The 63410-nt window shown below is 31.2% G+C and overlaps 6 protein-coding genes, 1 long non-coding RNA gene and 1 pseudogene across 12 annotated transcripts in view; 3 read left to right on the top strand and 5 right to left on the bottom strand.

The window, feature by feature from the left end:
• Positions 1 to 9556: 9556 nt before the first annotated feature.
• LOC120276287 (60S ribosomal protein L7a-2) lies at positions 9557 to 12865 on the bottom strand. The gene is made up of 7 exons (XM_039283009.1): positions 12772 to 12865; positions 12454 to 12501; positions 12166 to 12367; positions 10494 to 10663; positions 10222 to 10350; positions 10033 to 10125; positions 9557 to 9933 (listed from the first exon to the last, which is right to left on the bottom strand). The coding sequence occupies exons 1-7, from the start codon at positions 12772 to 12774 to the stop codon at positions 9802 to 9804; spliced, it is 777 nt and encodes a 258-aa protein (XP_039138943.1). The 5' UTR covers positions 12775 to 12865; the 3' UTR covers positions 9557 to 9801.
• A 1696-nt stretch (positions 12866 to 14561) lies between these two features.
• On the top strand, positions 14562 to 16008 carry LOC120275670 (RNA-binding protein 12-like). Its single transcript, XM_039282331.1, has 2 exons — positions 14562 to 15083; positions 15153 to 16008. The coding sequence occupies exons 1-2, from the start codon at positions 14747 to 14749 to the stop codon at positions 15821 to 15823; spliced, it is 1008 nt and encodes a 335-aa protein (XP_039138265.1). The 5' UTR covers positions 14562 to 14746; the 3' UTR covers positions 15824 to 16008.
• A 938-nt stretch (positions 16009 to 16946) lies between these two features.
• On the bottom strand, positions 16947 to 19808 carry LOC120275671 (membrane-anchored ubiquitin-fold protein 3-like). The gene is made up of 4 exons (XM_039282332.1): positions 19673 to 19808; positions 19334 to 19562; positions 18265 to 18435; positions 16947 to 17404 (listed from the first exon to the last, which is right to left on the bottom strand). The coding sequence occupies exons 2-4, from the start codon at positions 19461 to 19463 to the stop codon at positions 17349 to 17351; spliced, it is 357 nt and encodes a 118-aa protein (XP_039138266.1). The 5' UTR covers positions 19464 to 19562; positions 19673 to 19808; the 3' UTR covers positions 16947 to 17348.
• Positions 19809 to 21721: 1913 nt separating this feature from the next.
• Positions 21722 to 27776, bottom strand: LOC120275856 (regulation of nuclear pre-mRNA domain-containing protein 1A-like). Of its 2 annotated transcripts, none has more exons than XM_039282574.1 (8): positions 27532 to 27776; positions 26458 to 26559; positions 24761 to 25008; positions 24442 to 24549; positions 24071 to 24227; positions 23381 to 23520; positions 23235 to 23270; positions 21722 to 22686 (listed from the first exon to the last, which is right to left on the bottom strand). In XM_039282574.1, the coding sequence occupies exons 2-8, from the start codon at positions 26531 to 26533 to the stop codon at positions 22009 to 22011; spliced, it is 1443 nt and encodes a 480-aa protein (XP_039138508.1). In that variant the 5' UTR covers positions 26534 to 26559; positions 27532 to 27776; the 3' UTR covers positions 21722 to 22008. The 2 variants fall into 2 exon arrangements, with proteins under 2 accessions (XP_039138508.1, XP_039138509.1); XM_039282575.1 differs by having other exon boundaries at positions 24086 to 24227.
• A 2425-nt stretch (positions 27777 to 30201) lies between these two features.
• Positions 30202 to 35992, top strand: LOC120275644 (serine/threonine-protein kinase PBS1-like). 3 transcript variants are annotated; one of them, XM_039282281.1, is made up of 6 exons: positions 30202 to 30555; positions 31128 to 31345; positions 31465 to 31654; positions 34217 to 34608; positions 35017 to 35089; positions 35205 to 35363. In XM_039282281.1, exons 1-6 carry the CDS (start codon positions 30435 to 30437, stop codon positions 35222 to 35224), a joined length of 1014 nt encoding a protein of 337 aa, XP_039138215.1. In that variant the 5' UTR covers positions 30202 to 30434; the 3' UTR covers positions 35225 to 35363. The 3 variants fall into 3 exon arrangements, with proteins under 3 accessions (XP_039138215.1, XP_039138214.1, XP_039138213.1); XM_039282280.1 differs by lacking the exon at positions 35017 to 35089 and having other exon boundaries at positions 31257 to 31345; positions 35205 to 35992; XM_039282279.1 differs by lacking the exon at positions 35017 to 35089 and having other exon boundaries at positions 35205 to 35992.
• A 10544-nt stretch (positions 35993 to 46536) lies between these two features.
• On the bottom strand, positions 46537 to 49567 carry LOC120276463. Of its 2 annotated transcripts, XR_005541250.1 has the most exons (5): positions 49363 to 49567; positions 48386 to 49124; positions 47009 to 48274; positions 46856 to 46935; positions 46537 to 46710 (listed from the first exon to the last, which is right to left on the bottom strand). It is a non-coding gene; the product is annotated as an uncharacterized LOC120276463 (long non-coding RNA). The 2 variants fall into 2 exon arrangements; XR_005541251.1 differs by lacking the exon at positions 48386 to 49124.
• Positions 49568 to 55134: 5567 nt separating this feature from the next.
• On the bottom strand, positions 55135 to 57096 carry LOC120276213 (annotated as a pseudogene).
• A 1077-nt stretch (positions 57097 to 58173) lies between these two features.
• The window catches only part of LOC120275058 (glycerophosphodiester phosphodiesterase GDPD2-like), a 12976-nt gene continuing 7739 nt past the window's right edge, over positions 58174 to 63410 (top strand). The window contains exon 1 of one of the 2 annotated variants that reach the window (XM_039281544.1): positions 58174 to 58203. The gene's annotated coding sequence lies outside the window, so the exon portion shown is untranslated. The remainder of the gene's footprint in view (positions 58204 to 63410) is intronic. The other variant, XM_039281545.1, reaches the window with a different exon arrangement.

The raw sequence follows: 63410 nt of genomic DNA, 5'->3' as shown, positions 1-63410 counted from the left end.
TCGGGAGGGAGACCTTGAGTGACGTAAGGAGAAATTGCCCGGGGAGGAGCTCAGTCAGTCGATTGCAGCAGCGGCGGGGTGAGCCGGGAGGTTAGAGGTCATGATTCGGTGCATCTGGCTAGAACTTCGATCGTGTTCGATGGGTGGTAGTATTTGCGACATCTAAATTTGGAGGTGTCGAGTTAGAGCTGGCGGAGAATTCTAGAAGGTGAAAGCGTGACTGTTTAAGGCGTGGAGTGCGATACATCGCAGAGATCTTGCAAGAATTCGAGATGAGCACTAGTGAGACTCTGCGGTGAGAGTTGAGTGTATGGCCGTCAAGGCAATCTTGAGAGGATATTTTTTATATTGGGAGGTGAGAGTGTTGTCTCCTTGTTCTTATCTCTTTTGATGGATTATTTCTCCGGCTGGCCCAAATGTAGACAAGCCAAAGGTTGTGTTAAGCGGGTTCTAATTTACTTGTCTCCTTTCTCTTGTTTTGATTGTGTGTGTGTGTTTAATCTTTGAGTGAGTGGAGACGAACTTAGCACATCACACCTTCACCGGAACCATCATAAACAAATAAAATTATAAATTGCTGTTCATGTTCCTATTCCATCAAAGTTTTGATATTTAAAATAATTATAATTTATGAAGCAATATTAAATGAATAATAATATGCAGTAAATATTTTCTTTGGTGGGTAATTAGGTTATTTGTAAAAGTCAATAATATAAATAATTAGTAAATAGATAAGTTTGAAATCACACTAAATATGTAAAATAAAAATAAAAGAGAAAACCAAAGAGTTAGTTGTGCATTACTTGAAGCAATTTTATTATGTATGCACTTACAATTTAGAGTTATTGGTAAGTGGTAACTTCTGATTATTACCAATTCTTTATCATCATTAAGTACATACATCTACAAGTTTAGCACAAAGTCCTTAACTTTTTATCTTCTAAGAAACTTACAGTAAAAGATTATTTTTAAATTTAACAAATGAGATAAATGTTTAAAATTTTCGTAATAATTGATGGACTTTAAATGGACTTTGTAACATTTAAAAGGCAAACTATAATTTTTAGTTATTAAAAGAGCTGACAATTTATTTGTCTAAAAACAAAAAAATACGTAATAAACTAATAATAACTGAGTAGTAATGCTTAAAATATTAATATAAGTGGGTTTTATTGGTTTAACAAATGAAAATTATGCTATATTTTATTTATTATACATGTCTATTTCTTTATCATATGAGGAGATTAAAATAAAATCTATTAATTTTTTCCTAATAATTCCTACTTTGAATGAATGAAATTTAAAAAATATCATAAATTTACAAATTAAAACTTACTTTCTCACAAGAAATTAAATGTGTTGGTAAAAGTTATTAAAATAAGATGAAAACATTACGTTATGTATTTGCACCTATTAAAATAATATTTATTTTAAAAACTAATTTGGAAATTACCAAGGAATTCAAATATTTTTTAATTTTCATAAAAATTAAGGCTATGTTTGATTGGCCATTTTTTCCATAGAAAGTTTTTCCATCAAGGATTTTCCAGTCAAATGGGTTGTTTGATTGCAAAAATTTTTCATGAAAAATTTTTCCACAAAACTGGTCACGTGATCACTTTTTCCTCAAATTTGTGGTAAAGTTTTCCTCTCCCAATCCAAAAAAAAAAAATTTTATGGAAAACTAAGGGGCTATTTGAAAAAATAAATTGATGTGCAATTTGATTTTTTTTTTTTTTATAAGCTCTAAGCCAGTGCCATCGAAGATCATAAATCCATGTGAATGTCTGATTTAGGGGTTTATTTTGCGCATATGCCTATGAAGTTTCAATCTTTGTTCATATCTTCGAGGAATTTGTGTTCTATTTGTTGATATATCTACTAAAAGTTTGTACTTTGTTGGAAACGGAAATTGTAACAAATATTATTAAATAAATAAATACTCTGATAATTAGATTACTAGGGAATAGTAACTCATAGATTTGATCCGCCGCCTGCTTTTTATTGTATAATATTTAATGTTTATTTATTAAAATAATCAAATTTGTACAACAAGTTTGAGAACAAAGGCACTGGCGGGGGCGGAGGGAGAGGGGGGCAGCCGCCCCCCTTTGGCCAGCGAACCCCCTCCCCATTTTCATGCTATCTCTCTCTCTCATATATATATATATATATAGGTTTTTTCCTACCCTCTCTTTTTGTTTTTGTATTTTAAATTTTTAAAAATATCTTTATCTTTTTTAGGTTTTTTTATTTTTATTTAAAAAAATCAATTTTTTTATAAATTAGGTATCTCTTATTTTATATTTTTTTTCTCGGTTTTTATTTTTTTCCATCTCTATTTTGGTTTTATTTTTAATTTTTAAAATATCTCTATCTCTATTTAGGATTTTTATTTTTATTTTTAAAAAATTAATTTTTTTTAACAAATTAATACTGATAATCTAAAAGACAATATTTTTTAAAATATTTACAAAAATTATTATTTAATCTATTGATATTTGAGTATATTTTAAAAATACAATTTTTTTGAAAAATATAAACAATTTTCCATGAAAAATGTAATTTTTTCTAGGAAAATTGATGCAATCAAACAACAAATGAGATTTTTTCCATGAAAAATAGAGGCGATCAAACAACAAAATAAGAATTTTTAATAGAAAATTCTTGATTTTCTAGCCAGAAAATAATGCCAATCAAACAATAATTTTTTTATTTTCTATGAAAAACTTTTTCATAAAAAAATATTCTATGAAAAAATTTTCTTTTCCACTCATTTTCCATGTTGCAATCAAACACAACCTTAGAATGAAAACATTAAATTAAAACTTACTTTCTCACAAGAAATTAAATGTGTTGGTAAAAGTTATTAAAATAGGATGAAAAAATTACTTTATGTATTTGCACCTATTGATATTATATTTATTTTAAAAACTAATTTGGAAAATTACCAAGGAATTCAAATATAATTTTCAATAAAAAAATTAAAAAGTAAGGAGAAAAATAGTGCATATAGAGGAACATATGTAGAATCTAATCCATGACAAGACATGGTATTAGATTGACCAAGGAATAGAGACTTTACAAATAAAAACGGAGGTTGAGCTCCATTTCTGTCAACTGACATAGTTTTGTTGTTATCAAAGCTGCATGTCTTTTCTTTATTATGTCAATTCAAAAATTAAAAAATATATATTTATTTAAAGATTAAATATAATATTATACTTTGGTTTCTCTAATATTTCTATTATAAAGCTGTAATTTTTAGGTAGAATTTAAATTATCTTCAAATAAATAAGAATTGTAAATAACTTTAGAAATAAACAGTTTGGATGTTCAAGTTTCAGATTTGATTCATTGTTCTTATGTTCTTCATATGTATATATATGTGTGTACATGAGTACATCAACATAAAAACTTACAAAATGAAAGATGTTAGAATTCACAGTTTGTTTATTCTTCACACAAGATGGATGCAACTTACCATTTCCTGTTTCCTACCTTTCTTTTGGTACCTCTGTGTGTGTAATGAATGGTATAACCAGCATGAAAGGAGAAAGGGAAAGCATGATAAAAACGAAGATGATTAACCAGGGAAGAAGCTGCTAATGTTCTTCAGAATATATATATAAATATATAGAGAGCTCTTTCAGATCAGGAGAATATTGGCTGAGTTTTTCATGTAAAATTTCACTGAAATTTGTAGTTCTTTAATTTATAGACATCTCATACTTCAATGGCATATTTAAAAAAAAAAATCAATTGGAGTGTTTTTTATTGTTAAAATACTACATTGAATATTTCACATTTCACATTTCACTAATAACTTCTTAATCTATTGATATCAGGGTTTCTATGTAAAGTATTTATATTCTTACCAATAAAATGGTTTCAAAGTTAGCTTTCACAAATTGGGATATTAACTCTTTGAAAGGGGCTTGTCATTTTTAACTTCGTTTTAATCTAATTTTATAGTTATTAATCATAAAAATAAGTTAAAGAAAACGAGAAGCAAGTATTGTATATATTTAGGATAAAAAAAATTATATATTTTTAATTAATTATATGAATTGTTGGCGTTCATGTTCTTATAAAAATCAATAAGAGAGTTCCATTGAAGTTTTGATATATGGAGTAATTATAATTTATTAAATGATATTAAATAAATAATATGCAGAGAATATTTTCTTTGGACAGTGATGTGGTTATTTGTAAAATTATTTAAAAATATGAATAAATGGGTGATTTATTTAAAAGCAAATACAAACTGACAAAACATAAACAAATAAAAAAACAAACCAACAAACAAAAAGGAAAGAACGAAAATTAGAATAACAAAACAACAATATAAAACTACGAGTTAATCATCAAAAATAAAACACTCTAAAACTAAGAAAGGACAAAGTAACTACAAAACAAGAAAGATACAAAGCTATAGGAGAGTTGACGTTTTCCATGACAACAAGGGTCGACTCATTTACTAGAAATAATAGAAAGACTTCTAATTGATCAGATCGCTGCTGGGTGGAGGATTTGCTTCTGTATTGACAAACAAAAAATTTAAGAAACGTCTCAGTGTATGTACTACCTTGCTCAAGAGTTGCCGGAATTAAGGGTCGCAAGCTACAAAAATCCAAAAGAGAAGTATATAAATAATCTTAATTATAATAGGAATATGATCAATCACACCTTGTTGAAAAATTCTTCAATTTCTTACTAGCCACATGTTGCGCTTGTGCATTTGATCTTTGATGAGGTAACTAATATAGCAAGAGACTCAAATATTTTTCATTTTAATTTTTTCAAACTAGTTTTTGATTCACTTTATTATTCAAAATTTAAAAAACAAATATTTTTTAAAAAATATAATTATTTTTAATATTTTATTTAATTGGTTCCCTCCAACATTGCAATTAGAAAATAATTTGAATTATCTTTGAGTTCAATAATTATTTTAAATAATTTTAGAAATAAAATACCAGTTTGTGTGTTTGTTTTCATAATTGATCTGTTGTTCTTGCTTATATATATATATATATATATACAAACACACGCACATATAAAACTTTCATTTTTCAAAAAAAAAACTTTCAAAATCACAATTTATTCATTTCTCAAACAATAATATGTAAGCACATATTGTTATATAATAATAATAATAATAATAATGCTATTTAGGCTAAATTGATAGTAAGAATGATGTGGATGCCTTGTTGTCATCGATGTGAACATCCATGTCAATTCTTTATCTATTGTTTTTTAAAAGATTTAATTTCTTTTTTATTATCTAAAATTTTATTTTATAATTTTTAAAGTTTTAAATATTTATAATAAACTTTAAACATTAATAACCAAAAATCTTACACCCAAATATTATAAAATCTTCTTATTAAAATTCAAAAAACCTAAATCCTAAATCCTAAACCCTAAACCCTAAATAATAAATCGCAAAACCCAGTAGAGGGGTTTGCCATATACAATTTAAGGTTTAGGGAAGGGATTTTCAGTTTATCGTTTATACTAAAGTTTATATGATAAAAAGAAATTAATTTAAAAAAAGTGAGAAAGAATGAAGTGGATGCTAACATGGATGACAACTTGGCATTCATTCTGTCATTCAGACTACCAATTCGGCCTAAATATTATAACTCTAATAATAATAATAAATCATTTGTTGTGACATGAGATTCAAGCAGTGAATTGTGCATGAGATACAAAAAAAATGAATTATAAATCTCTGAAAGTTTCAAAACTTCCAGACATACCCTCTGATATTTGAATTTTCTAAACAGTCCCTTATTTTTCGGTTTATTTTCTTTTCAATTACTGCATCTTACTTCGTCAGTTTAGGATTTGTTTAGATCACTTTTTGGAAAACCCAGAAGTGCTTTTTATAAGTTAAGCACTTCTAGGTTCAAAAAAAGTTGTTTGTATGGGCTTTTTTCATAAAAGCAGCTGTAAAAACCCGACAGCTTTTCTTCAGGTCAGTCGTGACTCAGACTTCGACTGCATTTTGAACTATTTTTACAGACTCTGAGTTCTATAGAAAAGCTAATCCAAACACAAAATACAAAAAATTGCTTAACTTACTCTATGAAAGCACTTTTTTTAAGAAGCACTTCAACTAAACTGTAAAAAAAAAGTATTTTTTTGAGAAACCAATCTAAACAAAGCCTTTATTCTATCTTATAACATGTACTTCCATTTAATATGTATAGTTTTCTTTTAAAATTGCGTGTTTAGATATAACTACATAAATTTTTACTTAATATATAGTACTTTTTGTTTAATATTTATTTTTAATGTTTAATATTTGACCTTTCCATTTAATATTATGTGTTTCCGCTTAAAAATATGAGGGGCATTTCTGTCAATATTAGCTACTTTTATGACAGAATGATTAAAAAGTATATTATTAGAAAGAAAAAAAAAACTTCTTGGGAATACACAAATTTGGCTGACTGTGAATAAGTGAAATTTGGAGGAACTTTTAAGTATTTTAAATATATATATATATATATATATATTTGTTTCATCTGTCTAACAATTTCTCAACTAACTTATCAAGGAGATTCTAGCTTATTCACATTGGAGAGTAAGCAGAATTATCCTCGAGTAAGTTAATTGAGAAATTGATAGATGAGAAAAGATAATATATATATATATATATATATATATATATATATATATATATATATATAAGCATACACACAATGGTATGTGTAAAAAAATATATAATTATATAATTTTTATTAAAATAAAATTTATATTTTCATATTGAAAGGACCTTGTAATTTTTAATTTACGTTTTGAACTAATTTTATTATTGTTATCCATAAATTATAGATAAAAAAAACCTTACGCATTTATGAGAAAAGAAGATTATAAATTATTTATAAATTGCTCTTGCTTGTGTTCTTATATAAAAAAAGACAAAAAAATCCGTGGAAATTTTGAATTTAGAATAATTATAATGTATTAAGTAATATTAAGCTAATAATACGTAGGGAAAATCTACTTAATTTGGAGAGTGATGAGGTTATTCGCAAAAATAAATAAGGTGATTAATTAGGAATAAAATAAGTATTAAATCACAATAAACGTATATAGATATATGTAAAAATAAATAAATAAAAATAAGAAAAAGAGTTAATCGCCCCATAAGGGAAGCAATTTAATATGTACTTACTTATAGTATAATACAGAGTAATTGGCGGCTTCTAATTAGCTCCAATTCTTTTATTATCATTAAGTACACTAAAATACATGTTTAAATAATACTGCATAAATGTTTATCTTCTAAGAAACTTAAATGATTAAAAATTTGTAATTAATTTCTGAACTTGAGAGACTTTTTAGCAATTAAGAGTTAAAGTATAATTGGTATCTGTTACATGAACTGACAAAGTGACAATGCATATCTAAAAAAACTAATAAAAGATATATAAAAATAAATGAAAAAATAATTAACTGCAATGTTTAAAATGTGAACATAGATAACTATTATTTTTTAAGTTTAACACACTTTATACTTTTTTATTACAAGGAGAATAAAATAAAATCTATTAATTTTTTTTTTTCTAATTATATCTAATTTGAATAAAATAAGTTGTAAAAATGACATACTAATATAAATCAAGGGAATCAAATATTTATCATCTTATCATTTTGAAAATTAGAACTAAGTGCTTGGTAGGTCATTGGCTTACACTGTAGCCAGCTTTCTTTTTAAATGGGCATTTGATCCCTTAATTATTAATATTAAAAAAACAAAACATAAATTAAAATTTGAATATTATATCATATTTAATTGATTTCCCCCAATATTTCAATTAAAGTCTATAATTTTAAAGCTACAATTTCTATTATCTTTAAATAAATAAGTATCATAAATAATTTTGTAAATAATTCCAGTTTCAAATTGGTGCATCATTCTTACCTTATATATATATATATATATATATATATATATAGAGAGAGAGAGAGAGAGAGAGAGAGAGAGAGAGAGAACATAGAGCTTTCAAAATGGATGATTTTGTTTCTTCTTCACATAAGATGGATGCACATATAACTTTCCCCAATAGAGTTGAATTTTTCTTTTTAACGTAAAATTCAAGCAATGAATTCCCCATAGAACATAGAAACATAACCTTTTTTTTTCTAACAATTTTCCAATAAACAATATAGTGTTCAGTGTTATTTTTTATTTTTTTACTTTACAAGTATATGCATGATTGTCTGAATGAAGCCTTGCCTTCTATGTATATATATTTATTGGTGATGTCTTTGTTGTTTTATTTATAAGTTGGTCTTCATTTTTTTTTTTTTTCTAATTATCTATAATTTTTTTATTTATCAAAACGACAATTAAGCTATGACATTAATTTTAAATCAGCACCTAGGCATTTTAAATTACTAAAAATTGGAGGGGTTTTTTTTTTCAATCTTTATAATTATTAAAATAACTCAAGTTTTTACCATTTAAAATACTTAATCAGCACCTAAGTGTTGATTTGACATTGATGTACAAAAATTTGAGTTATTTTGATGAATATATCAGCACCAAGATTATTTAGACAATTTTTTTTTAAAAAAAAAAGAAATCACCTTTGAAAGAAGTCTTTCCTCTATATTTTCCAATGGCACCAACACTTAGAAAAATTTTCCGGCATCCAAAGGAATAGCATGGCTACAAGCAAATACAGCTTGAAATAGCATTAGAAATCTCATCCCTTTCGCTTTGGCTATCATTACTTCTTTCCATCATTTTTTTTTTTAAACATTTTTTTTGTGTTATAAATGGTATAACCAACGAGGGAAAAGAAAAGCAAAAATTTGTGTTTCTTTTATTTATATACATCTCATAATTTAACAACAGATTTATAAAAAAAAAAGTCAAGTGGAGTGTTTTTATCTTTTAAAAATACCTCGTTGAATATATCATCCATGAATATATAGATTGTAAATCTTTGTTATTTGTTTTAACATGATATCTGCATAGTTTATCTATATAATTATTATTGAAACCAAACTAATATGAGGCAATGTATAATATGGTGAAGTCTGAAAAACTATGACTTATAATTTGCTCTAAGCCGATTTCGTTATTATTATTATTATTATTATTATTATTTGTCTAGGCCTAGTGTTTGTGATCAAGCCAAATTGGTTTAGAACGTGTCATTGACTGCTCCTTCTTGTTTTCTTTGTTAGTTTACTTATTTAAATTCTCTGGTCATTAATATTCTATACTAATGGTGTTCTATCATGTACATTTTTTTTTATTATTTAAGCAAACAAAAAAACCCTTCTGGTTCATAAGTGTTCAATCTGCTTCTAATTGAAATCTCTGTAACACCTCTTGTTCAAATGGCCCCAACTCTAGAGAATATCTATATAAACATAGAAAAAAAATAAATAATAGATGGATTAAAAGGTAAATCTCCTCTCTAAGTCCTGTCTATTACCAGCGTTGCTTTATTAAATGATAACTGTGGACAACCAGAGCTAATAAAATTTATATTTTCTTGGCAGCAACACATCTTAAGACAAACAATAAACCAAACACACTTGAAAAAATTAAGCACTCATCTTGTCCATGCATGACATTAACACTAGCATCATAAAGTATCAAGTGAAAAAAAGAAAACAGAGAGTTCAGTTACCAAGAAAATAATTGAGGTTATGGATGCTAATCATGCTTACTATGTTCACTGCGCTCAAGGAACTACATAACTGGCAGCATTGTGCAGTACTGATAAAACAAAAAATGTGAAACAGCAAAATGAAGAGAGAACAGGACTAGGTCATCCTCTGAGCAGCCTCTTTTGCTAGCAGCCTTTCCTTGACCTTGGTTTTGGCCTGAGATTTAGTGCCCATTATTCCACCTCCCCACTTCTTCCTTATCTCATCAAATTTGTCATTGAAGTTGGCCTGAAAGAATAATAATCATAGTCTCAGTGAACAAAGATTAAACGTGGGGGAAAAAAACAAGCAGCAGCAGAAAAAGTGGTGTATATTTTAGGGGTTTACCTTGATAGCTTCCAGGATTTTGCTGAATTCCAGTTTATCCTCATTCTTCACAGTGGTCAGACACAACACAGCTGCGGTCTTCTGGTGCACAATCTGTAGTTGGAAAATTCAAGAATAAATGTATATGAGAACATGAATCTTACTAGGATTTGCTATTGCAATATCTTAAAAAACACAAGATGTACCCACCGATCCCAATCTTGCTTTTCCTTTAACAATACAGTAAGGAATCTCCATTTTTCTGCACAATGCTGGCAACCAAACCACCAACTCAATTGGATCAACGTCATGAGCAATAACCACCAATTGTGCTTTGTTCTGCACCAAGGAAATGACACATGTTTCAATAAATTATAGGTAAAAAGCAATATTCAAGGCTCTAACTTGCATCCATTAAGTGATGGCATATTATCCTCCAAGATTTAAGGAAACAAACATGAATTAACAGAGGGAAATCAAACCTGTTCGATAAGGTAGGTAACATGATTCAACCCATACTTTACAACAATTGGCTTCTTAACTTCAACAGTCTTTCCTTCAGACTCAGCTTGGGCTCTCTTTAACAAGCGTTCCTTCTTCGCTGCTTTGTCCTCAGGTCGGTATTTGAGAAGCATCTTAAACAAGTTTGTGGCTGCAATGATTTCCACAGTAGGCGATTTTAAATATACTTGTCACAATCGGCGTGCCAATAAAGAACATTACAGTCACAGAAATCAAAGAGAATTATTTTGAGACTATCCAAAACTTGAGACATAGCATGAACCACAAAAACGTGCTAATTTCCATCAGCAAACAGCAAGAAACAAAAACCACTGATGGCAAATAAAAATGAACAATCATGTATGTGAAGCATTGAATTAACAAGTTCGGTTCCTATAGTATAATCCGAATGTCTCATCCAAAATCTGGACACAAATAGCAAAACTAGGAAAATGTGATTAACTAAGTCCTGATTTGATAAGTGTTTTCCACAGCTTCTTAGGAACATTGAACCCTAAGTCTGTCAGGAATTTCTGATTAAAAGTAAAGCCAGCCTTTATCTGCAAGCACCTATCAGTCTAAAGGTGAAGTGTAAAGCCGGATCATTATAGAAATGAGAACCCACGGAAATGGCAGTCACATGAAATGATATAGGCGAACTAAAGATATTCTTTATTAATGATGTACAAGGAATCAGATAGAGCAACACAATAGACCTTTAGTCTACTGGCAATTGATGGCAAACACTGAATCTCTTAGCTAACAATGCCATCATACAAAGATTTCAAGATAGAGATTCAATTTTGAAGACATTTTTTTTACTAGTGCTACTCGAAAAAGATGTGATAATGCATTGAGCCATACAGTGAAATACAATTCAAAAGAACACATAATAACAGCAAAAGATAGATCATGAAAGATAGCAATTATACTAGATAATAATATGACTAGGTCTTGAAGATCAACAGAGATAATTATTTTGAGAAATAGCAGGCTGTAGCAAGCAACAGTAAACTTGACATTGCCTTCATAGGTCACTCATCAACTATATTGAAACTCTAATAGAATAGATGGGCAAATTCACTCACTTTCAAATCATGACATATTGGACCAACATCAACAATCATTTAAAATGCAGTATTCTATCACTCTGTTCTCCACAAACAATGTAGTTAAATAAAATTGAAACCAGATCCGGAGTTATAAATTTAATGGCAAGATTTAACCTTATAGAACTTTAACCAACCTAAACATCGCCATGTTTGTGCTATATGTTGCATCAGTTGGAAGAAAAATTGGAAAAATTGATATACACATCTAATATGACTAAAAATGAACATGCAAGACTCCTAAGCTCAGGAATCACATGGACACACAAGACATGTTACTTGTGCATAAAGATCAAAGAAAGCTCAAAAAAAAGAAATACGCATATCAAATCTCATAACATTAACTTCAGCACAAGTTTGAAATATCATAAAAATGCATTGTATCAAAAATCCTAAAAACAACTCTTTTAATCATCAATGACCAGAATAATCCATTAAATTAATGAATTAATGCATAACTAACACATAGAAGAAGACCTAAAAAAAAAAGAATAAATCAGAGGTATGTCCACAAGAAGTAAAGCCAAGAATAGGAAAGCCATACCAAGGTTCTTATCAAGGGTTCTAGTGAACTGATTGAGGGCTGGGGGGACCTTCAATCGTTGCTTGAGGATCCTTCTCTGCCTTTGGATCCTAACAACTTTGGGCCACTTCACAAACCTGTGCAAATCCTTTTTGGGAGGCAGAGCCCCTCCGATCCCAAACTGCTTCGGCCGCTTCTCAAACAATGGATTCACAACCTTCTCCTGATATCCAAAAAACAACAACTCAGACAATCAAGTCAAACTCCGATCAATGAAAAAGGAAAATAAACAAAAATAATTATAAATACCGGCTTCTTCTTTGCCGGGACCGGCGCCTTTCCTCCTCTCTTGGGGGCCTGTATAGATCGAAATGATGAATTATCAACAAGCTATAAACGGAGAAAATCGCATAAAAATGAAAATTTGCCAACATGTAATAGAAAAATACAACACTCTGCTTAAATTTAGAGATCGAAGATCACCAACGAGCATTTTGGAGATTATCAAAGATCATCAAAACGAGATCTTTAATTAAGTAAAATCAATGGAGAAATACATCATCGAAACCAGATTTCAATGAGAATCAAAAATCAAAAACCAAGCTTTGATTGAGAAATCGTAATTACCATTGGAGCTCAGGGACGAAGCTCTAGGGTTTAGAGACGGCGGCAACGAAACCCTAATCGGAAGGCTTGGTCTATGTGAAGCTCAATGGCTTTTATATGATGCTTAAAGCTCGCCATTGAGGGTATTTTCGTCATTTAAGATGAGGTCTTTTCATTAAACACCCTTTGAAATCCTGAAATTTTGTTTCTTCAAAGTCTTTTGCACATAAAGCCTCACATATTTCATATTACTCTTTTGGTTTTAGTTCCTCATAAACTTTTGGAGAACTATCTATAAAGCTTTCAAGTTTTTTTTTAACTGTTTTCTGCCTTTGAAAAATTGTCAAATTTAATGGGAGAAAGAGTTTTGCTAAGTCCTATGATTTTAAGGCCTTATAGTTCTAGTTAACTGTTATTTTCACCAAAAAAATTAAACTGATTTTAGCTAAATTGCACACCTCCAAAATTTGATACTAATTTTAAAATTAAGGTCTGATTTTTTTGTTTTTATATATATATATATATCTTGCATGCTGCCATGCTGCCCTTCATATAATTATCTGTTGATAAACATAATTAATTTTTTGAACAATTAAGTAATAAATTTTAGAGATGCTCTGATTTAGACAAAAAAATATGGAGAAACAAGAATTTCATTTAGTAAACACTCAATATAAATATAAGAATACAATTGTCACAAAAATTCTAAGGAGGTGTTTGGATTGAGGGTTAGAACTCAGAACACTGTTGAAATGGGATTGAATATAAATAGTAATATATAATCATGTTTAGATACATTACTATTAACATGGGAATGAATCATAATGCATAGTAAAGATATTTTATTACCCTCAAAATTGAGGGGAATAGAGGAAAATAAATACGGTTGTGAATTGACATTTTTGCCCATAGTTAAGATTTAATTAAAAATAATAATAATTAATTTAAATATTTAATTATAATAATTAAAGTAAATTATAATAAACATAAATGGAGTCATTTAAATATTATAATAATTAAAATAAATAATAATTGACAGGAATTATTTAATAGACATATTACATTATCATAATTAAAGTGAAATGACAATTTTGCCCCTATATAGATTTAATTAAATAAAATAGTTAATAAAAGTATTTCATTATAGTAAATAAAGTGAAATAATACGTTTGCCCTGTAGATATTTAATTAAATAAATTATTGATAGTGAAATAACCATTTTATAGAGATTTAATTAAATAATAATAATTAATTTAAATATTCAATTATAATAATTAAAGTAAATTATAATAAACATAAATTGAGTCATTTAAATATCATAATAATTAAAATAAATAATAATTAACAAGAATTGTTTAATATACATGTTACATTATAATAATTAAAATGAAATAACAATTTTACCCCTATATAGATTTAATTAAATAAAATAGTTAATAAAAGTATTTGATTATGATAATTAAAGTGAAATAACACTTTTTCCAAGTATATATTTAACATATCATTACTTATATTAAGGACATTAAAGTTATTTACATATAATTTTTATCCCACATTTTCTCATTCCCAATATTTATTTTTTCTAATCAAATACATTTTCATTATCATTATCATTATTTTTTCCATTATCATTCCTATTACCATTATGTGCATAATCCAAACGGATCCTAAGTTCTAATCTCGAAAAACAAAAAATTTAACCATTGCTCACAGCAACACATCTCATTCATGGAAGAACATGTCTCATTCATTACACCTTGTTTACATATAAATAAAGATAACAAATGAAAAGAACAATATTAAAAAAAACTTTAAAAAAAAAATCACCAATGGATAACTCAGAATCTCCAATTTTTCATTAGAGTGCCCAAAAACAAGCTAAAAACCGATGAAAACGACGCCCGTGAGCACTCCAACAAGAGAAACAAACTCAAATCATCTACAAAAATAAGTACATGAGCATCCTCTTTTCTGCATCCTGCCAAAGACTGATCACATGACTTTGTTTCTTGTGAACGGACTAAAAGAAAGAACTGCTCATCCTCATCACTCACTCACTCACTCACTCATGCCACCAACCAATCACCAACATTTCAAGCTTATAACACACTCCTACAACACCTTCACAGTACGAACCAGAAGAATTTCTCCCACAGAGAAGATGATGAGCCCAATAGTCTTCCTTGTCATCCTCCTACCGGCAACTCTAGCCATCAAATCAAACTCTCTTGAATCTGGTCATAAACTGCTCTCCAACATCACTGTGATGGGCTTTGTCTACTGTGACACCTGCTCAAATAATACCTTCTCCAAACACAGCTATTTCCTACAAGGTAGACATAGTCAGATAGTTTTCTCAGTATGTTCTAAGTTTACTGATATTAAGTTGGTTTTTGTCACAGGAGCTAAAGTGCAGATATCATGCAAGTTCAAAGTGAGTTCTTCTTCAGGAGCAGAGATATCAATTGATGCTGAAAGAATGACAGATAGAATAGGCTTCTACAAGCTTGACATACCTCCTGTTGATGGATTTGAATGCAAAGAAGGCCATGAGATCCAGTCATTCTGCAGGGCAAACCTGATTAAAAGTTCTTCGCCTTCATGCAACATTCCAGGATTGAGGAGTTCAACAGGGCATGTAGCAGTGAAGTCAAGAGATGCCAACATCTGTTTCTTCAACTTGAATGCATTGAATTATAGGCCTGCAAAGATAAATTATGATCAGTGTGCAACCAAAGGAGAGGTATATCCTACTAATGCTTTGAATTCATCCTTGTTCTTTTGGCCACCTTTTATACCGTTTGTGTTTCCGTGGCCTCATTTGCCACCGTTGCCTTTCCCGTTCCCTCCATTCCCTTTCCCACTTCCTTCTTGGTTTCCATTTCCCAACTCTCCATCTACAGATACACCAGCATTTCCCTTCCCACTTCCTCCAATTTCATCATTCTTCCCTCCGTGTTCATGTTATGCCCCTCCATCTCTTACTCCATCCGCTGGTCAACCCTCACCTCCATCCACACTTTCCCCAACCTTTTCATCTCCTTCTAGTCAACTACAGAACAAGCATCCATAACTCTGTTCCTTCAGGACTAATTTCTGGTTAGCTCTTCCATAATTTGTGTTTGATCAGCTTATGATTATCTTGTTCTTCAGCAGTTTGAAAATCTCATGATTTGGGACTATGTATTTGTGAATTTATTTATTTTTGGTGCATTTGATATGTAATTATGAGATGCCACCATTTCCGAATGTTTTGAAGTGTGATGTACCAAATTCCTGTATTTAGATTTTCAAGAAACAGTCTGGTTTTCTACCATTAGTTTTTGCAAAGTACACCAATGGTTCTTCTATATTTGATTAAATTTCAAAATTTTCTAGCTAGGTCGGGTAATAAAATTTCTACATTCTAAAGCTATCTAGCAGAGAGGAAAAACAACAACAAATAGAGAATCAGATATCCAAAAACAGGGAAGACTGAAGTATATGGTGCTAATATGGTCACATAAACAAATATTATAGAAGACAAACACTAGGAAAACAGGAAATAGAGGGTTTAACAATTATGCATCTAGAATAAGAAGTTATACCAACATTAAATTGATCACTAGAAAATTCAACCATCAAACAAGGTTTAAATGACAAAAATAAAAAGACTGCATTCCAAATACATTTACCACATTTCATTGTCAGCTAAACCTTGCAGCAACTCCAACTGCCTTCTCAACATCTTCAAAAGTGTGTTCAATACTTTCCTCGCAACCTTCACAAACACTATCTGTCATCAAATTAACAGATAGGCTATTAGACCATGAATAGAGAGCACCTGAACAACCTGATTAAAATATTCCTGAGTGGTGAAGCCTTCAAATCACAACCAAGAAGCCAAACTCATTTTCAGCTATGAAAATAAACTCAAACAATAATAAGCACCTTAAGGAACTCAAGCAATCAGGTTTTGAAAAATGCAAGCAACATGCAGGCAAATATTCTATTTGAAAAAAAAAATGAGAGCTTCAAGCAATCCCTCTACAGTTTGAAATACTTCTGTGACAATTTATTGTTGGAAGTTTGAAATAACACATTCCTCATCTCAACCAACATCCAATGTGGAGGATGGATACAAGATCCACAACATACAAAATATAAATCTCACATGACTTAAAGTAATATATAAAAAAACAGTGATCAAACTAAGATAAACAAAAGCTCTGAAAAAAATGGCATACAAACAAATGCTCTGAACATGAAACACTGCTCTCACATAAAGAAGGGAGCAAATAAATTCAAATACAACAAATATGAAGGACATGTGTAGATTCCAAGCTAAAAAAATAATACATTTATGGTTGTATACGAGTCTAGAGACCATTCTTTTCATGAGATGGGTCTAGTGGACAACTATAAGATCAAGCATATATTAGTATATAAGAACACAGGAAATGGATGAACCATCACTTTTCATAATAGAACTGCTGCAACAACACAAGGACAGACAAGCTTCTGTCAGGGTTCTTTCACCGACTCTTTTCTCCGTTGACACCAAAGACGAGTTCCTGATTAGCTGCAGCACCAGTCTACAGCTGAAGATGGCGTGGATGCTATAATATGGAGCATGAACAAGTTGACTGCCTTGGCTCATCGTCAATCTTTTTTTCTGAAAGGACAAAAAGCATAACTAATTTAGATTTTTATATATACCAAACACAGAGCAAATGACCATGGGATTTTTTTCTTCAACTCTAACATTGATAAAAGTGATTGTATTAATAATAATAATTAAAAAAAGAGTTTCTTATGCAAGTAAGACATAAAAGTAACAGCAAAATAAAAAACAAATGCATCTTGTGTGCCAAAATTCCATAAATTGAATCTTTCAAGGCTCAGATGGGAAATAGCCTCCAATATAAGTTCTCTGAAGCAATTCGTATGAATAAATATATATAGATGGAAATAAAATTACATAATTCAACTAAATTTTGGCCCCTGAAACTAAAGCACTCATACTCATGCGATATATTTTTTTCTCAAATATTAAATAAAATAATCTTATTTTATTTTCATGATCAGGCTTCAGGCAAAGAAAGAAAATATAAGTTCAAAAATAACAAAGTAATATATGTTACTCAATATGAAGTCTACATACAGATTTCATAAGTGAAACAAGCATGTCAATCCTCTCAACGCAATAACCACTCTACTGTTTTACATATCTAGAACAAATCATCACAAGTTTGGAGGTTAGTTATTTAGTGGACTTCAACTCATCCGAAATTACCAGGTTTGCAGCCATAAAAATGGTAAGGAATATCCGAATTTGGATAAAGACCTAAGCTATTATTTCTAATTTTCAGAAATACCATGGATTTAAGCATTTGATCAACTAATAAGATTCCTATCCAGAAGAACTAGGCGCATGAAGCAAAAAAAGATATACATATATATATAGAAATAAATAAATAAAATGCAGATAATCCTTTCACATATCACCAGGGAAATAAATAAAGTGCAAATTACCTGTTTTTGCCTTTACCAATGACGGTTGTACTACAACATGCATTGTGATAATCCCTCCAGGAAGCTCGCCAAAAGGTGGCTTACATTGGGCAATAGTTTTGTTGTTTTCCAAAATTTTTCCACCACTTATCAGCCTCACATCATTAGCCACCTTTGGTATAATCTTCTTATCTATGTCAAAGATATAAATCAGATATCAAAATCTTTTACAACTAATGAGGAGGAAGAGTCAAATAAACAAATCAGAAAACACAAAATAATGGTGGTAAAAACATTATGATTGGCATACCCGAAAAAATTAAAAAGACGCAGGGAATCTAATCAAAATTATGTAGTTAGAAACTTAGAATAAAAACAACACTAATTTCCACAATATATTGTTAAATAAATATTACACTCATCATATCACAAAAGTAAGGATGTTGTTAACTGATAATCAACAGAATTGTAGCAAATTGTTATGAGTTAATACGGGCGCAATGGCATGGCAAGGAAACAAATTTAAAATAAGTTGAGCAAAGAAGAGGCGCAAACTAGATGAGATAAATAATGTGGTATAGCATGAAAGATTCAAAGAGCCAAAAACAAATTGTTTGGAAGGCGTAGGTGGGATTCAGCTCAATAAATAACCAGCCCAACAAACACAAAATTTTAACCTGCGTCTCCAACAGCTTCCGAAGTGTTTCATCTTGGTTAATTTCAATCTGTACGTTCAACAAAAGGTCCCAATTATCCCTTTTATTTCAATCTTAATTATATCAAAGGTATCAATTTTCACTTCTATTTCAATCTTAATTACACAGTTTCCATTCCCTTAATTCTAAATCCCGCAATTGAACATAAAACCCATTTACTCCCCTTGAATTTTCGAATGATTTCTCAACATATGATTCACTTCTCATAACTCTCACAAACACTTGATTAATATATCATAGCGCCAAAATCACACATTTAAATATAGAAAGACTTCATTTTCTCCAACAAATGTCATCACACGAAAAAAAACCCGCAAAATTTCAGGTGTAAAAAAAAAAGTCAAAGCATTTGAGATTCAAGATAAGAAAACAACCTCGAGGCCAATCAGTGATAATCCGCTCTTTAAGCATAGCAACTGTAGAAGCAGATGAATACCGAATGGGACCGATGTCCGTCCCATCAAACAACCTAAATCTAAGCTCCACGAGATCCTCTTCCGGCATTTGGGCAACCAATCACGACCAATAGAACCCCCCAAGCACCAGAAATCCAGCAAAACACTCCAAAACCCCAACTTGAGATTCAAATCAAAATAGAGAACCCTGGACCCAAGAAATTCCACAAAAAAACAAATCAACTCCACCAAAACAAAGGTAAAAAGGCGATCAAAACGAGGAAAACAAAAGAAGAAAAAGATGGATTGGAATCGAACCTTTGCGTTCAAACTTAGCGAAGAAGATGCGAGAATCGAAGACATAGAAATAGAAGTAGGGTTAGGGTTCCGGAAAGCACGATCTTATCAGCGAGTTGGAGCGGAAAAAGAAAGTGAAATACACTTCCACTGCAGCGCGATTTAGCTTAACCTATCCTCATACGTGGCAAGAACTTATATTTAAACCCTCTCCAACGAACTCGAATAAAATCTCGCCACGTAATCAGGTGACAGATAAGTAAGTCGTCAAAGAGGAACACATTGGGTCAGCTCGGCGCTGGCTGCGTTGCTTGACTCAGCGTTTGAATGGAGGTCGTGCCGCGTGGGACGATTGCAATGGCATACCAACCAAGGAAACAGACACTTTAAAATGACAAGCTTGAGTTTTTTTTTATGGTCGGGTTTCTGGTGGAACTTTTACGGCAATTTAACGAGCGGCTTTTACACCAGGCGTGCCGACGTTGTTGAACGAACAGCGGTGTCGTGGATAACGTGCCTTCGTGCGGTGCAACGTAAGAGAGGAATAAACTGCCACGTGGAAACATTACTAACCCCTTGTTATGTTGGAGGTTTTTGGAAAGATGAGGGGAAGTCAGGAGGCGTGAAAGTTGTTTGATTGGGGAGTCAGGGGAGGATTAGTTTGAAGGGGTGTTTCACCCTCTAAACCCCTCATATCCCACCCTTCTAAATCCTGGTCTTTTGAAAGGGTGAGATTATTAAAACAAATTGTAATGTTTAATTCTTTATGAGAAGACCAAAGTACCTCTTATCAATTTGAGAAATTAGGATAATATCTTTTTTAAATATAATTTCATAATAATAATAATTATTATTATTATTTATCTTATTTTTTAATGTATCAGTTGAAGATTAATAATAATATTTAATTAAAAAATAATAATAATATAAGAATAATAAACAAATATAAAAAATTGAGTTATACAAATAATATTATTACTAATATTAATCTTAATCTTAATATTAAGAAAATTTGTACAAAATAATCTTTTAGATATGTATAAAAAAATATTATGATCAATTTTATATAAAAGAGTAAATTAGTAAAATACACATCAGATCTCTCCTCACTCCTCCTCAACCCTTTTTCTAACCAAACAAAAAAAATAGATTATCCCTCCATACCCCTCCATTAAATCAAACATAAAATTTTTTCAAACCCTCCATATTCCTCCCCTCACTCCCCCTAACCCCTCCCCTTCCTCTTCCCCCACTAAACCAAACGAAAGCCTAAGAGACAATTTTTTATAAAAAAAACATAAACACAAAGACATGAGGTGGGAATTAATTATCCAACCTGAACCTATTATCATTATTACACTCAACAAGTCTTGAATTCAAGACTTTCTAAATGTCTCACTTTCTTTTTTCACAAAAAAATCAAATAGTGGCGGACCCAAAAATTTGGTCTAGTTCTGACTTAAATAAAAGTCAATGTTCGATATTAATTACAAAATGCACAAATAAATTTAAGAAAAACACACATTCCATTTCATTTAAGTGAAATGATGCTTTAACAAAAAAAAAAAACAAATTGCAACTCTTTCATGGCTTTCATGATTCATCTCCTTTTAAACGTATCACTCTCTAATTTTTCAGTATTCTCAGCCCAAGCACAGTCTTTTTTCAGCCCAACTACGATTACATTGCGTCCTAACTACGGCTCTACCCTGGATTTCTCTTTACTCAGCTCAGGCTTAATCTCGCCTTTTTTCAGCCCAACTACGATTACATTGCGTCCTAACTACAGCTCTACCTTGGATTTCTCTTTACTCAGCTCAGGCTTAATCTCGCCGAATAGAGTTCTTCCAAAGTTTTCTAGTCGACCAACCCAGGTTGCCAACCATGTGGGTCCACTCCTGAGATCAAGTACTACTAGGTTATAAGTTATTTAATTATTAGTTGTCGTTTTTGTTCACTTATCATGTTTCAAATTCTAGGAATAAAACCCATTTTAATTCGGAAATAAAGACAAAACTTTATTCCAAATATATGAAATAAATAAATACATGCAAATAAATAACATCAGAAGAGAGAATCAACCAAATTTTCCTTTAATCTAAATCCACCTCGACACAACCTTCATATACAAGGTACAAGCCCACTTGGGCAGAAGTTACATGAGCCCTTGAACGTAAAGGCCTTTCTTTTGTGTTTTTTTTTTTAAAAAAAAAAGAAAACCTGAACAAAAGTCAGACATGCAATCTGCATTAGAGAATCTAAAGCTGAAACATTTAAACATCCTATGTCACAACTACAAGGTCGACCAATTCTTCCTTCTAACACCGTTAAGTTAAGTAGGCGGAACCAGTTTACTTCTAGTTTAATGGCCGGGAAACTGGCGGCGGAGTTGGTGGCACCGGAGGAGGAGTTGGTGGCACTAAAGGCGGGTTGAAAAGACCGACAGGGGGTTCTGGGCCTTGAAAACCATGATAAGCAGCCGGAGGACCTGGAAAAGGCGGCATGTTGACAATGGGATAGCCAGGCATTGCAGGTGGCCGCTGTAACGGGACTAAGCCGTAACTGAAGGGCACTCCAGGGATAGGACTGATAGCTTGTCCAAACGGAGCTGCCGTCGTCGAAGTGATAGTAGTGGGTGGCGGTGGCGGAGGCAGAGGTGGAGGCATCATAGGCGGCGGCGGTGGAGGAAGCATTTGCTGATTCAGTGAGTCAGGATACGGGAAAGGAGGTGGCGGCGGTGGAGGAGGTGGTGGTGGCAGAGATACTTTTTGCTTCTTGTTCTCTGAATGGTACTCTTCTTTCTCCATCTGTCCTTGTGATATAGCAAGCTTTTCTGGCACAGTGGGGGTAGCTGTTGTCCTATCCTCTTCTTCAGATTGATGAGGATTATTTGCCTTCTGGATGTAGATGACAGGAGTCGGCTGTTCTTTTGCTTCAGTGCCAGTTCTGGCTTCTGGAACATAACCTGGTGGTCCATCAGGCTTCAGCAGGTACTGGCAAATTTCCTCTAATTGCTTGAATCGAGATTGAGCAACCTGAGAAATCAAAGGAAATTATTAGCATTAAAGTATATTTACTGCTCTGACCAGGAGGATTTCCTTTGGTGTCACTGCATCTCAAAAATCTCTACAGTGATCAGAGATGCACACAGTCTCATTTTGATCATTGAGACTTTGCATTATAAATCATAAAGCAGGCTAACCATACATAAATCTCAATCTCAAAGCTTCTATGCTATACAAGCCTCAGAAAACCTTGAACTTGAAAGACCATTGCACACAGATCTACAAAAAATGGCTTAAGATTCATTTGGCAACTAACATAGACAAAGTTTTCGAACATGCACACATTACAATTAAATGTTTATCTTAAAGTGGGATTAAATTACAACAGCGTCACTAGTTGAGGTTCATTGAGTAGCATTTACCATAGTTGTAGCCATTAACTGCATATATTGACACCGGGTTATCCAACATCTAAAAGCAAACATATTTCTTAAATATAAATCATAAATTAATTTATTTGCATTTTTTCAAGTCATAATGCCCAGGTAAACAACAAATGCAGTCGTTAGAATGGCTACCTGAAGCTGGTTATGAACTTGTTCCATCTTGTGTTCCTGAAAAATGGACCCAAGTAAATTTAAATAATTAATTAAACTTGAAAAAAAAAAAGAACAAAGAACTTCAGAAAGAACTCTATATAAGCAAAGGTAATCAGCTCAGCCACCTGCTCATTTAGTGCTTCTCTCAAAAGAGACAACAGATTCCCTCTTGATGATTCAGCTAATTTTAGTTGTTCAATGCACTCTCTTAGCACACCATGATTTTCCTGAAACTCCTCTATGATGCCAGGCTCAACTGAATTTTCTGTATATTGATATGAAAACCATTCAGAACAATTCATGCCAGAGAAGAAAGACGGTGTGGTAACTAAAACAGTATTTAGTCAAAAGAATCATGGTAAAACGAATAAATAAACCACCAATGTAGAGGTATATACGCCATGATTGTTAGTTCATTCATGTGATCCACAATGAAAGTCTACAATATGCACAACAAGAAATTCTAAAGCATGGAAAATAAAAAAGATTTTTTGTTAAGATGAACAAAATGATAACAAGTGAATATGATACTTTGGTTGGTATGACAGATTCCACGCATTTATATCCCTTTTGCATAAGCACCAAGATTGTTTGGATATCAAATTACTAAATAAGGGTAAAATGGTGCAGATGCAGAGAGAAACATTCATATCCCTTTTGCATGAGTACCAAGATTGTCTGGATATCAAACTACTAAATAATGGTTAAAATGGTGCAGATGAAGAGAGAAAAATCAATAAATTCTCAACCAACAGGCTTATCGATATAATCATACATAAATCAACTTAAGAAATAAAAGGAGAAAATTTTATTACCTAAGTTATGCTCACCATTAATCTCCTTCTCCACTTTCTCAATGGAACTGATAACCACTTGGCATTTCTCAAATAAAGCTTTTTCGTTCACAGAGACATGGTAAACAAGCTCATAACTGGAGATTAGCTTTTGCAACATATCCCCAGGAGGATGTTTCTGCAAAGATTAAACTAACATAAATGATAACAATAATACTAATACTAATAATGATAATAATAATAATAATAATAATAATTTAATAGAGAGGATGATGGAGAAGGAAACATATACATAAACAAGTTCCAGAGTTTTTGTTCTGCAGAACAGCCTATAAAACTTGCTTAAAAGTCTTACATAATTCACAGAAAAAAAAAATCTTAAGTTTTACCACCTTGTAATTAACACCTCTTCCATTTTGTTTTTCCATGTTTCCTAAAAGTTCCTCCTTGAGGAATTCACTGTGCGAACCAAAAACCTTGCGGGCTTCCCATATATCAACCTGTAGCCAGAATGTGAAAAGGCAATCAGAAATGCTAAAGTAGCTGCTTGACCTACTCTAATTTAAACTAGCATTATGCAGACTTAGATTTGTTAAATATATCATGTTGAAATTGCATGCTTATGTTAACGTCCACTCAGTTATAGAAGGTTCATTACTATCTGTATAGAAAAACAAACAGAAGAAATAGGTCATGCTTGACTCAACATACCATTCTTTTGGCAGCGTTTTTCCCAAACTCATCACCATTCTCAACGACATCTTTCAATGCACGGGGTAGTACCTTCCAGAATTCATTGACAAATTCCATACCTTTCCTTTTACTATTTTGTAAAATATCATTCGCAAGATATAAAAATGAAATGCGTTGGTCCTGGGGAGACCGATAAAATTGATGCTCCCATGTTTCGACGACCTGTTTTGCCTTCTTCCTATGGAAGATGCACCAATGTGACAGGGCTTTGCTTGAGTTAAGTGTGTCAATCCAAAAACAGTAGTGAGAAAATAATCTATTACTACACAGAAAAATAATAATCATGTATATTTAGTGGCTGCAACAATTTTAACTAAATAGAGCTGACATGCATTCAATGGTGAAATATAAATGATAGTTGAAGGAGAATTCTTCTGAGAAACATCTGTCAGCATAAACATACAACACCTCACAATTCTATAGTGGTGATCCTAGGATTTGATAGAACTTGATTTGACAATAATTTGTTTTAATTATCTTACAGCATCCATTGCAGAGAGATTGTCTTCTGTGTCTGCACATGGTTTGTCATGTTTCATTTGGTTCTAGTGCATGCATGCATGTCTGTGTGTGCAGCATATTACCACTTGAGTAAATACTGTAAACTTGACAGCTGCAACCGGAACCCCCTTCCTTAGCCCACCCCACTTAAGTTCGCATGGCAAATTACCAGCTAGGTATGATAAATTTAGCATGCCCCACGTTTGTGCACATAGCTTGTTACATACAGAAAACTATCAGTCATTGAAGATAAATTGGCAGCTAGTTACATCCTAAGGAATAGCTTAAAGAGAAAGTTCATTGAATAACCACAGTAATAGCTCTTAAAAGCTTGATAAAGATCATGGCAAATGAAATGCAACTGCAATAGTAGATAAGGGAATTAAATGGTGTTTGGTGACCTTACATCTCAAGACAACAACGCTCAATCAGTAATGTGACCACCAGGGTACTAGAAGAAATAATAGTTAATTTGTCACCAAAATACCAATTGGACACCAAGAAAACTACTTCAGTATCTATGCTATAATTCATTAGTTAATGACAGCCTAATGCTCCCAGAAGTTGATTAGTCGTGATTTGTAAATGTCTCAATTCAGCCTAATCTATCACAAGCAATATTTAAACTGAACCACATTCTATGTAAAACAGGTTTTATTTTGAAATTTAGATAACAATCATGCACGTTTGATAGATGATTGAATGCATATGAGCACTACCACATGCTTGCATTTATTTTCTCAGAGAGATGCTACATCTGTCGATCTTCATGAGTCTCAAGTTTAAATTTCAAGGGTAAGCATACCGGCTATTGAGTAGTGATTGAATTCTTTATGAATTTTACAGCATTTTCATTTAGGCTATTTTCAGAGTATCACCATCCATCTCAAGTGATACATGTAGATGCCAAGGGGATTAGGGTTCCAAAGACCTGAGAATATGAAACCACCTTAACAACCTAATGCTCAATAATACCAATAGTTCATAAACTCCTAACAAAACCACATTATCAATAAAACAAGGAAAATAAGCAGCCAATGCACAACTAACAAATGTTTAATGGTGCTATCCATAATTAACAAACTGAGAAAGTAAATTATGTAAAAAGAAGACCACATTTGATGATGCTACAGAAAATAGTTTATAAAGGATACTCTCTATGCTCTGCTGGGAGTTGTTGAGTATTAGAAGCTTGTCCACCAAGATTTGTCCGTTAAATGACCCTTCCATTTATAATTCAGAGATAATTTCAAAACCTATATAAAGTAGCAAGTATTAGCTTAAGTTAGTATTTACCATCCACCTAGAAGAAAGGGAAAGATACTCCATGTTTAAAGTGAACAACTTTAAATATCCAAACTTAATAATTAAAACAACTGCTCCACTAAACTTCCAATTATCAATGCAGGTATATTAACTAATCGAAGAAAAAAAAATAATCTACTGATTTCTTAATATAATTAGTGTTAGCATGAGTGAAAGAGTCTTTTAATACCATCTTCCCAGTCCACATTAATCGAAGGATGAATGCACTAATTCTTTAGCATTTGTTCTTGAAAAAAAAAAAAGAGGTTACCCCAACTTCATCCTAATGAATATTTTCAATGAAATCCTGAATTAAAATTTAAATAAGCAAAAAAGACCGATCCACTTGGGCAATGGAAACAAGTATTAAAAGATGTACGAATACCAACAAAAACTCAATTGTGTGTGTTAGCAACTCAGTTCACATTGGTAGGCCATTAGCATGTGGCGATAGATTAGGCCTCTGCCAAGAAACCTAACAAAAGATAAACTGAGAAACAAGATCTCAGCCAATTAATGAAAAATACATAACAAAAAAAAATGAAAATTTTAGTTTAAAACCTTCAAAAGAATCTCCCATAAACCTCTATGCTGCCCCAAATTTGATCAAGAAACAAGATAAATCCCCTAAAAACACACAACGAGCTAAAAAGAACTCCGAAACAGAATACAACCTGCAAAGAAAAGCGCCTCAAAAGAAGCGGCGAAAGCGCCGGTTCCAATCGACCATCCCAACTCTACCCCGCGATAAACCCAACAAAAGATAGAATCAGAAACAAGATCTCAGACAATAAATCAACAATGCATGAACAAAAAATGATAACTTTATGCCAAAACCCCTCAAAAAGACAACTATAAACCTCCACACTATCAAAAAAACACAAGAAAACAATCAAAAAGTAAATCTTAAATCGAATACATACTTCAAAGAAGAACGCCTCAAAGAAAGCCCAGAGCTTGAACCAGCTCTGAAAGCGGCCGGTCACAATCCAGCATCCTCCGGCGCTCCGCCGCGAAATCGATCAAGGAACACGGAACTAGGGTTGAAATCGAACTCTAGATCTCGAATTCCACCTTGAATTCGATGAATTGGAAGGGGTTTAAGATCAATGGTTAGGGTTTTGCCTCGCTTTCGATTGGGAATAGAGACAAGCGAGAAGAAACCTCGCTTTCCAATCTCATCGGAAGAGCGCCTGGATATTATTATATCACTGGTTGTTTTTTTTTTTTCAAATAACCCCCTCAAAATATTTTATATTATATAACTAACTAATTGAATTTTTACTCATTTTAGGTATTTTATATGAACCTTTGGATAAATAACACGTGGCAACAACAATACATTTCAACCATTGATCTTAAAATTTAAATTTATTTTGGTCCACTATATTGACCATTATATATTTTTATAATTTCTATTATCCCAAACATTTTGATTTGATAGTTATTATAATAGAGTAAATATGTTTTTTAAATATAAAATTATGTTATTGAAAAAGTTAATGAACAATAATGAGTAAAAAAATAAGAATACATCAATTCTGGTAGAAAAAAAAAACAAACAAACAATAGGCACATAAGGAGAAGATAATTCCATTATATTAAAAATTGAATATAACAAGGAACAATAATAGTTTTGTTTGAAGTTATATCATAACAATAAACCCCTAAAATATATTTAAATTAACTATAAATCAATTATAAATTGTTTTAATTTGGACTAAGTTTTAGTTGTTGCTTAACTATAATAAATGATATTACAATACAAACAACTAAAACAATACATAACACAACGGAAAAAAACATACAAAAAGAGAAGAAACAAAATTCTGAAGACAACAAGCGACATTACAATACAAACAACTAAAACAATACATAATACAATGGAAAAAACATACAAAAAGAGAAGAAACAAAATTCTGAAGACAACAAATGATATTACAATACAAACAACTAAAACAATACATAACACAACGGAAAAAACATACAAAAAGAGAAGAAACAAAATTCTGAAAACAACAAGCGACATTACAATACAAACAACTAAAACAATACATAATACAACGGAAAAAACACACAAAAAGAAGAAAAAAAAAATCTAAAGACAACAAACGGCATTACAACAAACAACTGAAAAAAATACATAACACACTGGGAAAAACATGAAACAAAATTCTGAAGACAAAAAATGACATTACACAAACAACTAAAATAATACATAACAAATAAAAAGTGGGAAAACAAAATTCTGAACACGACAAGCGATAATACAGTAAACTAAAACAATACATAACACAAACAAATAGGAACGTAGATAAAAAATCAAAAGAAAACATATAAACCATAAATGTCTAATTGTCTATAAATAAATTTTTAGATCCGTCTCACGCAAAAGTGATATTTTTATTTTATTTTTTAAATATTATAATTGTAGTTTATTGAGGAGATATCATTTCAAATTTGCTCGTATATATATTTTAATTTTTTATTTTACCCGTTACAACATAATTTTTAACTTCGGTTTATAACTCATTTTTTTTTTTATTATAAACTCATTATCTCATTTTCATTTATCAAAACTTGATAATATTAACATATCACATTAGTTTACATGCAAATCAGCTATCAAAATACATGAACTTTATATGTTCATGCCTTCATGCCCAAGCACTACTTTATTGCATTGCATAATGTTGAATAAAATAATATAAGACAAACACAAACTTTAATTAACACAAAATTTTGGAAATTAATACAAGAATAATATTAGCCAAAATCTTTATATCAAGAAGCCACATGCATGTATGCATAAAATATAGGTTTGACCCACATTATATAAGCCTAAAAAATTAGAATAATTAATTCGAACTTTATGAATTACAAGGTTATTTCCATCATTCATTTACAATATTTTTTTTTCTAGTAATTTATATTCTATTGAATAAATTATAATGACTTTTTTTCATTTCATTTATCTCATTCTGAAAAACCAATTCAAAGTATCTAAAATCAATATATTTTTGGATATTTAAAATGTAGCCTTGAAAAATTAAAATAAATAAATGGGCTGCATGGGTATATATATTTATATATATATTTCGGTAATATTACAAAATGAGGTGAAAAGGTTTTAATTTAATTTAACAAAAGGAAATTCTAAAATTAGGAATTACATATTTCTGTTTATTTGAAATCTGAGCATGAAAAAATCCAATAAAATATCTAGCCATTCATTTGGTCATAATTACAAAATGACGTTGAATTGATTAAAATATAAAAAAAAATGAAGACTTTCCATATTCAAATTTTTTAGTAGATAATAGAAATATATATCTTTTATTGAATAATTTTTTTTTAAATGATGTTTTCTTTTAAATATTAACATATCTTATTTTAATAATTCAATTCAACTAAAAGAAATAAATAAATGTCTAATATTACATCTTTTTGTATAATTAAAATTCGAACATGAAAAATCAAGACAAAATATCAAAGCTTTTTTTTGGGTAATTATTACAAAATGATGTGAAGTTAATTAAAATTAAAAAAAATTAAGACATATCATTAGTGCTATGTATAAATATGTCCTTAATTAGCGCAACCCATCGGCCGGCCTCGTCTCTGGACACTCTCCCGACCAAAGCTCCCACCTTTTCGATCCATTTCCTCGCAAGCTTCCTCCTTTCGATCAGGGCTTAGATGGGAGTTTGATTCCCCGTGGCTTTTTGATGCGAAGCGGGAGGGGGATTATGATTTGGAGCTGTGATTTTGATTGATTTTTCCTTTTTTTTTTGTTGGTTTTTTGTTGGATTTTGATTTGTGAGAGATGGGGTGTTTTCCATGCTTGGAATCGAAGGAGGAAGAGGATTTTAATGGCGGGAGCGTCAAGACTGAGAAGAGGGAAGAGCGGCCCATGGCCCCTCCCAGGATCGATAGAGTGGGCACTGGTTAGTTGAAACTCTGTGCTGATTTGAATTGAATTTGTTGTTCTCTGAAGCTTGAATTTGATTTTAGCTTATAGTTTGCTAATAATTATTGTGAATTTTTACTGTATGGATGTTCTGGTTTTGAATGGGGAAATTTGTATTTGTTTGATTGCTTGATCTACTGTTATTCTCATGTCTTGGATCTGATTCTGGGTTTGGTGTGTGATCAAGTTCAATGCTGGTACTGAATTATGATTGTTGGTTTTGCATTTTGCATTTGAGGAGTTGATTTTTTTTCTTCTCCAAATAAATTGGACTTTTATTATTTCTTTACTTGTTTGTTTGCCTTGTCTTGGATCTGATCTGAAGTTTTGTAATTCATGATTTATGTTGAATTGTGATAGTTGAGATGCACTATGATTTTGATTGGATTGTTTTTCTGATTGCTGTGTTCAATTTAAATCGTCAGCATTTCTAGCTTCGGTGCTTCTTGAATTTCTAGATAAAGTAGATCTAGGGGAGTTGTTTTTTGGTTATATTTGAAGGAAAAGTTAGTTTTTGAAATTGGGTGATCATTTATGTATGTGGAATAGTGGATAGGGTCAAAGCAAGAACACAAGCGGTTGGTCCTTCAGTTAGTTCAAAAAAGGAATTGGGAATTCAGAAAGAGATTGCTGGTGTTAATATATCTGCTCAGACTTTCACTTTCCGGGAACTTGCAGCTGCTACAAAGAACTTTAGACCAGATTGCTTTTTAGGGGAAGGTGGATTTGGACGGGTGTATAAAGGACGTTTAGAGAGCACTGGACAGGTATATTTTGTCCCATTTGTGAAGTTCTTTTATATTTTTATGGTGTATACTTAATGCTAATTTCTTTTCTGAGATTATTTCTATGAAAGTTTATTTGATTTGATATTGAATGCTTGCAGATTGTAGCCATAAAACAACTGGACAGAAATGGGCTCCAAGGAAATAGAGAGTTTCTTGTAGAGGTCCTGATGCTTAGTCTGTTGCATCACCCTAATCTTGTTAATTTGATCGGTTACTGTGCTGATGGAGATCAACGCCTTCTCGTGTATGAGTTCATGCCTTTGGGGTCATTGGAGGATCATTTACATGGTATGATTGTCTGATTAATTTCTGTAATTGGTACTTTGCTAATGACTTTATAGTGTAAGAATGATTGACGTAAAATACATATTTCAGTTTGATGATCTATATTTTTCTTCTTTCAAAACATGATGATGGCCTGGTGGGAAGCAAACGGAATTTGTGATATAATGATGAGATTCTAACATTGGAATTTTCTTTTAACATTTCATCAGTGTTCCATTACTTTTCTTTCTATTATGCCATAAAAAAATGATTCTGAAGACTTAGAAGTGAATTTTTTGTATATGCTTTTGAGAACATGACATTGTAGTATAAATACATGATGTGATTTAAGACTTTGATTAGCAATGTATGAGATGTACAAAATTTTATTTCTTATTAGAAGTCCTTAGCATTTCAAGTTTTATAGCATGGTAAGGGACTTTTGAGTTGAAGATGAAGTATTTTAAGTAACAATAAATAAAGTGTTTATTGTTAATATGTGGATGAGCAGTTCTTTGTTCATTTATTCCATCTAGAAATAAATAGTTATGGGCGATTTGCTTCTTTTAACTTCTACCGTCTTTATTATTATTATTTTTATTTTTATTGTTATTGTTATTGTTGTTGTTAAAATCATTAAAATTATTTGTCATGATGTATTCAAGGTGCTTACATGTCATTATGGCAATTTAGTTTATAATTTAATATTTGTACGATTCCTTCCTATCTCAGAGTCTCTTTCCTTGAGATGGGAAGACACTCAGGAACATGGAGTAGACAATTTATAAGACTCTCATCCATGCTTTTTCATTTTTTTATTTCAGATAGATTTCTTTGGGTTGTTAAGAGAAAATGGTTTCCTTCATATATTTTAATCATTTTTATTTTTTTTTCCTGTTGGCTATTTTCTTGAAAGTGACAAGATATCGCTGTTTCATCGAAGGAAAAAAAAGGTTTCCTTAGTTGAAACCATGTTGTACCAGTTGTCTGCTACACACATGATAGTTGATTTATAGATCGCATGACATGAATCTTATTGGGATTATTTCTCAATATGATTACAATATGTAACTCTTGTTTTTTTTTTAAATTTCTTTGTTTTTTGGAGAGACGCATCTTTAGTTCATCTTTTGATGTGTATTTTGCTAATAGTGCTTGCTTCAGGTGGAATGTTAAAATTTTTTTTGTTGCATGAGTACTCAAGTATCTGATTTAGATTTTTGATAACCTATCCAGCACCTAAATTGTGGTGCTACTTGCATTTTTTACCATTTTTTGGTGGGCCTTTAACTTAATGATTTGAACAAATACATAGAAAGTGTATGGTAAGAGTCTGATTTGAGTTCACTTGAATAGTGAGTGTACCATCAGTAATGACTTCTGCATTAGAAGTTTGGATAAAATTTATGTCATAATATGAATTTAATTCTTCATTGCTTTGATTACAACAGAGAAAATATCAATATGGCTGCTTATGGCTATGTCAACCGATAAATATACCACAATTTAAGTGACTCCATCCAGGCAGAACAATAAAGCATACATTCTATTACAACTTCCATGTTGTCTTGAATCTTAATACATTGCCTCAACAGGAGTTTTGGTTTCTTGCTAGGATTTCGAGGGGATAGTTTAGGTTTTATCTTCAATAATGGAGGCATCTATGCATAACTCAGTATGAACAAATGTCAATTTGCATGCAATGATCCTTCTATTTAAAATCATACTGGTCAGGTTGGTTGTGGCACCAAACTTATGAGAAGACTAGAATATGACTAGACAAGGAAAAATGCTCCCTTAGCAAGGGATAGGTAAAATTTTAAAGGTATACATTATTACTGAAGCTTACCATCCTTACAATTCTCACCAAAGGACCAAGGCCTGCAATTGATGACAACTAACTTTGATAAGCTGAGTTAAAATTTCCAGTCAGCAACTCCTTGGGATTTGACCATTTGGGTGGCAAGGGTTGGCAGGAATGCTGCCTGATCATGGAAATAATGATTGCAAAATACTACACATGCCATTGAAAACTTGTCTTACTCAAAAAATATATTTATAGAATATTAAAGTAATCTCAGAATATTGATTCCAACTTCAGATGATTTCTATCATTTTTTTAAATGTTAATCATCCAAACGTTTAATTACTGCCACAGAATTATGATCTAACATTTCCTTCAAGGATATTGGGGGTTTTTATCAGATGACCTTTACATTGGAAATATAATATATGTTCGCCTTTGGATGTTCAGTCCTTATTTTTATTTGCGTAATAACTTCAGCATTCTAGCCCTTCTTTAGCTTTTTGTTTTTCCACATTGATTAGTGTGCTTGACATACATACACACATCTATTAATTCATTGGCATGTTGAGAAATTTCCAAAATTCAAAAGTACAGCAACCAATATGTATACCCACTCCCAGAAGAGGAGGTCTGATTTAATCTGTAAGACTTTGATGTACTACTTTTTTTTATGTTTTCTTTAGAGAAACCTGGTTATTTTCATTAGAACATTGCCATTGCCTTTTCAGTTTCTGAAAAAAAGAAAGCTTTACTGATAGGTTACAAATATCCTTGTGCAGATCTTCCTCCTGAGAAGGAAGCACTCGATTGGAATACAAGAATGAAGATTGCAGCTGGTGCGGCCAAAGGGTTGGAGTACCTCCATGATAAAGCAAATCCACCGGTCATTTATAGGGACTTCAAGTCATCGAACATATTACTGGATGAGGGTTTCCATCCTAAGTTATCTGATTTTGGGCTTGCAAAACTGGGCCCTACTGGTGATAAGTCCCATGTCTCGACACGAGTGATGGGAACTTATGGATATTGTGCTCCGGAGTATGCTATGACTGGCCAACTGACTGTTAAGTCCGATGTCTACAGTTTTGGAGTTGTATTCTTGGAGCTCATTACCGGACGGAAGGCCATTGATAGCACCAAAGAACATGGCGAACAGAATCTTGTTGCATGGGTATGTTTCTTCTTCTGTTGCTTTATTAGTTTATTTACTAAATTTTGCCCCTGTTTATCCCGAGTCTTTTGCATGTCAAATTAAACAAAAATTTTCATTTGGTTCTAAACACTTGCAGTATCATCTAACAACTTATTTCAACAGATGCTAAAGCACTACAACTACACTGCTCTGTTTTCACTTTACTAGTATTGAGAACGTGGAAGGTTTCTTTGGTGGAGAATAATTAAGATTTTATTGTTATTAATTTTAGAAACATTGCCAATCTACAATTTCAGATATCTGCATTTGAGTGTTTTCTTGAAAGAACTGCTTAATAGACCTCCGTCAATTCAGTAATGTCAATGGCATCCTTTTAACATTTCATCATTCAAATGAGGTCTTTACAAAGTCATTCGTTGCACACAGGCCTTATTTTTGGTTCAAGAGTTAGGTAATATGGTTGAGATACTCCAGAGAACTTTCACTGAAATTTGTGAAGGTAATCACATTATTTGGACAGCTATCCCATACTGCATCTTCGCTTTAAGAATGACATTTTTATCTGCAGTACTCTTTTCTTGTTTCTTTAATGTACTAAGTGCACGGCAATGCAGGCGAGGCCCATGTTCAATGACAGGAGGAAACTCCCAAAGCTGGCCGATCCAAAGCTGCAAGGACGATTTCCTATGCGTGGGCTCTACCAAGCTCTCGCGATTGCTTCCATGTGTATCCAAGAACAAGCGGCCTCTCGGCCTCTCATTGCTGACGTTGTGACCGCCTTATCCTACTTGGCATCCCAAGGTTATGACCCCAGTGATAAAGGAAGAAGCCGCAGCAGTGTGCCGGATGAAACCAAGGTTGGTCGAATTGTAGCAAAGGCCGACGAGAGCAGTGGATCAGGGCGTAGGTTGGAATTAGACTCGGAAAAAGAAGACTCGCCGAGGGAGATCATGAGCATTTTGAATAAAGGTTTCGATCGGGAGCGGGCGGTGGCTGAGGCCAAGTTATGGGGCGAGAATTGGCGGGAAAAACATCGGCAAGGAAATAAAGATTCTGCAAATGCAAATGGATAGAACTATCTCTTACTTACCCAAAAAAAAAAGAAAATAAAATGCAGATGGATAGAGTATAATGCAAGCACTTGCTCTGCTTTTTTATTAAATTGTCTTATGAGAAGTGTTTGTTTACTGAAAAAAAAGGGCGAGGTTTTTAACATGTTAGCTTTCTTGAGTGTATGTAATATTCAGAGGCAGGAAGAAGGCATGTGATGTGGCAACTGAGAAACTCTTTTCTGCTGGTTGCTTATTGTGGTGTTATGAAAATTCTTAGAAATTTTGTGGTTTGTTTTGAAAAGCAATAAGCAAAGCATGTCTTTTGAATTTCACTTGGCATGATTGTTTAATGTAAGCGTGTTCAGAATAGTGGATGAACATTACTGTTACAGTAGTGCTGGGTTTGACCCTAAAGATTGAAAATTAATAGCATGTTGGGTGATTAATATAACAATGTGTTAATAATTAGAGTATGATATGGGATATTTAAGCATATAAATTTGTCGTATCATAAAGTCATAGTATAGTATCGTATCTAATATGTTGTATTAAATAATCGATTAATTAATAGCAGAAATAGGGTCATTTACCTTCAGCCATTAAAATTAGATGAGATAACAAAAAAAATGAGATTTTCAGTTAAAGAAAACATGGGCTGCACTTAAGAAATCAGGACTCTTCCATTCTATCTTAAAGCTCCAACGAATACCTTAGTATTGACTTATATATAATTCCTTCCATCAAAAAATTAACTTAATTTTATATTCTAAAATATCAATTAAAATTAATAGAAGTTTAAAATTAAAATAATATTATTATTACTATTTAAATCTATTTGAATTATCACGGATGTAATTTAAATTCGAATTAGAATTAAACTAACACAATGAGCATTAGGAATATCAACAATTAAGGAATAATACATCCAATAATCAAAATTTGCAGGAGAGGACATGAGAAATGAGAAATTATAATTTTGGCTCTCAAGAGCCAAGAATGCAAGAAACTCTAACCCTAACCCTAACTTAAGAATGTGAGAATTCTCACATTCTTCTCATTAACAAATGAGGCTAAGCAACCAATGTTGACCCAAGAAACCTCTTCTTGAAAAGTTGATAAACCTTATTAAAATCTAGTAAAAAATCTAAAGAAGAGTTGAGGGAAAAAAATACATAACTCATTCACTATGTTGTATTATTCGGTAACCAATTTACCCAAAAAGTTATAATTTTTTTCTTATACCCACAAAATTTTTTGATGTCATATATATATATATATATATTAATTTTCATGTTAAATAAATAAATTTTAAAAACCAAAATATAATCATTCCACTTGAATAGATTGAGTCAATAAGAAGAATTGACACACTAAAATAAATTACTAATTTAATCAAACTATTACATGCCGCAACATGCACATAATTGACACCCTTGCCTCTGATGCATCATTATAATGACAACATGGTAATGATGCTAAAATTAATTAAAGATAATATTCAAAAATTAAACATCACTATAATGGCGACATGGCTTTTGTTTGATATATAAAAGGTTGGTTATTTATTTATTATGCATCAGATATTTAGAAACTCAGATTTAGTTCTATTTAATTAATTTTATTATATAATAATTAAACAAATTGTTTTTAAATTTTATTTTAAAAATTTATTGATTAATTTCTAAAATGGAAAATTAAGCTACCACCCTCCCTCACTTTCAACATGTAAGTAAGATTTTTTAGTTATAAAAATTCTACATTGTCTTATTGTCTTAAGTCATTGACGTTGAAAATCTAAGTGTTTGATTCGAGTTAAAAAAACACCTAATTTATTTAAAAATTTAATTATAAACTAAAATATTGAATACTATGTCTGTAGGAAGATTCCTCTTTTGATTTAATCATAGGAATGTCATGACACTATATGAAAGTAAACCTTTATGTATGTATCGGTTTATTCATTTTATCAAAAGGATATATATATATATATATATATATATATATATATACACTTTCACATATGATCATGACATTTCTTTGATTAAATCGAGGGTGGAACTTTCGTATATATATATATATATATATATTTTCTTGTGATTAATTAGAGATATGTCTTGGGAAGCTTCCGCTTTTGATTTAATCACAACAATGTCATGATCATATATTCTTTATTGTCATTCATGTATAAAATACAAATACAATATAATAAAAATTAAATATTTATTTACTATATTAAAGAAATAATTTAAATAAAATTACTATATAAAAATTAAAATATTCATATTGTCTAAAATTGGGAGTATATATATATATATATATATATATATATATATTGACAAAAAATGACAAGTGCCACCTCATAAAAAGATGTTAAAAGATACGTAGATACAAAATGGATTTTGGCTTTGATAAATATTTATAGGAAAAGAAATGGATTTTGGCTTTGATAAATATTTATAGGAAAAGAAATATGTATATATATGTATATATATTTTTTTAAAAAAACTAAGATGGCTCACCACTTATCTCACACAAAACTTGGTTCTTAACTTGTGTTTTGTTAGATGCCAACTTGCCATTCATGTTATTTGGAAATATATTTAGAAAATCTATTTGGTAAAACATATTATTACTTTCAGAATTAGATGAGTTAAAGAAAAATGAGATCTGCACTTAAAAAAAACATTGGTTACACTTAAGAAATTAAGACTCTTCCAATCTATCTTGACGGTACATCGGGGACCTTGGTGTTGGTTTATATAGTATTCTTTTCCATCAAAAGATTAACTTAATTTAAATTTTAAAATGGATTATTATCAACAATACTAATTAGAATTAATACAAACGTAAGACTAAAATGATAATGTTCTTACTATTTAAATCTACTTAATTTCAAATTATCACGGAGATAATTTAAATCATAATTAGATTTAAACTAATACAATGAGCATTAGGAACATCAACAATTAATGAATAATACATGCAATAATCAAAATTTGAAGGAGAAGACAAGATAAATGAGAAATTATAATTTTGGCTCTCAAGAATGCAAGAAACCCTAACCCTAACTTAAGAATGTGAGAATTTTCACCAACTTCTCATTAACAAAAGGCTAAGCAACCAATGTTGACCCAAGAAAACTCTTCTTGAAAAGTTGATCAATCTTATTAAAATCTAGTATAAAATCTAAAGAAGAGTGGGGAAAAAAATACATAACTCATTCACTATGATGTATTATTAGGTTATCAATTTAGCCGAAAAATTCTAATTTTTGCATAAAAACCCCACAATTTTTGATGCCTATATATATATATATATATATATATATATATATATATATATATATATATATATATATATATATATATATATATATATATATATATATATATATTCATTTTTATGTTACATAAATAAATTTTAAAAACCAAAATACAATCAATCCACTTGAGTAGATAGAGTCAATAAGAAAAATTAACACACTAAAATAAATTACTAATTTAATCAAACTATTACATGCCGCAACATGCACATCATTGACACCCTTGCCTCTGATACAACACTATAATGACAACATGTTGATGATGCTAAAATTAATTAAAGATATGCAAAAATTAAACATCTCTATAAGACCAACATGGCTTTTGTTTTATAAAAGGTTGGTTATTTATTTATTATGCATCAGATACTTAGAAACTCAGATTTAGTTATTAAACAAATTGTTTTTTAAATTTTATTTTAAAAAATTGTTGATTAATTTCTAAAACGAAAAATTAAGCTACCAACCTCCCTCACTTTCAACATGAGAAGTAAGGTTTTTTTTTGTTATAAAAATTCTACATTGTCTTATTGTCTTAAGTCATTGACGTTGAAAAGCTAAATGTTTGATTCGAGTTTAGAAACGCCTTATTTATTTTAAAATTTTATTATAAACTAAAATATTGAATAATATATCTGTAGGAAGGTTCCACCCTTGATTTAATCAAAGAAATGCCATGATCATATGTGAAAGCGTATATATATATATATATATATATATATATATATATATATATATATATATATATATATATATTTCTTGTGATTAATTAGAGATATGTCTTGGGAAGCTTCCTCTTTTGATTTAATCAAAACAATGTCATGACCATATATTCTTTATTGTCATTAATGTATATAATACACATACAATATAATAAAAATTAAATATTTATTCACGATATTAAATAAATAATTTAAATAAAATTACTATATAAAAATTAAAACATTCATATTATCTAAAATTGGGAGTGATTTTTTTTTTTTGGACAAAAATGATAAGTGCCACTTCATAAAGGATGTCAAAGGATAAGTAGATGCAAAATAGATTTTGGCTTTGAGGAATATTTACAGAAAAAGAAATATATTTATATATATATTTTTCAAAAAAAACTAAGATGGCTTGTCACTTATCTCACACAAATTAAACTTGGCTCTTAACTTGTGTTTTGTTGCTATTTTTATTGTAAATCCATATAAGTTATTTCATCTTTCTCATAATGAGTGTTCACTTTAATAGTTTCACGTTTCAGAAAGGGTATCAAAAGCAGTTTGAATTAAAAATACTATAAACATTTAACTTATTCTTCTTATTTTACCCTTTTATACTCTTTCGCCACTAAAGTTGAGGATTTACTATTGCAATGGTAAAAGATAATGTATTTAAATAAATTTGTGAGATTAAATTTAAAAATCAGCACTTAAAATAATTTGGGGTATGAAAAGCTTCTAAAAATAAATACTCTTAATCAAATAAAGAGAGGAGTATAAATTTTTTGATAGGGCACCAAACTATAGTCCTTCTTCGTTTTGAGATCCAAACTTCAATTTGAATATTGTTATCTAACTTTAATTTTATTTGTTTGAGTGGTCACCCAAGAGAATCCGGTTTATTTTTTATAGTATGATGTAGAAAATTATCTGTAAGCAAATGAGATGAAATTTTAAGCTGGGTAGACAGTGTATCATGCATGTTTTGACAAAAAATTTTAGGCATCTGCATCATAAAAACAATCAGAATCTCTCGGGTAACCACCCGATAAAATAAAATTAAAATTGTGTAACTATTTAGTTTTAAATTAAAGTTTAGATACCAAAAAAAAAAAGAAAAAGTTGTAGTTTGGTGCCCTGTAAATAAAAATTTACCATACACTTAAACCACCCTACAATAGTAAAAAAAAAAATGCTATTTTATTTCTCATATATTTTAAAAGTAGGTAGGGGGTTAGAAACTTAGAATCCTTGAAAAATTCTTTGCAGATAACAGTACTGGGAGCTTTATGTTATAATAACAATTATTCCTTTTGACTTTATATGTATGTTTCTTATGTGCATGTTATGTGGGAGATCTCATATGTTTGTCACTAGTCTATTAAACAATTGTAATTTTCTAGATACTAGTTTTAATTGATTAATTAAACTTCACATAAGGACAATCTTCAAATCCAAAGCAAGAATTAAATAGGATGTCTTTTGGATCCATGGTGGATGATGACGCTTAATTTTAATTTTAAATATAAATTCGTCAAAAGAAAACTTCATGAGTTTTTATTTTATAAATTTTTTTTCTAAGCATGTCCATATATATATTTAATTTGATGATCCTTTCAAAATATTAAATATGGTTTTGGTTTCCTGGTGGTAAGATCAAATAAAACGATTTTTAATGTTTATTTATATTTGAAATTGATAGCTTAAAATCCAACTGTTTTTAAAGTAATTATTACATAAGAAAATTTCTCTTTCAATAATCCTAATCTTTAATCTTTTTTTCCACTTTAATTATAAATTATGCAAAAAAAAGCTGAAGCTGTTCTCTAACTAAATAGAACTAAATTATTAATATATATATATATATTATTTATTTTGCATTATAAAATTTGTTATCATGGTTTTATTTTATTTTATTTTGTTTTACATTTTTTCTTTATTTTTTTTTCTCATTTTGAGGCTGATGTCACTTTTTTAAAATCTAAATAGACCATAATGAAAAATGTTGTTAACTTTTAATTAAGAAAATTAATGAAGCTTCCAGGAAGCACATATATGCATGTTTTTTTTACCTTGGACTACCAGTGAGAATGCCACATTCATTCAAAACCACAAGTTTGATACCAATATTAATTATTACAAAACATTATTAGATTACAAACCAGTATATTTCTTACGCAAAAATTATTTTTTACATTCATCATCCCTTGGTTGATATTTTTTTAATGGAATCTCTAACTACTTTACAATATTTAAATTTTTTTGCAAATTCTTCTTCTACCAAAAATTCTAAGAATTATAGAAATCTTAATTGCATGCATGTGTGATATTTGCTGAAAGCCTGAGACCCATTTCTTTTTCTTATATATTACAAGTATAATTTCTTTCGTTAATATCCTAAGTCAATGCATAAATTCATTTGTATAAATATATGGTTTTTTTTTTTTTTTGAAAATGCAAATTATATTTCTTCTAAACAAATGATGTTTTACACATCTACTTCCAAAACTCATTTAGCATATTAAAGCCAACCTCCAAGACTTAGTACTCACAAAGGTGAGCATTACTCATCAGCACATATTTGGTTATATATGGTTTAAAAGTTTTCCATGATATGTCACCAAAAGTTGTAAATATAATTAGTAGCCCTCTACACACGGCGAGCATGGCAGGCCTGTCACGTGGTTCGCACGTGCATAGTGACGTGGAACGGTGTGATCATTCCAAAGTATATATGCATTACCATATTCCAAATTATACATGCATACCATTCTCCTTTGTTTTAAAAAACCTTTGTTTTTAAAAAACAAGCAGGTTTGCAATAGTGGTTAATTTGAGTACACGTACTATAACTAGTAGAGGAGGAGGAAGAAGAAGAAGATATAAGAAGATGGGTAGCTTACCATTGGACGATCCTTCGGTCTTCGTATGCAACATCATAGGTATATATATATATATATATATATTTTGGTTATTAAGTAGTCTATATATCACCTTCTTCATGGTCTGCCTTTCATGTGGCTTAGCTTGCAGGAGTTCCGTGATGGGAAAATTCAGATCGAGAGAGAGAGAGGTTTGCAAGGGCTATTTGAATTATGTTGTCACTACAAGAAAATTTTCAAATCCCCACTGTAAGATTGGCAAGGAAACAAAATCGTAACAAATTTGTTACAGCATTTGATACGGAACTAAAAAACCGTGTCAAATATATGAACTTTTTAAAAATATTTTCTAATTCCGTGCCTAATACCGTGCCAAATATATAAATTTAATAATTTTATATGACAGTGTCAAATGCAGTGCAAAACATATTTTAAAAAAAACATAATTATATTATTACCGTGCTAAATACCGTGCCCAAACCCCAAATACAATAATGTATTAATATTGTGCCAAATGTCGTGCCAAAGTACAAATATAATAATATATTGATACCGTGTCAAATACCGTGCCAATAATATAAAATATAATAATATACTAAGATGGTGCTAAATATCGTGCCAACAATATAAAATATAATAATATATTAATACTGTACCAAATATCGTGCAAAAAAATATAAATATAATAATATATTAACACCGTACCAAATACTATGTCAAAAATATAAATATATTTATATATTAATACGGTGCCAAATACAGTGCTAAAAATATAAATATAATAATTTATTAATACCGTGCCAAATTCGGTGCCAAAAATATAAATATAATAATATATTAACACCGTACCAAATACTGTGCCAAAATATAAATATAGTAAATTATTAATACCGTGACAAATATAGTGTCAAAAATACAAATATAGCAAATTGATTAATGTCATATCAAATACAGTGCCAAAATTATAAATATATTAAAACCGTCCCAGATACGGTGCCAAAAACATAAATATATTAATATATTATTATCGTGCCAAATACGGTGCCAAAAATATAAATATAATAATTTACACAATTCAAATATTTGCTAAAAAAGTAAAATCATAAAATAATTTTTTTTCCAAAAGAAACGTCCATAAATTTATCTACAAATATTTATCTAATATATAATTATGTCTTTGTTTCTATTTTTAGCTTCGAGATCTCCTTGGATTCTTCAATCGCCACAGCTACAATGTCGAACTTTGGAGCTAGACTTCTCAGTACCTTGGATACAACCTCAGGTTTTGCAAGCTTATGACCAAGCGCTCGGATCTGGTTGACAGCAGCGACGACCCGAGATACATAAGCCTGTACCCCTTCGGTGTCCTCCATCTGCAATGTTTTAAAGTCCTGATGAAGAGCTTGTATTCTCACCGACCGGACTTTGGTTGTACCCTGGCAATGCTTCCTCAAGATCTCCCAGGCTTCATGGGCCGTCTTTGCCTCTGAAATACGATCCAAAATTTGGACCGTCTACCGCCTGTTGTATCAGACACAATGCTTTAGCATTATGTTTCCTGTTCTCCTTCTCCACTGTTTCATCCTTGGACTCAACCCAGCCTTTCTCCACAATATCCCACACCTCCTGGGATTTGAACACCGTCTTCATCCGAAGACTCCACCTCCCATACTCCGCCCCTGAAAACACAAGAACTGAAGGTTGTAACAAGGTCACGGGAGTGCTGCTGGCTGGTGCTTCAAACGACTGAGAAAACTCAGATTGTTCGACGAAATGCCAGTGCAAACACACCAGGTATTAATGTGTTTGATAAAATGCTCCTCTAAAGCACTCACACTAAAGGAACATACTCACAAGAAGACTTTCCAGAGATTTTTTCCAGGCCAATCAACACCCAGCTCTCCATAAGATATATATTCAAAAAGTAGCTTAAGACCCCGTCAATTCTCCACTACCATTGATTACAATAATCCCACAAAGCCCTATTGGCCATTCTTCCACTACAACACCCATGCCCATTGGTTGGGCTCAGACAAAGAGAGATACAATGCAATTAATACATCCATTCTCTCTATTACAAAAGGTCTAAGACTAAAAACTTCAAAATGACACCCTTCCTCGGATGACTCCATTCTCGTACTTGATCAGTATCCATGCCTGCTGCCATACTCCATCTTGTTGTCAGCAACCACCGCCGGCGATCCATCACATCCAGAGCTTCAATCAACATCAACAGTTCCATGCTGGGAAAGATCAAAACCAGAGAGAGGTTAATATATATTTGCAAGGGCTACTTGAATTAAGTTGTAAATAGATGAAGTAGGGAACTTCTTGTTGTTATTGTTGTTGTTGGTGCAGGTGCAGAATATTGGGATGGAGAGTTATATGATAATCACTACGTAGAGAGTTAAGATCATGAAGAACAAGTTTCTTATACAAAGAAAGCTTCAAAACTTGTTCACGTGAACAGGAAAATTCACACAACTCAAAGGATCAAGAAAACCTGTAAATCTAGATCAACTTTACTGAAATAAAGATACCAGTCTTTGTATAACTCTGTTTCTTCTGAAAATCAATACAACAAGAGTTGAGAATATGAACAACAACTTTCTTATACAAAGTTAGGATCAAAACTCTCTCAATCTCACTGGATAATTCATACAAATCTTAAGAACAGAGTTTTTTCAAATCTCTCTAACTTTTTTTTCACAACTTTCTATATATCTATTTACTTTACATAACTTGGGTACCCAAAACGCACTGAACCAGCTTAGTCATAACCCACGTGTCTGCATCCAGTTAACTTGACTGTCTAAGCCTCTTCGCCTCGAACTTATGCCAAAACCTTGATCAGACAATCCTGGCCATTGATCAGACTAATCTTTCTCTTCTCTTGACTACCTCGAACTTACTCTCCATCCATGATCAAATCAATCTCAGCCGTTGATTTCCTTCCAGCAATCTGCTAACAGACTTAACTGAAATTTAAACACTTGAAAAGACACATACACCCTTTAAATCAGAAGTTATACCACCAGGACAATTTCAGCTTCTTCAACTCAGATTACTACTTCTCTGCATCTCTTCAATTATTCAATCATAACCAACATTATATATATGCACAAGTACTGTTCAAGCTTCCAGCTCAAAGTAATTAATTAACTACTAATTATATATATTCTCCTTTCTTTTTGTTTGGCAGGGAGTGTGTTCTCTGGATGTCAGTATCTAACCCCAGTGTATGTACGCTTGAAATTAATCTAACTAAATCTCTGCTTGCTGGGTTGATTTCATTGAATCAATATACATCATCATATGTACATATATCAAGCATGACTTTCTATGTTAATTAATTTACAGGCTAATGTTTTATGGAGTGGTTTATCCTGAGGGCAGGAATATGATTGAAGAACTCAGTCTAGCGCCTTATATGATATCACTCTTCACTTGTATGCTAAAGATTACATATGCCTTTATCAACACCAGTGGCAGTAAATACATGATTGTCTTCTCATCATCAATATCATTGGCTTTTTCTTCAATACCATCTACATCACCATATACCTCATTTACTAGGGATGTCAACGGGGTGGGGATTTATCGAGGGACACATTCCCCGGCCCTGGCCCCGATTTTCTACTTCCATCCCCGACCCGGCCCGAACCCGAATATGGAGAATTTTTTTCCCCGTCCCCATCCCCGTCCCCACGGGGATTTTTTGGGTTCGGGGATTCCCTGGCCCTGAATAATAAATAAAATATTATTATTATTATTATTATTATTATTATTTAATTTAAATATTATATTGTATAATAATTTTTCTAGAAATCAATGAAAATTTAGCAACTCCACTTGGCATACAAAAAAAAACACCCTAAAAAGCATTCATGTCATAGAAAAAAAATAAAACAAAGCATTCAATAGTCTTTGTTATCTTCAGCACTATTTTATATCAATCAAAACACAAAATCAATTGAAAATGCAAATAACTTCAATGAACATTCATCATCAAATCAAAATCTAATATATATCATTAAATGCAAATCTCTTCATCAAATGCACTGGTACTTCTTATCCACAACAAAATAAGCTTTCATCTTATATATCATCAAATCCAAATCTTTTCAATGAACATTCATCTTCAGCTGCAATGCAAGCACCTGTTGTAACAACAAGAACAAACTTATATATATTAGTAATAAATTATGATGATGCAATATTAGTAATAAAACATGATCTTATAATTCAAGGTCAATCATCTAAATGCAATTCCCATAATGACCACATACTATAATTAAAATATACCTTTTTTTATTCCAACTCTTCTTCACTCTCAACATCTTCATTAATAGTTCCATATGCATATTCTTTTTTGGAACAGTCACCTATAAACAAAATAATATTCATTTAATACAAAATAAATAAAAGTTATAATTTTTTGCAAGTAAATTTAATTACCTTCAATATCTTTCAACAACCAATTTTGAGTACACATCAATGCCTCCAAAGTATTCGCATGAAGCCTAGTACGATGAGGACTCACCAATCTACCACCAGTACTAAAAGCAGATTCTGAAGCCACAGTAGAAATTGGAATAGCCAAGATGTCTTTAGCGATCATTTGTAAAATCGGATAACGGAGTCCACAACTTTTTCACCAAGCTAAAATGTCAAAATCCGGAGTTCTTGGCAAGACTTTTTCCTCCAAATAATGATCTAACTCCGACTTCAATATATTTTTATTTGAATCACTCACATAGGAATCAAAACCATCAAGAAAGCTTGAATTAATAATATCATTCTCCTTTGGCTCGTTGCATGAAGTTTGTCGGGTAATTTTGCCAATTTGTGTAGAACTTTCATATTCATGTAACAAGTCATAACAATAACTTGTAATCCTTTGAATTTCATAATCGGCTGAATGCCCATAAAGACGAGGAAAAAAATATTCCATTGATTTCAACTTATACCTTGGATCAAGTATAGTAGCTACTCCCATGATTCCATGAACCGTTTCCCAATATTTATCAAATTTTATTGACATGCTTGTGGCCATATTTCTAATAGTTTCAATAGGAGATTTAACCCAAGTGCTCAAACAAACTTTAATCTCACACATCAATGGAAAGAAAACATTGGATGTGGGATATTTTCTTCCCGAAAATGCATTTGAAGCGATATAAAACACATGCAACTTTTTACAAATCTCCTTGGCTAGCATCCAATCTTCTTGAGTTGGTGTAGAAATAAAATGTGGGTCCGTTTGTTGCAAACGATAAAAAAAAATCTTTATATTCCAAAGCAACACTAAGCATCAAATATGTAGAATTCCATCGAGTCTTACAATCAAGCAGCAATTGTTTGGAATAATTTATGTTCAAAATTTGCACATTTTCCTTGAAAGTTTGTAGCCTTTTTGGTATGGCCGTCCAAAAAGAAACACTATCTTTAACCCTCTCTATTCCATCACCCATAATCTTTAACCCATCTTGAACAATTAAATTCAAAATATGTGCACAATAACGCATATTAATCAATTTTCCATGCAACAAGAGATGATTAGGATTGAGCTTAGACACTAGGATGTCAACCATAACATCATTAGTAGTGCAATTATCAACCGTCAAAGCGGACAACTTTCTTTCCATGTTCCAATCAAATATGCATTTTAACAATTCTTTAGAGAGAGCGACCGATGTATGTGGACAAGGCACATAAACAAACCTAACAAATTAAGAAAAAATGCATAACTATAAGAAATATAATATCATATAAGCTTACTTGTATAATTCTAATAATGCAAAATAAATTTAATAAACAAACTATTAAACATACCTCAAAACCAAACTTTGCAAATTCCAATTGTTGTCAATAAAATGTCCCGTGATAGCCATGAATCCTTTCTTTTGATTTGAAGCCGTCCACATGTCGGTAGTTATTGCAACCCTACTTAAATTCTTATTCAAAATATTCATTATCTTGGATTTTTCATTAGCATATATCTTCATGATATCATTTTATTATTGTGTTCCGAGAAGGAATTTTGAACATTGGTTGAAGATTTGCCGAATATTTTTTGAACCCATAATGTTCAACTATTGAAAGTGGGTATTCATGCATTACTATCATACTAGCAAGATTCTTTCTTGAAGATTCTTGGTCAAATGTGTAATTGCTTACACACATTTTTCCATCCGCCTTCCATAGTTGTTGCACTAATGTTTTTTGTCTTATATTGTTAAAAGGCCTCATTTTGCAAATTTTATGATGGTCATGCAAGTATCTTGTTCCATTCTTGCTTCCTTCTTCAAGTAATTTCTTACAATAATTACATTCCGCTTTTTCAGATTCACCAACTTTGATCTTTTTAAAATATTGTCAAACAATTGATTTCAATCTCTTATCACCAACTTGTGTCGTTTCTTCACAAACTTGAGTAGAAGTGTTTATAGGTGACTCATTTGGTGACTCAATAGGAGAATCGAGTGGAGTTAGTGAGCAACTAATTCCTATAGCGGATTGACTACTACCAATCGGAGTGGAAAAATCACCACCTTGAGATGACATCACTTCTCTATAAAAAATATATGCATATATGTTAATTAATTGTTTTAAATTAAATTTATTAGCAATAAAAATTGATAAAATAAATCCAACTAAATGCATTTTATGAAGAAATTGAAAATGTAGTCCATGACAATGAAAAAATAAATTAATAGCTCAGATTCATCAAAAATATATATATATATATACATTCATCTAATTTGAATCCATTTCCACATTTAAATCCATTAATAGCTCAGATTTGTTACCCGGTTATTGATGCTTGAATCTTGACAGGAGGTAGAGGATGGCCGTGCTGGGCAGTCGTTGGTTGATGCTCACAGCTTGATGGGAGTATGAGATGGTGGTTGATGCTCACAGCTTGATGAGAGGGAGAAGATGGATGGTGCTGGCGGCGCAAGAGGATGGTGCTGCGTCAGGGTTTTCAGACTTTTTGAGATCGTGGATCGTGGTGTGAAGACCTTTGTGTGAAGACCACTGTTATTATTTGGGCTGAAAACTCCGAGGCCTTGGAGAAGGCCTTTGTGGAAGCCATCACTAAATTGGGCCGAGTTGGTGTGGAGACCGGATCCCGAGGCAACATCGACGGGACTATGGTGTCCTTAATTGATAGCTTGTTTTAAATTTTAATTTTTGTTAATTAGAATTAAAATAAATGTTTCCACATGGGGTTCATGTGACTTTCTTGTTATTTTCAATTGGAATAAATTATTTGTATTGATAAAATATCGGCCCATTAATTAACAAGTAACAATTTTTTAAAAAAAATAAATTTTTTTTACTTAATCTTGAATTCTCATTATTATTGGTAACATGTACTCCTTTCGTTTTTAAAGAATTAGTGGATTCAGATTGTAGTAATAATATCATCATAATATAAATATATTTGTGCTTATTAATTATTTCAAATAAGATAAAAAAATATGCTTTTATATTATGAGTGTTATGATGAATGTTTTTTTATTTTGTTTTAGTTCATTTGATTTTTATTTTCAAATTATTGGTTATTGAAAAATAGCCAGTTATTTTATTTTCATTGATCACTTATCCATTACCAATTGGCAATTGGGAATCATTGATCACTTATCCTATACATTGCCAATTGGCAATTGGGAAGAGATGAAAAGAGACTATATATATTTTTTTTTGTTTGGTTTATTTGATTTTATAAGAAATTTTAAATTAATGGTTATTTAAAAAATAGTTTGTTATATCCATTGATCACTTATCCAATCTATTCATCATTTAATCTAGAGTATTGTTTTATTGACTTTGAAATGCTAAATTGCTAATCAATTCTATTTCTTAATTGATACAAATAATGTTTTATTTTTTTTAAACATAAATACTTAACTTTCTTTTATTCATGATATTGAGACTCTATTCATTTAATTTTTATACTAATATTCATTTAATTATTAATAATTTCTAATTAAATAAATATGTGGGTTTTTATTTAATTTTTATTTAAATATTTCATATTTATAACATATAATATATATATATATAATATTTAAATTAAATATTTACTATTTCGGGGCAGGGGCGGGCGGGGAGGGTATTCCTGGCCCCGGCCCCGACCCCGACCCCGACTCCGACGGGGCGGGGAATCGGGTTCCCCGTCGGGGCCGGGGCCCATTGACATCCCTATCATTTACTCTCCAAAGAAGGTTAAAGTATGCCTCTTTTTTTTTTCCAGTATATAAATGTTTTAAAATTGGTTCCTTGGTTAATATATATAAATAGTCAACTTGTAATTAAGCACCCATATATATATATATATATATATATATATATATATATATATATATATATATATGTAGATTGTATCTTTATTTTTTTTTTTACAATCTTTTGTATTTTAAATTATAGTAATTTATAACACAAATTTATATTATAAAATATACTTGCTTACTTATAACCCTTAAAAAAAATATCTGTGAATATATAGAAATGTCACAGTATCATGGCCAACAAAAATGTAATTTTATAAACTTATTAAATGATGCAGGTGCTTGTTTTCACAGTGATATATAAAATAAAAACAATTGTAATTAATAGAAATGTCAAAGTCTCATGACAACTAAAAATGTAGTTTTATATATATAAACTTGTTAAATATCGTGGATAAATAAATGGGGGTTCTACCTATATCTTGTACATTTTCACACTTATTTAGTTATTTATACCTAATTAATAAAAAAATATATGAATACAAATTTCAAAGTATCATGAACAAGGAAAAACATAGTTTTATATATAAACTTGTTTAATATTTGTTTGGGGATTGTGTCTGTCAAGATGTTGTTTTGACAATGGCATATGTGTAAATTTTAGGGTTTTATTTGAGCGTTTCTGTTGTTACACGTAGCTAGGCAACCCATAAACTTTAATTGACTTGTTTATTTTTAATTCTAGTTTCAAGTGATCAAAACAGAGTATGAAATACATGCAATTCTATGATCTTTTGCTGTCAACTCTGTCTTCATCTTCATGGTTGATCTATAGCACACTAATCAAAAACAAAGACATTGTGGTTATTTGATTCTCTCTCAATCTAATCTTGATTTACTGAACATGTATTTAATTAAATATTAATCTTTCTATGAATTAATTGTACATAGGTGCCGAATGCATTGTCTTTTCACTACAAGAAAAATCCTATATCGGCACAGAAAAATTGGCACGGAAAAATAGGGGGTTGAAGTTGGATGCTATTCTAGCTTAATTAATTGCTTCATGGATCTTCATTAATTAGTTTAAAGCCATGCTGATTTGGCATATAATATATATGGTGGTATAAAATATAAACTACTAGATCATGTATGTATCATGTGGATTGTTTACATTTTTTTCAATATATATATAGATTGTGTTTTATCTACTAACATTCTTAGATCACCGCTCAATTCAAATTCAATGCATTTGATTTTGAATATGCGATAACTCTGGTAAAACAGTAAAAATGAGATGCACAATAATTTATAAACAATATTCTTATAAATAATAATAAGTGAGATGAATAATAGTAACATCTGATGAATTCATTATCTCTGCATTACTTTCACTTTATCTCCCACCTCTTGCTTCTATTTTTTCTCTTTTGTAATATGTGGACGTTCACGTTTCATTATATATATACATATAATAATAATTAAAAAATGGGTTATTATGTTTTTTAAAATGAAAAACACAACTACCTATATAACAATAACGGTTCTGTCTCAACATGATTGTAAAAATCTTTTTATTAAAAAAATTCTAGGTTATCTCAAATTATTAAAATAATTCAACCGATCATTTTTCATTCAAGTTAAATTATGTCTATTATAATATATACTAGATTTATGTACCCGCGCTAACGCTACGGGTTAATCATATCTAAAAGGAAGATTGCAAAGATAGTGTAAATTTTTTAAAAAATTGTTAATATCTTTTTTTTTTAAATTGTTTTCAGTATGATAAGTATATTCGCAAAATGTTAAAAGTTGAGAAATATATTTTTGGAATATGTTATATTATTTATTGAATAATGAAAATGATTTCATTTCAATGCTTTGAAAGGAAAAATAATTTTAAGTATTAAGCCTTCTGTTTGGTTTGTTTCTTCTTTGTTGTAAAAATTGAAGTAAGACAAATTTTTACAAATTAAGTTATATCTACTAAATAATCAAGAAGTGAAATTGTCAAAAGGCTTACAAAGCATGAAAACAAAAATATGCTTTTTTATATGAACAATCCTGCAGACATATAAATATATATATATTTTTATCTGTCAGTAAATATATTTATATATATAAATAGTTGGTGATCTAATGTTTTCTTTAGTACACAGACTAAACATAGTCATTCCAAAACCAGCATTTGATAAGATTGTCACCGAATTTTCCCATCACCGCTGGCTTCTTGATGCTCCATCTACAGAGACATAATAATTAGTTTGAGACAAAAAAAATTACTTTGTCATCTATTAAAGACGTAAATAAAATAATAACCATGTTTTAGATTGTATGTGCAGTGGTAACTATATCAATCATTATTTAAAATATATGAGAAAAAAATTAAAGAATGAAACATGATTTCACTAAAAAAAAAAATATGATAGAGAGAGAGAGTCACCTATTGGTTCCTTTTCATGTTAATTGAAAAGGAAAAAATCATGATTGTATAACATCACTGACCTATAGGAACCGGACTCATTTTGATTTATTCACATATCACGTCCAGACAATAATATATAATAATTCTAATATTTAATTTCAAACCATTTAACCTTACTCCTTAAATAAGATTTTTTTATAAAAAGAAAAAAAGGACAAATAAGAAAAGCCACAAACAAATCCTCTCTATTTTATATGCAAAAAAAAACAAAGCACAACAGAAATCATCCCCAAGATTGGCAATCAATACTGAGAATACATTTATTTCCAGGAATTTGCAAGAGGACCAAAAAAAAAAAAAATCATTAAGTTCCTATAATTATTAAAAAAAAAATTAAAATAAAAAAGAAAAACCCCCAAATCATGAAGAAAGAAAGGCCACAACTTTGTTAGTCAACACAGCAGCTTGATCACAACCAGGTACCTTATAATCAAAACCACAACAAATTAACTCGAATCAAAACTTCAGTACCTCGTCACAACTTTTTAAAAACATTAAACACTTTCAAAAGCCTAGAACCATACATGATAAAGATACGACCATAACATCAAAGAGGAAATAAATCAATCGACCTCGTGGAGAGAAGGCGCGCCAGCTGCAGCGACCTTCTCGGCCGAAAACTTCCCCTTGGCCTTATCAGCAGCCGGCCCCTTGGCATTGCGATCAAGCAACGCCTTCCAATCTTTGTCTAGCTTCAACTTGGTGATGACCACCTTGGACAGATCAAGCCCAACGTTGACAGTGGATCCATTGGCCTTCGAATTCTCCCTGGTGATGCGCTCAACGTGGATAACCCAGCGGCGGCGGTAGACCTACACGACCTTACCCTCGCGGCCCTTGAAAGTCCCACGCACCACCTGGATGGCTTAGGAAGAGGGGCGCGGTTAGATATAGGGTTAGAAGAAAAGGTAACAATTATTTAGATCTAGATGAACTAATCACGGTAGACTAAATGTCACACAAAGAAAAGCTTAGATCTAAATCAACCAATCAAAGTAGGCCAAATGTCCACTCAGGAAAAAACTTGGATGAATAGTAAATTTGGGGGATAGAATTAATATGAAGTATATATGTGAAGCTTCCTGTTTTGATTGAATGGCATGATCATACATCTGTGTGTGTGGCCAACTTGATTGCCAACATCGTTCCATTGTGACATGCTACCAAAATGTCTACATGTTATACACCTTTGCAATCTCTATCAATGTTGAGATTTTCCTACGCTTTTTTGAGCATTGCATGTAAGTAAATTTTATTTTATTTTATTTTATTTTGTCTCAATTCTCAATTGTAGTATATTTTCGACTGGTACAATGTTTTAATTTTTTTTTCAAAGAAAGTGAATTGAAGATGTTATTTGAGATGATCTAAAAATAATTATTTTATACTAACTCATGCATAGAATAATTTACTGTTAGATTAAATTCACAATAATAATAGTAAATAAGTTTGTTGTGTATTTCATTTTGTATTTATTAATTGATATGCAAGTATTTGTAGATATACTGAATTTGATTCTTTTTTGTGCTAAAATCATGACTTACTCAAGAAAGTCAACTTAGTATTTTAACGTTTTTGTAGTCTGCTATATATTTTGATATGCTAGGAAAGTTAAGTTGTGAGACTTGTTATGAATCTTGATATTTGTTTTTGTATTTTAAAGTTTTTGTTTTCATTGCATTTTGTATTGCATTAATGCATTATTTGTTATTTTTTTTTTTGGAATTTAATACTAAATCATAATGCCATGAATTTGATAAGCAAGTCAACGTTTATCATGACAAGTAGGTACAAATATAGGTTGAAGTTTTTAGCAAGCAAATTTGTCTATAATGTTGTTCTTAATTATATCTTTATATCTAAGTAGAAATTTCATTGATCTTGGAGTGTCTGAGCTGCTCAAAGTTCCAATCTAGCTTCAGTGCAACTTTTTCATTACATGGATAGTAGTCCTGTCATTTCAGTAGAATTATAAACAATAAACAATAATTGTCAAGAAATTAACGTTTACTAAATATTATTCAAAAATTTGTAAACATTACTTTGAGTTTCTCAATCAACTCCTTTGCATTTGAAGCAGATACAATGATATGCGGTGCACTTGATGAAACATTCCTCTGCAACTTGGTTAATGAAAAAAAGCAATGAGTTATAGTAGCCATCAATGTTCAGCAATCCGATCTGAAACAAAGAATAAGTTAGTCATGTTCTTTTCATAATTTTAATTGTGTGTACATACAATTTCAATCAAATTACAGGTTTGTTATGTATGCCTAATTGTGCACATGTAATCACTTCAAAAAATTCCTCAAGAGTGTCATAACCTCATGCATAACAATTAAAATTCAAATGAGTCTATTTTTGTGTTTTTTTAGTTATTTACTTCAAGAAAGTAAAAATATAAGAATTAGTGAGATGATTTGTGATTTTGTGCATAATGAATGATAAAAGAGTGATAACAAAATGAAACAATGCTAAATGGGTAAAGGTCTAGTAGGAGCATATAATAAATAGTGCAAAGAAGTTAGTCTTTGTGCATTTTAATTAAGTGATGCAAATGAGGAAAGGAGGTTGATTTATGTGCAATATTGAGCGATAGAAAATGCAGGTTATAAACTAACCAGGCATATATAGCAAAAAGGCATCAGAATGTCTGCTCATCTCTGCTTTCCTCTGGTGCATATTTGCAACTGGTTTTACTTCTCCTATAGTGGCACCAGTGATTTGACAATAAAAATAAATAATAAAGAAAAATATTAAACCAAAGAATAACCATTGTGGTTTGAGTTTTTGTTTCTCAAGAGTTTGCCATAAAAAAAATGAATTATTTCCATACCTTTTTGGCTATTAGAACCTTGGGAATCACACTGAGTAGATAAATAAAAGATTTAGTTAATGCCTTAAGAAGTTTTTTATTAAATGAATGGATTTTCAATAAAAAAATTTTAAATAGTAAACCATACCCAAGAACATGCTTTCCACCGTCAAAGACAATTTGAGAAATCAAGCCCATTAATCCAACATTACCTCCTTTATATACCAAATTAATATTTTTCATCACCTGAAGGACCAACATTTGCCAAGTTATTTCAAATATCTTCATTTATTAATTTATTTTTAAGAATAACAACAGAGAAAAAAGATAGAAAGAAAGAGAGAGAAATGAAAAGAGAAATGAAAATAAACTAAAAGAAAGAAGGCAAACCAGTCTTTGGCATTAACACTCTATGAAACCTTATTGTGGGTTAATGATAATCTCTTAAATAGATAATCTCCCCGTAAAGAGAGAGATTGTCCTTAATCTGAATATAGAGTAGAAATGTGATTTCTCCTAAAATCTACTCCACATGATTGCAAAGAGAACAAAGATTATCATCAACCCACTCGGAAGGATTGTGGGAGAAAGATTCTCCTACATACCCTAACCAAAGGGCATACACTATCATCTCGAATTGTAATAAGCCTACGCTAGGTGGGAATTTCTTCTTGTCACTTAGCAATACAAGATATGAGAGCTAGGGGTTTCACCTCTTTAGCCATCAAGCATCCATTCACACAATTACAATCAAATAGATATGATTGCAAATAAGAGATCAATTAAAGTATCAAAGATCCAACAACCAAAGTAAAAGATATAAACCTTAGAGTTCAACTATACCTAAACATCTACAAATTAACCCTCCATTAATGGAGGGCAAGCATTCAAGATACAAGGGATAAATGTAAACATATGATCCATGAAAATCCCCTTTTCAATCCCTAGGATGGAGAGTTACTGAGGTAGATTCCACGTATGCCGCCAAGGTGAGCTTGACGGCCATGATCTCCAATCCCCTTGAATACTGGGCCAAATCCCTCTCCAAAATATGCCTAAGGTGCTGAAGGTTCATCCATTTTCTTCGTCAATCTCGCCTCTGAGAATCGCCCCCATAGAATAGAGAGACAGAATAGATGATGCCTTAAAAATCCTCTTAAGTTCTATTTATACCGGACTGCTTACGGGTTGCTTATCGGTGTAAGAGCTATGCCGTAAGAGAGCTGAGAAAGATAGTCGTGAGCATTTCGGGAATGCATACGGCCATAAGACTCATCCATAAGGTCTTCTGAATATGTTACGGTCTAGCTTATGGTCATAAGCACTGGACCATAAGCTTCTCTATCTGTTTGTTGTGACTGCCCTACTGGCGTGCATTGTGGTCGTAATTAAGCTCCTTTGGATGATCCTTGCGGGCATCGTTACGGGCGTAAGCCTTGCCCGTAAGGTCATCTGAATTGATTTTGAATCCTCCTTAAATGTCTTCTAACTATACTTACGGTCGTAAGGCGGACCGTAAGCTGCCCGTAAGCTACCCAGTTTACCTTTTCCTTGTTCTAATGACACCGAGAGAGCTCCAACTTAATTATTTCGATCTAAATTGCTTCTTTTGGATCTCCCTCGCCTTTAAACACTGCCTAAGTTTGTTAATGCAAACCACATGATATTTTCTTATATGAAACACATGCTAAATGAGTGTACAAATAGTTATAAAATACATGAAGAATGTACACTCATCAATTTCTCTCCTATTGTTTCCCGTATTTTCTTATATTTACTTGCTTTTATTACACACACAACATTCGATCATTTAGGTTATTTTTTAGGTTTAGAGTCATTTCTAGTATTCATTTTTCTCCCATGTGGACCGACACTCTGCACTTACGCACACTTTATTACGCTATTGGCACGTATACTTGCATCCCTATCAGGCATAGACATGCCCTCAAGATTCTCTGGAAAAGGCTTACGGTTATTAGCATGGCTGTAAGGTGCCCCGTAAGTGAGTCTGTTATGTCCTTTTCTTCAATGAATGATGCCGAGAGAACTCCATCTTCATCATTTTGACTATAGAATGCTTCTTTTGGTTCTCTCTCTCTCTCTCTCTCTCTCTCATCCTTAAACATTGTCTAAAACCTGAGAATGGAAAATACACCATATTTAACATCGAAGTCCATAATATTACTCTAATATACACCTACTAAGTGTACAAAATGATATTAAATGTTATATAATTGTACACTCATCTACTTAAATAATTGAGTTATGTTCTTTTGTTTTATTCTCTGGTTTTATCTTCATTTTTTTTTATTTTGCACCAAATTCTTCCTATTATTTGAATTTATGTTATTTAATTTCTTGTATAAGAAATACTTTTTGTGTTTATTTCTTATATATTGCAAGTATAAACTTTCATGATGTTCCCTCCATTTCTATGTGAACATCTTATGTTATATATACACCATTTATTCAAAGCCACAAGTCAAATATATAGCAATATTACCAACCATTATAAGATATATCATAAACTATAGTCTATTTCTTGTATAAGAAATACTTTTTGTGTTATTCTATTTTTTTTTAAAATTCGCTTTTATCTAAAATTTTAAAAATTATTTAAGTATCTCAAAGTAGTTTTAATTTCACTTATATATTTTCTGAAACCCATTTTTATTTCTTACATGTTGCAAGTATAGCTTCCACTAGTGATTTTTTGAGTGAATGCATAAATTCATATATATATATATATATATATATATATTGTACCCAAAGGATAGGGTAGGTTTTTTGGTAGGGCACCAAACTATGTTTTTTTATTTTATTTTATTTTGATATCCAAACTTCAATTTTAATAAAAAATAATTATCCAACTTCAATTTTTTTTTATTGAGTGGTTATCCAAAAGATTCTGGCTTTTTTTTTATGATGTAGATGTCAAAAATTCTCTATTAGGACATACATGACACACTATCAGCTTAGCTGCAATTCTGTCTCGTTTTCTGACAAAGAATTTTTAACATCATATTATAAAAAATAGAGTAGATTCTAAGCATACATTGCATTTATAATATTAATTACATGATGATATATGTTGATTTAGTATATAAAAATATTGAAAGCAATTTTTTTTTTCAAATTGCTGACATATTTCCAATACTCAAAATATAAATAAAAATATTATAGAACAATTTTTAATAATGTCTTTTAATCCATACAAGCATGAAACTATATAAAAATCCTCTACGCATGTTGAACTAGTTAATTACAATCCATTGGCATTTGTTTGAGGTATGGTTCTTTTGGATTAATTATCATAAGGGAGGCCATTCAAGTAGATTTTCTTTTTATTTTTTTTTCTAATAAAATGGACAAGCTATATATATCCGAGTGTGCCCAGGTGAGGTTAGTAAATGATGCAGCCGTGTACTTCAGACTGTTGATCCGAAAGTAGATGTCAGTTAAAAGTCTTCCAAACTGTTGATCAAAGATAGCCAGGAAGGAAGAATGAGAGTAAAGTTTTACTCAAGAATAAAATTTCATTCAAAAACTGTCCTTTCTTGCTCCTACCCCCCCAACGAAGAAAATAAAGAACTTAACAAAATAAGACTTTTGTCGAAGATGGTGACTCAATCAGGGATTACCAGCCAAAGTTATAACCGAATCAATTATTACTAAAAATAGAAAAATCAATGTTTTCGGGGTCTAAACGAATGAATTTGGCCAAAATCCACATCACTCACGAGTTTGTGGGGCACAAACTCGTGACTTGTGTTCTTTGACCCGTTTCCCATCAAATGGACCCGGTAGAACCGTAAAATCCCATCGCCCGCTAAATTACCGAAACACCCTTGCATCGAACTTCTCCATGTATGCACATGCCAATTCATCTATATGCCCGTTATCTGTAAACCTCAACCCACCTGTGCTCTCACTTTGCGTGAGCTGAGGTTCTAACCTGTTTATTGATGAGTGTCCAATTGTTCTTTATTTTATATCATGTAATACACTCATTAGGCATGTATTAGAGTTATATTTTGGAATTCGATGTTAAACATGGTGTATTTTGCATTCTCAAGTTTTGGGCAATGCTTAAAGATGAGGAAGAGAGAGCCAAAAGAAGCATTTCAGAGCTAAAATGATGAAGATGGAGCTCTCTCGACATAATTCGACAAAGGACAAGCCAAACAGACTCGCCTACGGCCACCTTATGGCCACGCTTATGGAAGTAAACCTCTTTCAGAGAACCTTGCGAGCATGCTTATGCCAGTAAGAAGGAGTATTATAAAGATATTCAAAGAGACTTATGGGTAGGACTTACGCCAATAAACCGAACTGTAAAGATCATCCAAAGGAGCTTATAAGCAGAGCATACGCCTACAAGGGCGGTCACAAAGGGGTATACAGAGAAGCTTATGGTCTAGAGCTTATGGTTGTAAGCTTAACTGTAACACCATATAGAAAACAATACGAACGAGAATTACGGCCGTAAGTGATCCCATAAGGCTCGTGACCCATTATCTACAACTCCTTACAGCCACATCCTTACGCCTATAAGAAGCCCATAGGAGGCACAGTATAAATATTCATGACGTGGGTTTTTAGGGCATCTTTTGTAACATTGACAGGCAAGGCTGAAGGGAAGTAGAGGGGTGAATCTCTAGAGCTTTGGAAGCGATTCTAGAGGGAGATTCAACCCATCTACCTTGGAGAGAAAGGATTGTAGCTGTCAAGATTAGCTTGGCGGCGTCTATAGAAGGTCCTTGGGCGTTTTTTAGCAATAATCTTTTGGCACGATTGAGAAGTAGGTTTTCATGTCTTCTTTTATCCTTTTCATGTCTTCTTGTTTGGATGTTTGGCCTCTATTAATGAAGAGCTAATTTTGTAGATGGTTGGGCATAGTTAAAATCTAAAGTTTAATCCTACTTGACATTGGCTATGGATCTTGTTGATTTAATCATTTCTTTATTACAATCCATGTTATTTGAATCCAATTGCGCGTTTTGTATGGCTTGATTGATAATGAGGCGAAAGTTTTAGTTTTCATGTACGATATGTTTTGTGACGAGTAGAAATACCCACCTAGTATAACATGTCGCGATTAAAGGGGATTATGAGTAAGCCTAGCAATGGGGTACTTTGGAGTCGAGAGATCTCCTCCCTCAATCCTCTCGAGTAGATTAATAAGTAATTTTCATACTTTTGCAATCGTAAGGAATAGATTTTAAGAGAAATCACATTTCAATTATCTATTTCAAAAATTCTTGTTAATTCACATTGAGATTTCATATAGTGCAATGCAATTATGGAGTGTTTATATTAGCATTGTACTGAATTAGTTACTATTCACTCTTGCAAGAGGAGTTTAATATAATTTAGGATTTCTCTCGATTCAAATAGGATTACATATTTATACAACCTTTGCCTTGAACTTAACAAACCTTAGAGGGATACTACGCTCGGGCATCCATTCTCCCCCTGATTTCTTGACTTAATTCTTTTATCTCTTATTTCTTGTTTTCTTCGCTTTTATTTCTTAGTTTGCTCTCACACTTCACAACTTTAGTTTAGGTTATTTTTCGAGATTAGGGCTAGTACTAGTACTCTCATTTTTCTCTGTGGATCAATACCCTGCCTTTGCGCACACTATTAATACTTGATCGATCCCCTATCATCTATTTGGTAAGGACATAAACACTCTATGTATGAGATCAGCATGGTGTCAATAGACGAAATGGTCTTTGACCACTCAAATAGATTAGTTAAGTATAAACAACATATTATAAAAATTTAGATGCAATTAATTAATATAAGTTTTTTGAGAAATATGGATAACTCGTGTATCAAACCCTTGATTTCCTCATACTCTCAATTTTCTGTTTTAAGTGAAACAACAAAGCAATCCTTCATTCATAAATGCAATGAGAATTTTTAGTTATTTAGTCTGACAAAACGTCAAATTGATGTTCTACGTAAAGGTTGGATTGATGTAAATAATAATGCACTAATCTTTTTAAAGATCAGGAATTATTAACAGCATGTTGATATATATATATATATATATATATGATTCATAAGTAAAAAGCCAACAATTGAGAATGCATACAACAAGCAAAATTTGAAGGAATAACTAATAGAAAATGTATATGAGAGATTATTATTGGTTCTCAATGCAACAAACCTCAACCCAAGAAGGTGAGAATTCCCACCTACTTATCCATTGGAAATATTGACTGTCACCAACAGAAAAATTCTGTTGAAAAAATTCCTCTAATGCCCATGTTTTTTTTTAATGCAATATTAACACTAGATTACCTTTTTTTCGTTTAAAAAAAAAAACTGTTGTTGGGCCTACTAATGTTGGACTGTGTTAATGCTAAGCCCAGTAATATTTCTACATAGCATAAGGATATTTTAATTCTGTTTACTTGTGAGCATTTAGAATCCAGGTAGGAGTTGTTAAACATGGATGTCATGCATATATCTATATATCTATGGCCCCTTGTTGATTTAGCCCTAAATATTATATAGTAAAGTAGCACAATTTGCCTTGCCTTGTTAACTTTGTTTTCATTCCCCCAACACACATAAACCACCAATTTTGTTCTCTTGTATATAATATATATATATATATATATATATATATATATATATATATAATTCAACAAACAATGTCACCCACATTGGGTAGATTTTATTGGAAAGATATCATGATTCCTAACATTAAAATAAAACAAATTAAGTTCTGAGGTTTAAAAGATCATTTAATATATTTTTTTTAAGATAATTATGTGGATATGCATAGCACATTCATTCATTCCCAGAGATATGATCACAAGATTCACAACTTAGATCGCTGCACTATTACCAAACATGCATGATAATATCATAAGATTTTAAGTATGCTACCAGTCTATTTCTTGTATAACAATAACTTGATTGATATCTTGTAATAAAAATCCCTAAGTTTATGTACTATCTCAACTAAAAATTTTGACAGCATCCTAAACTTTAAATGACATATTTTTTTCAGTCATAAGATTAATTAATAACAGCGGTAACTAATAAATGTCTTTGGCTTGAATTTGGTGAGGTTTAGATTCATTAGTATTAAAATTATAGCCATAGTTATAGTGGGCGTGCATGGGAATAAAATGAGAAAAGATCTAACGTGGGGTCCTCACTTGCCAATGCATGTGTCTAGATCTATATAAGCTTGCAAATTAAGCATTATTGCATGTCCTTCCTTCTTTTGTATTAAAAAACAAATAGGTTTGCAAGTGTAGTTGCAGAGAAGAGATAAAGGATGGGTGGCTTACCTTT

The sequence above is a fragment of the Dioscorea cayenensis genome, chromosome 14 (genome assembly GCF_009730915.1).
Source record: "Dioscorea cayenensis subsp. rotundata cultivar TDr96_F1 chromosome 14, TDr96_F1_v2_PseudoChromosome.rev07_lg8_w22 25.fasta, whole genome shotgun sequence".
NCBI lineage: Eukaryota > Viridiplantae > Streptophyta > Magnoliopsida > Dioscoreales > Dioscoreaceae > Dioscorea > Dioscorea cayenensis.
Note: the sequence above shows the minus strand (reverse complement) of the source record. Positions and strands in the feature narration are given on the sequence as shown.

Bases quoted from the DNA above. Each gene is read 5' to 3' on its own strand.
- LOC120276287 (XM_039283009.1), bottom strand. The intron at 12,368-12,453 runs GTATTTATAATT...TTTGGATATCAG, and splicing joins TCCCGGCAAAGAAGAAGCCG to GAGAAGGTTGTGAATCCATT. The intron at 10,664-12,165 runs GTATGGCTTTCC...AAATCATTGCAG, and splicing joins AACCCTTGATAAGAACCTTG to CCACAAACTTGTTTAAGATG.
- LOC120275670 (XM_039282331.1), top strand. From the start codon at position 14,747: ATGACTTTGTTTCTTGTGAACGGACTAAAAGAAAGAACTGCTCATCCT. The intron at 15,084-15,152 runs GTAGACATAGTC...TTTTTGTCACAG, and splicing joins ACACAGCTATTTCCTACAAG to GAGCTAAAGTGCAGATATCA.
- LOC120275671 (XM_039282332.1), bottom strand. From the start codon at position 19,463: ATGCCGGAAGAGGATCTCGTGGAGCTTAGATTTAGGTTGTTTGATGGG. The intron at 18,436-19,333 runs GTTGTTTTCTTA...TCTTTGACATAG, and splicing joins TATCACTGATTGGCCTCGAG to ATAAGAAGATTATACCAAAG. The intron at 17,405-18,264 runs GTAATTTGCACT...TTGTCCTTTCAG, and splicing joins ATTGGTAAAGGCAAAAACAG to AAAAAAAGATTGACGATGAG.
- LOC120275856 (XM_039282574.1), bottom strand. From the start codon at position 26,533: ATGGAAGGGTCATTTAACGGACAAATCTTGGTGGACAAGCTTCTAATA. The intron at 23,271-23,380 runs GTGGCTGAGCTG...TCCATTTTTCAG, and splicing joins GAGAAGCACTAAATGAGCAG to GAACACAAGATGGAACAAGT. The intron at 22,687-23,234 runs GTAGCCATTCTA...TTGATTTCTCAG, and splicing joins AAGTTCATAACCAGCTTCAG to GTTGCTCAATCTCGATTCAA.
- LOC120275644 (XM_039282279.1), top strand. From the start codon at position 30,435: ATGGGGTGTTTTCCATGCTTGGAATCGAAGGAGGAAGAGGATTTTAAT. The intron at 30,556-31,127 runs GTTAGTTGAAAC...TATGTGGAATAG, and splicing joins GATCGATAGAGTGGGCACTG to TGGATAGGGTCAAAGCAAGA. The intron at 34,609-35,204 runs GTATGTTTCTTC...ACGGCAATGCAG, and splicing joins AACAGAATCTTGTTGCATGG to GCGAGGCCCATGTTCAATGA.